Source organism: Colius striatus, chromosome 22, assembly GCF_028858725.1.
Source record: "Colius striatus isolate bColStr4 chromosome 22, bColStr4.1.hap1, whole genome shotgun sequence".
In the NCBI taxonomy this organism is placed as follows: domain Eukaryota; kingdom Metazoa; phylum Chordata; class Aves; order Coliiformes; family Coliidae; genus Colius; species Colius striatus.
Genome location: NC_084780.1, coordinates 7,595,955 through 7,662,271, shown reverse-complemented (window position 1 = coordinate 7,662,271; position 66,317 = coordinate 7,595,955). Strand labels below are relative to the sequence as shown.

Below are 66,317 nucleotides of genomic sequence, written 5' to 3'. Positions count from 1 at the left end.
AGCCCCTTTTCCCTCTGACTGCATGCAGAAAGGACTCATTCTTGGCTATTTTCTTCCTTCCAAAGTACCTTGGGCACAGAGATTTAATGTGAAAATGCTGTGGGCTGTCTGGGGAGAGGGAGGAAGGCATCTTTTACTCCAATTTGGCAGAGGTCACCTATGCTTATTGCTCTGAGCTTCCCCCCCTGCTGCTCTCGAGGCTTTGAACTGCCTCAGATCCCATTAATGGAGTTAAGCAACAGCAGGGAAAAGGTAGGGTTAGTAGCAGAAGGGAACACAGGGAGCCTGCTGGTGTTTAGGGCCTGATTCTGCATGATGCTCAGGCTCTCTCCATCACCTGGAGCTGTTCCTGACAAACAGCCAACACAGGGGAAAATCCCAACAAGGAAAAGCTCAACTTGTGGAAACCAAGTGGGAATGTATTTGGGGAAAGTATTGTGGCTCCTCCTGCCCTCCCTGGGCTCAGGGGCAGTGGGACACAGCCCACATGCACTCTGCCTCCAGGGAAACATGGTCCCAAGAGCTTTAACCCAGTTACCAGGGTCTGATCATCCACCAAGACACAGGACCCCTCCCCAAGCCCTGCTCAGAGCTCAGCACACTCCCCCTTGCACAGCCACCTCTCCTGCTGCTGGGTTTATGCCAATTAACTTGCTCAAAGCAATTAATGAGCTGCAACACCTCCAGCCACCACCTTCCTCTACCAGCAGGGCAGGTCACTGAGCTGGGCTCATGCTGCTTTGGCATGAGAGAGAAAGCAGGGCTGGAGGTTTGCTGCTGCAGGAGCATCGTGGATCTGCTGCAACTCCAGGAGCTCAACTGGCCTGTCCCAGTGGGGCACATTTACACCATCCCTCCTCACCTGTGATGGCACATCCATCTGTCCCCAGCCTGCCTGGGGCTGCCAGAGGGAAAGGTCTCTGTGTAATCAGAGTCTCTCACTCTCACAGAGGAGAAAAGGAGCTGCCAACTTCCCCCTGAGCCCTTGCAGCCCATCCTGGGTCTCCCCAGTGAGTGGAGCAGCCAAGGGGAAGGAGACAGCCAGTGACCAATGCTCCAGGCAATCAGTCAAACCCAGGACACCTCTTACATCAGATGCATGTGCTGGCCCAGCTCCTCAGTGGGGTGAAAACCACCCAGTGCTCTTCATCTGACCTTTTTTTGGGTGCCTGAGAGCTTTTTTTTGGAGGGGAGGGAGGAGGGTGCTGAAATTGCTCCAAAGTTCAACGGCACGAGCGGCTTTTTGCTTCCTACCGAGGGACCTCTGAGACACAGAACAGCCTGGGCCAGCCTGCAGCTCCTCACAGGGAGATTTGCAGTTGAAAGGTCAAAGCTGTTTCTGGTTGTCCTTATCAGTGTTGGCTGAGCAAGAGGGAAACCTTTCCCCAGCTGGGCTGGGCTGGGGAGGTCAGGCTGGGGCCGGGGCAGCGCCGGCCCGGAGATGAGACACCGATGGCAGGAGGTGGGAAGAGACCCAGGAGACAGGAATTGTGCCCCATCTCCAGAGCTAGAGGAAGGCCATGGAGGGGAAGGTGACCCTTCCCACCCCCCTGGCAATCCCTGACAGTCCCATCCCCTGGTAGAACAGCGGCAGTGGGAAGCTCTGAGGGGGGGATGCCATTGCCCAAAGCAGATCTGGCCACTGCAGCAGCTCCCTGGACCTGTTCCAGGTCCCTCCCAGCTCTGTTGGCATAGGTTTGGCTTGGAAATATATTGGGTTTGGGTGCTGGGACCCCTCCAGGGCTCTGCAGAAACACAGTGGTGACAGGGCACAGAATCCCCCAAGCAAACCAGAACCAGCATTTGCTTTACAACCCCAGAGTCTCCTGAGCCTACACAGAGCCCTGGCCCTGAGGAGCCAAGTGACATGATGTGTTCCCCATCCAGCCACCTTTGTCTTCCACACCCAAATAACCAGGTGCTAGAATAACAGCAAAGCTTAAATGCTTCTGGGCTCAGCTCTTACCCAGCCCTGCCTTGGTCTCACCCTGCTTCCATCCCTCCCTCCCTCCCTCCCCAGCCATAGCACCATGTTGCATATCCAACCAGTGCTTGGAGCTGTTGGGTACTTTGATATCCCCTTTCCCTGCTCCTGTCTGCTCCTTCCTGAGCTGATCAACTGCCCAGCCAGGCTGCAGGTGACATCAGTGGGGAGCATAAGCCCTGACAGCCCATCTGGTTTTCTCACAACTCCACTGGTGTTCCTGGTGTTGTCACCTTTCATTCGTCCTGACAGGTACAGAGATCACCACCAGCTTGATCTCTTGCAGTCTTGGCTGGTTACAGAAGTACATGAGCTCCTGCTGATGTGTCTCTGGGGAAAGCAAAACTGTCTGCAGAACCCCTGGTTGGAAGAAGCAGAAAACACACAGTGAGGAGGGGCAAAAACAGCCCCTGAGACACACAAAGGTGGCTCCTGGGGATCAGCCTCAGCTCCGCTGGCTTCCTCCAGCTGTAAAGACAGCCAAGCATCCCCAGGCATCAGCAAAACCACCCAAGGAATTGCTGGTGGCACATTTACAACCCTCAACCCCGTGCCTCGTGCCTCAGTTTCCCCATCTGAAAGAGGAACACTTTGTCCACTGGTGTTGCCTCCTTGATGGGACCACGAAGGACACATCCAGCACCTCAAACCCCCCTGAGCCAGAGCGACCCCGTGGCTGGACAGGACCATGCACACTCCCATTCCACATCCCTCCCTCTGCCTCTGTCACACACGGGCCTGGGGGCCCCTCAGGGGCTCAGACCCTCTCACATGGACACAGACACAGGAGAGGAGCGACAGCAGTGAGGAAAGCCAGCTCCCCTCCCCACTGAGCCCCCAGGGCTGGGCTCCTTCCCCCTTCCACCACCAGCCACCAGAAAAAAAAGCCAATTACTTTCAGGTGTTGGCCAGTTAATAAAATAAATCTTGCCCCTAAGGAAAGAGGAGCTTTGCACAGGGGGAGGGGTTTTCCCCCTCCAAAGCCTAAACACAAACCAGAAGGCGACAGGCTCCGGCGCGTTGGCTCCTCTGTCCTTCCAGGACACACTTGGAGACACTTGGCTTTATTTTTTTGCCTCCTCCTTCCCTCCTCTCCTTTGTCTTCACCTTCTCAGAAAAAAATGTCCCTTCATTTTTCTCCTGCAAGCTCATCCCAGTGACCTCAGGGTGATGCCACCCCAGCAGCTCAGTCCCATGGCTGCTCCGTACGAAGCTCCTCTCCTGCCATCAATCTCCCACTTCACACTGCCAGGGAAGAAAACATCTTTCCGGTGCTTTTGGAGCTGCTTTGGGGGTTGGTTGGGGTTTGGTTGGGTTTTTTCTGGAGGGATTACTCCCAGATTTATTGGGATCTGCACAGGAGGGACCTGGGAGCTCCCAACTCGCCGGGATGGAGGCGCAGCGACACATCAGCCTCGGCTCTGACTGATGGAGCAGGATCTCACCGGCCCGGTGCGTACGGTTTACTGTGAGATCTGGAAGTGGCTCATTAGGGGATGAGACAAATCAATCCATCAGTCCCCTGGGGAAGGGAAGAGCTTTGCCCAGCTCTGTTCCCAAGACAGGGGGTTGTGGTTTGCCTCGGTGGCAGCTGCACGGGGAGCAGGGCCCTTGCCGGAGCAATTCGGCATCGCTGGCCGAGCCGGCGGCTGCCTGGGCACTGAGCCCTTGTTGAGGGGGCTACACGAGCCCCTAAAGTGGGGGAAAAAACATCCTGGGGCACCCCCAGTGTGGGTCCTGCTCCCCCATAAAGGCTGGGTGTGAATGGGGGGCGCTGAGCCCTCAGCACAGCGCTGGGAGCCGAGGAAACGGGAGAAGATGCAGCCAGATGCATTTGCTCTTACAAAGCTGATTTCTGCCAGGCTTTGGATTTATTCCCCATCCCTCTGGGCTTCATCCCTTTCTCACTGCACAGCCAGGAGCTGGGCTAAACCTCCCCTCACCCAGCACCCCAAAACCATCCCCAACATCGCCTCCCTTTTGCTGCTTTTCCCACTGTTTTGCAGCAAAGTCCCGACCTCTGCCCGGGGTCACCTCGTGCAGAATAACTCCAGTCCAGAATAACTGTGAAGGGCTCATCCCAGCCCCGTTCTGATGGGGAATAAACCCACCCCGGGGGTATTAATTCCACCCCCTCACTCCCCTTAGGAGAGCATTAATCTGCACTGACACCCAGCACCAGATAACCCCGATTTACATCCATTTCCCCGGCTGCTGTGGGGATTCAGGGGCCAGATCCTGCTCCTGCTTATCCATATCATTATTCCTCGGATGTTATTTCTACCAAACCATCTTCCTCAGCGCTGCTGTTTCATGTTTCCACCTCGGACCGGGCAAAATGGGAAACTCAGAGCGACTCAAATCCCTCAGAGCCCAGCAAATCCGCACTGAACTCCCACTAATCCCGACGTGAACTCGCGAGTTCGCAACGGCCGTCACAGTTTAAGGAGTTCAAAGTCCCACTTACAGGCTTTTTTAACCTCGGTTTGTGCCACGAGCACACAGCAGCCCGGCACCTCCCCCGGCGCCAGCACCTCGCTGCTGCTCCCTCGCTCCAGCCCTTTCTCGTGCTTAATAATACAGATATATGGGGCAGCTGGAAGGGAGGAAAAACCCCCCCAAGCCTGAACTCGGCATCGCGAAGCAGTTTCCAAAGCAGCCTGGAAATCCCCCAGCACGGCTCAAGTACAAATCTTCCCGCAGTTGAACAGAGCGGCCGCTGGAGACGGGAGAAGGATCCGTCCCCTCCTCTGCCTCCCGGCCTAAAAGCGGCTTTACAGAGCCCCAGACGCGGGGGTGTAAACCCACCCTGGGGCCGGATCCCGGTTTGGAGCAGCCCGAGGGAACGAAGCCCCTTTTCTTTCTGCAGCACTTTAGAAACACTTCGGCGTTTTCTTTCCGGCGGCTGCGAAACAAAACCGTCCGGGGTTGGGTTTTTGTGCCTCGGGTGGAGAGAAAATAACGTTGAATTTGATGGTTTCTCGTGGTTTTTCTTTATCCCGAATCGATGTCCCTGTAAGTCAGACAAAAGCCAGGGGCTGTGCCTCTGCCGCCGCCTTTCACCGGCCGTTCCCAGCGGTTTTGTCTCCCCGGAGCCGTTAATTCACGGCTCGTTCCGAGCTCCAGCATCGCTCCGAGCCCGGCGCTCCAAGCGGCACCGAGGCAAAAGCGAAGCGGCTGCCCCCAGAAAGAAACCCCTGGCCAAAAGCAAACTGCGGCCGCGATGGATTCGCTGTGGCCGGGGGAATGTGCCCCCGCTGCCGTGGCGGGGGATGGACGGGGCCAGGCTGGCGGGTTGGTGCAGCAGCAGCACTTCCCTCGCTGCAGAGACGAGCCTGGAGAGCTCGGGACGGATTTGGGTGTCGATGCAACTCCGTGGCTGCCGTCGGGATTTTAGTGACCCAGCGGCGCGAACGGAGCCAGAAACACCCGGTGTCTGTGCGGAGAGAAAGGCGCGTTTGCACGGGCTTCAGCTCGGTGCGTGTGTCTGCGGGGCTCTGATGCACGTGGAAACACAAGCGGTGTGCTGGGAGAGCTAAACGGGCATGGGAAAGAAACCACAGCGCCTCAGATTCTATCAGTGTGGTATAAACAGGCAAGTGGAATAAATGCTTGTGCTGCATGTACAGCACATGTGTGGCACGAGGCCGTCCCCTGCCTTTGTGTCTCAGCACACACGGGTGGGTGCTTGTGCTGCTGCTTTTGGGAGAGCTGGGATCGTTGTCTCAGCCTCCTCCTTCAAAACCAAATCTGGCCTCGGCTCTGTGGACCTGATGGGTTTCCAGGGCGAGGGGCTGTGTCCCCACACTCCTAACACAAAGCAGGGCTGTGATCAGCCAGGGGAGGGGTAGGGGGGGTCCCCAGGTGAATGAATAAAGTCGTTTTTCAGTGCAGACTTTCCTGAGCAGGATGGAAGAGCAGCTCAGCTCGGGCTGAAGCTCTGCAGTGAGTCAGGTATGGGGGACTGGAGGGTTTTCTGGGCTGTTTGGGAAGCAGAGGGATGTGCAGATGGACGAAGGGCTGTGAGAGCTCGGCAGCTTTAGCAAAATCAAAACAACCCCCAAACACATCAGCACAGATTCCCTTCACTGCCCAGGGCCCAGATGATTGTCCCTGTGTGACAGAGACACAGGGATGTGCCCAAAGTAAACTAGAGGACCATGCTGGCACTCAACAAGGGATGTAAGAGCCAGGGATGAATCTCCCCTGGGGATTAGAAGGTCCTTGCCATGGGGCACAGAGCCCAGAGTTCAGGCTGGGGCACAGGGAGAGGAGCAAATGAGACAGCCAAATGAGTCCCACATCTGCCTCAAGCAAGGGAAGAACCTCATGGGCTTCCCCAAAATGTGTGGGAAAAGACAGAAGGAAGAGGCTTTGTTGTGTTGTCTCAGCTCCTTTTGTCCACACACAGTGATTCTCCAGGCTGGGGACCTGGCCTGGACATAGAGAGGGGCAGCACATCTGGAGAAAAAGGCCTCCAAGCTTGGTCAGCTGTGGTGCTTTAACCCTGGCTGTGTGCCCAACACTGCTGGGGATGCCACAGGCTGGAGGGGACTTTTCATACCTAATGTCACAAGGACAGTTGTCCCCAGACTCTGTTCCTTCTGCCTTGACCCTGAAGCTAACGTGCCAGAGCCTCACTGGGCTGAGCTGCCTCCCAGCTCTCCAGAGGAACAGGGAGCTGCTTTCTCAGCAGGCTCCCAGGAATGGGCTTTCTTCCCAAACTGCAGATCACAGAGGGAAAAAATAACCATCAAGGAAAAAAACCCCACGGGCTGGACTGTGACTGCTGGTCCTCATCTACTCTGGCCACTCCTCACCCTTCAGGGAGAGACCTTTCTGGGAGGGAAAGCGTGTCCTTGGAGAAGGAGAAGCCCATTCCTGTGCATTAGGCACTGCCAAGGCTCTGGGTAAGGTGGCAAAGGCTGTGCAGGGACGTTCACACAAACCACAGATCTATGCAAACCCTCCCAGCCTCCCACCAAGCTCCTCAGTGACATCTCCTGATCCCAGGGGAGGCAAAGCAGCTCTCTGGGATGGAAAGCCAATGGGATGCAAAGAGGGGAGGCAGGGGGGTGGAAAACCCTCCTCCCAGTAAGCAAGAGAGAAACTGAAAACAGAAAATGTTTGCAGCCTGCTGGAGCCTCACTTGGTGCCTCGTTTGCCACCACTCCTTTAGTGGCAGATGCAGCTAAAACGGGGCCATGAAAGGTCATTTGGATGCAGAGCCTGGAGGAGAGGCTGGAGTCAATGTGGTGGCATTTGGAAAAGTTTCTCCTGGAAGCTTTTCAGCTGAGGAGTGTGTTGGGATCATCTTCTGTCCACAAACAATTTGGTTTGGGGCAAATGAACCTCTGTGAGCTCTGGGAGCACCACGGGGACCTCCCTGCCCCAGTCTGTCCCATGCTGACACCCATCCCCGGGGCTCTCAGGGGAGGCACCTGCCTTTGTGTCCCCCAGCAGCCTCTGCCCCTGGTCACAAAGCACCAAACACATCCATCCACGGAGCCAGGAGGATGAGGCACCCTTCCCTGGCTCTACACACAAGAAAACCCAGGGCAGAGGGTTGGTGGCAGGTTCAGAGGTGACCCCAAGAGCCCTGGTCTTCAGCCTTGTTCAGTGGAGGGATTAAACCCCTCAGCAGCTCCACGAGCCAACACCAACCCAAGAGAGCTCACAAACATCTCCTCACTCTGCCTTCAGCTCCCAAATGCCAGACACCAAACACCTTCCCAGGACCTTTTCCACCTGCCCAGGAGGGTTCCAGTGATGGCTCCAGCCTGGCAAAGCAGCACATCCCAAAGCAGCCAGGCTGTCCCCCCCTGCAGCAGCAGCACACAGTCAGTCCATCCCTCTGTTAAAACCCTGTAAAAAGGATTCTTAATCCTTAAAAGATCCAGGAGAGGTACATTGGAACTAAGAAGCCTTTCCAGGAGTTATGCTATGTTTAATTACATTTAATGACTTGTTGCATGCCAAAGGACTTGCAGTCCCTATTTAGCAATAATTGACAACATGCAGCAGCTGGGGACAGTCAGAGAGGGAGAAGCTCAGCAGCTCCTGCTGCCGAGGGAAAGCGCCAGGGAATGCTGCAGGATGCAGGGGGAGCATCGTGGGCATTTAAAGGGGAGGAGAGCAGGGGGCCCCAGATGCTCAGAGCCAGTCCCTCACAGGGTGTGAGCCCAGGATCATGCCCCAGCCAGCATTTTTCTTGCAGATGCCCTTTTCCTTCAGCAGGGCAGCAGCAGCCACAGCTGTGACCCACAGCCCAGCGGCTCCCACGGCCACAGGCACCCTGACACGCTCCTGCCCACCCTGCAACTGCCTCCAAGGCAGGGGAAAACGACAATGTGAGCCCCTAAAAGCTCTTTGAAATAAGTTTGTTTGACCCCTCAAGCCCAGAGAGCTGCTGGTTTCCCTGTGCCCATTATTTGAGCCTCTCTCTCTGCCATTGAGCCTTTGAATCACCAAACCTGCCCCAGCACTTCCTACACAAACAGCCCCAGAGCTGTGTAATACCCTCCTCCAACAAGCCACATGCCTGGCTTCAGGAGCAGCCCAAGGAGCTCCAAAGCAGATGGATGAAGAGGAGCAAAAAGGGAGGACAAACCAATCCAGGCAAGCTCTGATCTGCTCTGTCCCAGTTGCACCACTACAAAAGAGCTGCTGGGCATGGTGAGCAGGATACGACCTCCTCGGTGCTGGGAGCAACCACCACCCCCAGCAGCAGTGCTCAGAGCCTCCTCCACGGAGAGGTGCAGCACTGGGAGATCCCAGATCTCGTGTCCCAGGGTCACAACATCCCTGGATCCCACATCCCAGGGTCACCATCACCCCTGAACCGACCTGCCCAGGCCTCAGCCCCAGCCTCGGGGTGGGAAAAGCTACAGACGTGTTCAGTCCAGCCTGGGAAAGGGAAAAACAAACAGAAACGTGGAAGTTTCTCCCTCTGCCCGAGACTTTTTGCTGCTCCCTGCAGCTGGGGGTGAAGCTGCAGCTCGAGGAAGGGCCCTGGGCGTTTCCTGTAGCTGGGAGGCACTGGGAGCACTGGGAGCGCTGGGAGGGAAGACCCGGGGCTGCCCTGGTCAGGGCCACTCGGGAAAAGCACCTCGGGGCTTGGGGGGGGGGGTGTGGAATTGGGATTAGAGGGTTAACGGAGTGTCTGGGAGGATGCACGTGACTGGGGGGGTTGGGGTGTGGATGGGGGGGGTGCTTGGCGATCCCTCCCCATCACCATCATCCTCCTCCTCCCGCTTCCCCCGCACAAAATCCGCTCCCCGCCGGCCTCCCCCGTTCCCTCCAACCTGCGCCATGGAGGCACCGGGCTGCCCGGCCTTTCCCCCTCCCCAGCGGGCCGGACCCTTCCCGGGGCAGCCCCGGGCTCCCCCCGCCTTCACCGTCCATCCCCCGGCCGCGCCCCGGCCGCCGCCGCCGCTCAGCCCCCGCCCGGGCCGCTGCCCGCCGGACAAGCCCCGGTGCCCGGGGGTCTCCGGCCCGGCCCCTCTCGCCGTGGCCGCCCGTGGGAAGCCCCTGAACCCGCCCGGGGCTGCAGGTACCGGGGCGAGCGGCGGGTGGATGGTGGGGGGCAGCCGGGGCCGTCAATCGGCCCCTTCGGCTTCTCTTTCCTCTCGTCCGGGGGCCAGATTCTGCCGCTGCCCTCGGGGTCCCTGGCGACACCCGGCCCTCACCCCTGTCCCGGCTTCGCTATCGCGGCTCCGGCCCCGTGGCAGCGGAGATGGCCGGAGCATCCCCCGACGGGACCGGCCGGAGCCCGGCGATGCCCCCCCGTGTGTCGGGGCGATCGGGACCGTGTCGCGACACAAGCCGAGGTCTGCGGGACCGTTCCCGCTCTCTGCAAACGGGGCTGAGCCGGGAAAAGCGAGAGAAGAGGCGACGGGAGAGACCCGGCCCCGCTGTCGCGACTGAGCGGCGGGTCCCGACGGGGACGGAGCCTCGTCAGCGGGGACGGAGAACGGTGTCGTCCCTCGGGGGAGGCTGGAAAGCGCGTCCGGCAGCCCGGGGCAGGGCCAGGGCAGCGACCGACGCTCCGGCCGCACAGACGGGCCCGGGAAGAGCCGGCAGCCCCCGGGACGGGGCTCCCAGAGCCCGGCGCTCCCCGGGACGAGGGGCTCCGGAGCTCCCGTTTCCACCCTGCTCGGCTCCGGGGGCTCCTGGCCGGGGCTCCGCATCCCTCTGCGGCATCGGGCAGGGCGAGACGCTTCCCCAGCTCTCCCCTCGGCTCCCACCGGCTCTCCCCTCGGCTCCCACCGCCCGAGCCGCCGCCGCTCCCTCGCACTTTCCGTCCCGGCCGAGCCCGTCGGGGAGCCGCGGCCGGGGCTGAGCTGGGCTCGTCCCGTCCCTCCGGGGCTGCCCCATCCCACGGGGCTTTCATTCCTCCCGTTCGCTTTAACATGAGAAAGCGGCTGTAATGGGAACCAGGTGGGGCCCAGCAAAGCTGCCCCGTCCCCAGCCCGGTGGGTAAAGCAGGTCGCGAAGCCCCGGGGGCACCGGCCGGTCCCTTGCACCGCACTTACCCGCAGCCGGTGCGGCGGGGGGCGGGGGGCGGACGCTGCCGGCGCTGCCTCTCGCCGGGACCAGGGTGTCTCCCGCAGCCCCCGGAGCCCTTTCCGTGCCCCCATCGCTCTGCTATCGATCCCTTTGAGCTCTTTCCCCTCCCAGTCACCAGAGTGATGCAGCTGCTCCCCAGCTGCCGCCTTCCCCAGCGCCACCAAACCTTGCCGGGCGGGGTGGGGGGGGGTGTGTTTTGGAAGGAAAAAGGAGGGAAGAGGGGGACAAACAACCCACCACCTTGTATCTCCCCTCTTTCCCATCCTCTTTGTGCCCCTCACGGCTGTGTTTATTTACCTCCTCTCCCTTCCTGCCTTCTCCTTCTTTGGGCCCTTTATTTATTTGCAGCTCGGGACCGCGCTGCCTTTGCTTTGGAGGAGGGGAAAGCCCCCAAAGCCTTCTCTCGCCCCGCTTTGTGCAGCCACGTTTCTGTCTCTTTGGGTCGTTCTCCCCTGATCTGTCACCCCTCTGGGGTGTCTCTTCTGGCCCTCGCTCCCCTCTCTGCTGGGACCCCGCAGCGTTGCCGCGGCTCAGCCCCTGGCGGGGTGGAACTGGGAGGAAACGGCTCTTTGGCTTCGTCCCTTCGCCGTTCCCCACTGCTGGGCACGGGGGGTGTTGGCTCAGGGAGGGATGGGGAGCAGCTGCCCCCCCAGAACCCCTCCCCTCGGGTGGGACTGTGCCGTTAACTGGAAGCAGCTGGTGCCGGGCTCTGGCCCCCAAATCGCCTTAATTGGGAAAGAACCGAAACTCCAAGCCCAGAGCCCGGGAAAAGGCCCCTGGGGGGGTTGGTTGTGGGGGGCTGCAGAGCTCTGGGGGGGTCTGCAGGGATGGAGACCCCTGTTCCTCTGAGGTGGGGTGGGAAGGTGATTTCACCCCTTCACCAGCCCCGGGTGCTGTGCTGGGCCCAAGGCTCAGCCGTGGGCCTGATCCTGCCCCTCCAGACCAGTGGCCTCCACCTGCAGCGAGCCCAAGTGTCTGGAGCTGGGGCTTGGGGTGGGGAAACCAGAGCAAAGCCCAACATTTTCAAGTTGTTTTCCCCCTGGGTGAGGCCTCTGTGTCCCCCTCAGCTGCTGAGATCCTCCAGTTGTCCCCCCCCATCCCATCTCCTGCCTTCCCCCTGGTTCTCCCTTCCTGAAGCTCCTGGTAGCACCCAGCATCAGCTGGTGGTGCTGAGCTCTGTCTGTTCCCCCCGCCATGGGGACAAAGAACCCTGTTGGGGGGACAAAAGTAACCTCCAAACTGTGTGGCAGTGACTTATCTCCTCGAGCACCTTCCATCAGACACCCCAGAGACGCAGCAGAGGGGAAAATCCCCCCCAGTGCCTTGCTGTGCCTCCCCAGCCCTGCAGGAGGGTGGGAGAGGCAGCTCTGCTCAGGCAAAGTGTGGGGGTGGTGGCAGGGGGAGGGGGGACCTGGGGGGTTGTATTTTTCTCTCCTTTCCAAGTGTTTTCCTGAGTTACAGCTCCAAGGGGATGGTGCCTGGGGACAGACAGAGGCTCCCCCTGAACTGAGCTCAAGTGTGGGGGGGTCTGGGTATAACCCAGTGCTGGGGGCAGTGGTGGGTCTGACACCTCTGCTCTGGGCAGGGCTGAGCTGGGAGAGGGAGGAGAGGGATGAGGAGAGATGAGTTCAGCCCCATGATCCAGCCCTGTGCCCACCTCCCCTGCATCACCCATCCCTGGGACAGCATCTGAGAGGGTCCCTGAGCAGGAACCCGACTGTGGGCCCCTGAGCAGCTGCTGCTGGGCTCTGGCTTCCCCCCACCCCTCAGGGAGTGTTGCCAGAGGGGGGGCTTTGCCCTCCCCACTGCTGCATTTGAGCCTCTGTGTGCCTGTGCCCGTCCCTCCTCCTGGCAGTGCCCCCACGCCGGGCTGCCCGGCACCACGCAGGGAGGGCAGGGCTGGGGCTGTGGGCACGGGTGGCTCTTGGCTTCCTCAGTACCATTAATACCACCCCACCTTGTGCCTCTCCCCGTGCCAGGCAGCCAGAAGGGGGGCAAAGGCGGGTACCAGGCGCTGCCCAGGGGCTGCCGGGGCCCCGCAGAGGCGCCGGGGCGGCTGTTGGGCTGCCCCCTGGCAGCACCCCTGGGCAGCCTCCAGGAACACGGGCTCCCCGAGCTCCCCCAGCCCCTGGGCAAGAGCAAAGGCAAGAAGAGGAGGAACAGGACGACCTTCAGCACGTTCCAGCTGGAGGAGCTGGAGAAAGTCTTCCAGAAGACGCATTACCCCGACGTGTGCGCCCGGGAGCAGCTGGCGCTGCGCACAGCCCTGAGCGAGGCCCGAGTGCAGGTACCCAGAGCCCCGCTCCCAGGGGCACAGGCAGGGGCTGTGCACTGAGCTCAAACCACCTGAAAGCCCCTGTGCCAGGCTGCCCAGGGGAGTGCCCAGCCCTGGGGGGATCCCAAAGGCGTGGGGCTGAGGTGCTGGGGGTCAGTGCAGAGTGAGGGCAGGGCTGGGGCTGCAGCAGCTTCAGGGGCTTTGCCAACCCCAGTGATGCTGCTGATGGTCTGAAATGACCTGTGAGTGATGCCCCTGTGGTGGGTGTCCTGGTTCCACCATCCTCCAGCCTGGGAGCTGCCACTGCCCAGCAGCACACGCAGCTGTGAGCAGACCCAAAGAGCCTCACTCTGCACCAGCAGCTGTGACCAGCAAAGCCCAGAAGCACGAGGGGCAGCCAGGGGCTGTGCTGGGGCAGCCAGGGGCTGTGCTGGGGCAGAGCTGCTCTGCCCAAGGCTCAGAGATGTTCCTGCTCTCGGTAGAGCAAAAGGCTGAGGAGCTGGGAGGAGGCTCCACACCGGCGGCTGCCTCCGCGCCCCGCAGTCACCAGGGTGCTGGGGTGGCACATCAGGGCTCTTCTCCTGCTGGGACACGAGTGTGGGGCTGGGCAGAGGGTGCCCACGTTGCCCTGGGTGGGCAGAGGGTCCCTGTCAGCCCCCTCCTCCATCCCCAGGTCTGGTTCCAGAACCGACGGGCCAAGTGGCGGAAACGGGAACGTTACGGGAAGATGCAGGAGGTGAGAGATGGGGCTGCCCCAGCCCTGCCCCAGCCCCAGCCCTGCCCCTGCCCCTGCCCCAGCCCTGCCCCAGCCCTGCCCCAGCCCCAGCCCTGCCCCAGCCCTGCCCCAGCCCTGCCCAGCACCCCCAGCAGCACCCCCAGCACCTCTCCTTGCCCCTCACTGCCCCTGTGGTTCCATCCAGGGCAGAGCTCCTGGCCCCAGGGGGAAAAGCTGCAGCATCACGTTTCTGTTGCTTTACCCCCCCCCAATCTCCTCTGGGGCAGGTTTTGGGGTGTCCCCCCACACTCACATCCCCCCAGAGAAACCTCCTTCTCTCTCTCACACACCCACTGGTGTTTCCTGCCCTCCTCTGCAAAACTGAGAAGGGCATGAACAGGCTCCAGCTCAGCTTCATGCTGCTGCCAAAACCTCCCCCAGCACCAGGGCAGGGACTCAAACGGGGTTCAACCCCCCCAGCAACTGAAACACGGCAAAGGCCGCCCCTGCCCGGCCCTCAGGGGCTGGGGGAAGGACCCAAGGGGGTGAGAGGGAGCCAAGGGGGTGAGGGGGAGCTGAGGGGGTGAGGGGGAGCTGAGGGGGTGAGGGGGAGCTGAGGGGGATCCCAGGAGGGAGGAGGAGGATCCAAGAGGGGCTGAGAAGGATCCCAGGAGAGGTGAAGGGATCCAAAGGAAGGTGAGTGGGAGGCAAAGGGGGGTGAGTGGGATCCAAAGTGAGTGAGGGGGAGCTAAGGAGAGGTGAGGGGGATATAAGGGGAGGTGAGGGGGATCCCAGGAGGGGTGAGGAGGATCCAAGAGGGGCTGAGAAGGATCCCAGGAGGGCTGAGGGGGATCCAGAGCAAGGTGAGTGTGATGCAGGGGAGGGCGAGAAGGATCCGAGGGGTGAGCTGGCACCCGAGGGGGATGAGCAGGGCCCGAGGTGGGTGAGGTGGTTCCCCCCTTGGCTGGTTTCCCCTGTCCTGACTTTGGCTCCTTTGTTGGTCTTCTCTTGCAGCTGCACAACCTGTGGCCCAGCCCCAGCCCCGCTGGGCTCCTGCCCCCCGCCAGCCTCCCGCCCCCCTGCCTGTCCCCACACCCCCACAGCACCGTGCCAGGCTTCGTGGGCATCCCCCCTGCCCCCAGCCCCCACCCTGGCAGCAGCAGCCTCTACTCCCTGCACAGCCTCCCCCCTCCCCCAGCCCTGGGCACCCCCCTCTTTGAGCCTGAGCCGCACTGCAAGGCTCCCACGCTGGTGCCGCTGAGGGTGAAGGGCAAAGAGGTGCCCAGCACCTTGCTGGGCTGGGCTACGTGATGCCAACCCCCCAGGACACACACACGGGGGGGGCTGGGGGTGCCAGTCCCTTCCCTGGGCTGGAAGGTGGTTGCTGAGCTCCCCCCCCCCCCACCAGTGCAACCAGCAACGGCAGGAACTGGGCTCTTCGGATCCATACTGGGAGCAGCTGGGACTGGTGCTTGGGGGGTTACTGGGGGCACAGCAACAGCCTGAGCTGTGCTTGAGGAGCCCTCCAAGCCCCCTCCTCACCCCAAATCCCCAGCAGCTCTTTCTGCTCCCCTCCAGGGGGGGATAAGGCTCAAGACACCCCCCAGACAAGCCAAACCCAAGGCCCTGAGGGTCACTCTCTGAGCAGTAAGGGGGGGAAGGGGCTGTAACCCCAGGGGGTAGGACCCCCCTTTTGGGACCCCCCCATCCCAGGTGCCCCTTGCTGGGGCACCAACCTGCCCCTCCAGCCCCATGTGGGCCAAAGCCCCAGGATTCCAGCCCAGAGGAGCCCCAACCCTGCCCCAGCACAGCCTGGCTGTGGGTGCCCAGGGCAGGGGGCCCAGTGGGTGTCCCCCCACCCTGCTCTGGAGCCCCCTCCCCTCAGCCCAGGGGGGGTTGATTCTTCATTTATAACCAATAAACCCCCTTTTTAATGAGTTCTTGGTGGCTCCAGCAACACAAGACAGGGAGGGGGGTGAAGGCCCAGCCTGGGGCCCTTCCTGAGCTGAGGGAGGGGGATGGAGCTCAGCTCAGCTCCCACCTCCTCTGCCAGTGGCTACTGAGCTGCCCAGGGGGGCTACTGAGCTGCCCAGGGGGGCTACTGCCCTGGGGCCTTGGAAGGATGAGCTGGGCTGTGGGTGCATGTCACAGCACCCATCCTTTAGGGAGGGGGCAGGATGGGGCCCCACAGCCCTGGCTCAGAGGGTTGGGGCTTCTCTGATGTCTACTATGGGCTGAGTTTGCCAGCTCCTGCCTTTGGAGGTCTCCAGTGCAGGGGCTGAGTGTCCCCAGGGCTGGGGTCCCTCCTGCAGCACCATGGGCTTGATCCCAACACACCCCACAGGTGATGGGGAGCAAAGGGCCCCTCTGCCCATGGCCACCAGGTCATTCAGCCCCACAGGACCTGAGGAGTGTGAGTGGGGACAAGGAAACGAGCACCCACTGAGCCCCATCCCTGAGTCCCCCACTGCTGGAGAGGAGACAGGGGCAGGGGATGGGACACAGCCAGACCAGACAGCTCAAGGCAGAGATGTGCTGAGCCCATATATGTAACTGTACAGCTCAGGGCGCCCTCCAGCGGGGCGAGGGGAGGCTGCAGCCTCCAGCCCCTCACCCCCACCCCGGGCAGGGGCTGGCCAGAGCTTACAGCCCGTTCTTTGCTCCCCAGGAGCCCCTCACCCCGTTCCCCCGTCCCATGGGGGGCAGGAGGGGGGTGACGCTGCCGCTGCCTCCCAAAGCACCGACCCAGGGACACACTTTGGGGTCCAAGAAACCCCCAGGCAGGGCAGCGCAGCCCCCAGCAAAGCCTCACCCTCAGCGCAGGGGGAGGAGGCAGAGGGCTGGGGGAGGGTGGCAGCGGGGACCTCCCGGCTCCCAAACCCCGAGGGGAGGGTCCGGGCACCCCCCGGCCCAGCCCGTCACTGCAGCAGCTCCTCCCAGGAGATGGGGCGGGAGAAAACCTCCCGTTCCAGCCACAGGTCGTAGTTGAGCTGGAAGTCCTCGGGCAGCTCCACCCGCTGCCCCAGCACGCTCTGCAGGCAGTTGTCCACGGGCACGAACTCGGGGTTGCTGGGGGCTCGGTCGTAGCGCCGCGAGTTGAAACGCTCGATGCTGGCCCGGAGAGCACATTCCTCTGCCTGGAAATCCCAGGGCCGGGCATCCAGGTCTGCGGAGAGGGAAAAAGGGGGAGGTCAGAGGGGAAGAGGAGGCTCAAAAGCCCTCAGGAAAGGTGGCTGCAGGTTGGTGGGGGCTGGAAGGGCCCTGCAGAGCTGCTCCAGCCCCTGCTAAAGCAGCTTCCCCTGGCTCAGGGGCACAGGAACGTGTCCAGGGGGGTTGGAAACCTCCCAAGAAGGAGCCTCCATACCCTCCCTGGGCAGCCTGGGCCAGGGCTCCCTGGCAGGAGCAGGCAGGGGGGCTGGCAGGGCTGCAGGAGCTGGCAGGGGGGCAGGCAGGGGGGCAGGAGCAGGCAGGAGCAGGCAGGAGCAGGCAGGAGCAGGCAGGGGGGCAGGAGCAGGCAGGGGGGCAGGAGCTGGCAGGAGCTGGCAGGGGGGCAGGCAGGGGGGCAGGAGCAGGCAGGGGGGCAGGCAGGGGGGCAGGCAGGGGGGCAGGAGCAGGCAGGGCTGCAGGAGCTGGCAGGAGCAGGCAGGGGGGCAGGAGCAGGCAGGGGGGCAGGAGCAGGCAGGGGGGCAGGAGCTGGCAGGGGGGCAGGCAGGGGGGCAGGAGCAGGCAGGGGGGCAGGCAGGGGGGCAGGGGCAGGCAGGAGCAGGCAGGGGGGCAGGCAGGGGGGCAGGAGCAGGCAGGAGCAGGCAGGGCTGCAGGCCGTACCGTTGCCGTAAGCCCAGTCGTCGTTGAGGCGGTGCCGCACTTTCTGGTAGATGGCTGACATGGTCTTCATGTTGCTTTTCCTCCACTGCCTGCCCAGGTACTTGGTCTGTACCTTGAGCAGCTTGAGCACATAGAGCTGCATCATGGCCTGCTTCACCTTCAGGGCCCGCTTCAGGATGGGCGCCGACTTGAACACCACCAGCATCTGCGGGGGGGGCCGGGATGAGCCCCTGGGGACCCCCCCTGCTGCACCCAGCCCAGCTGCCACGGCCCAGCCAGGGCAGGGCACCCCCCAGAGGGAGCCCAGAGGGAGCCCAGGCAGGGGCTGAGCCCCCAGGGCCTCACCATGGTGCGGGAGTGTTTCCACTTGGTCAGCTTGTTCAGGATGCGCAGCAGGTTGATGCAGGAGAAGAGGTTCCTCCAGCAAAACTGGTTGTTGTCTCCAGCTTCCTGTGGGGAAGCAGAGAGCAGGGCTGAGGCAGCAGAGGGGGAGCAGGCAGGAGAGGCTGTCCTGCTCTGAGGAGCCTCCTGGCAGCCCCATGCACCCCCCGGAGCCCTGCTGCTTCCCCACACCACGATCCCCCAGCCTGCTCATTGGGAAGCCCCCCAGGGTGCCAGGGCCTGGCAGAGAGGGGAACAACTCACCAGGCTCTCTGCTGTCAGCTCAGGCAGCTCATGCACCACACAGTAGGGATAGTCCAGGACAGAAATGCTGCAGGAAAGAGAGAGGGTGTCATGCTGCTCCTCAAGACCCCCTCCATGCAGCCCCCCTGGCTCTACCTGCACCCAAAACCTGGCCAGGGAGGGACTGTGGAGGGACAGAGCAGGGCCCCTTTCTTCCCCACAACCCCCTCCTCTACCTGTTCTTGGCAGTGATGTAGGACATGATGTTCTGGTTGAAGAACTTGAGGATGAGGGGGATGCAGTTGGCAAACACCAGATGCTGAGCCATGTACTCAAACTGGGGAGAAAGGGGGGTGAATGGGGACCAGCCTGGGTCCTGCCCACCCCCAAAGGCAGCCCCTGGCCCAGCTCACCTGGTAGATGTGATTCAGCTTGAAGTGCTTGAGCAGCAGGAGCAGCACAGCAGAAATGGCTTTGACAATGATCTCCTTGTGCCGATTGACATCCACCCCCAGCTTCATGCTCTGCAGCACCGTGGTCCTGGGGGACACACAGGGAGGCCTTGGCACGGGGCACTGTGTGCCACTCTGCCAGGCCTGCCCTCCCCTGGGCTCTCAGCAGCTCCTGCAGTCAGGAGCAGACACTCAGATCACAGCACCCCAGAGGGAAGGGGCTGGAAGGACCTTCCAGAGCTCATCCAGCCCAAGATAAAGGATCCAGGAGGCCTCAGCACAGTCCCAATCCAGACCATGCCACCCTGCCTGGCTCCCTCCCCTCCCCAGCACCTCTGTTTGCCCCCCACTCACGGCATCTCCTCTGGCAGAACATCTGCCAGGATGTTGATGGAGTCTGTCTTGGCTTTGGAAGTGGGGGCTGCAGCCAGGAGGATCTTCAGCAGAGCAATCTGGGGAGAAGGGAGAGAGGGAAAGGGGGATGGGAGAGGGGGAAGTGGCCACAGGCACTTCCCACCACAAGAGGAAGTAACAGGCATGTGTATGTGGGAATTAAAACTGGGGGGTGTCAGTAGGAAGAGATGGAGCAGTGGAAGGAGCCCAGGGGACCCCCAGTGCTCCCCAGCTCACCATGTACTGTGGCAGGCTGGGCAGCAGGCCCTGGTACAGGATCTCTGCAGGGACTTGCTCCACTTCCTCTTCCCCCTGGCACCAGGAGAGACCAGAAAGCCCAGTCCCAGGAGCTGCCACCAGAGCTGTGGGCCTGCCTCAGCCCCAGGCTCCCTGAGGATACCCCCAGCCCCTGCCCAGAGCCTCCCTGCACACCTCACCCTCTGCCCCAGGGAGATCATTCCTCCCTCCCCAGTGCAGCAAACCCCTCCCAGCCTTGCCAAAAGGCCTGGGGGTGGCACTGAGTGCCCCCAGCTGCCACAAGGTGAAGGCCACACTCACCCCTGAGAGCGGGGAGCGCAGGAACTCCTCCTCCATGTGCACCTGCACCTCTGCAATGGACGTGTACTTGTGCTGCAGAGACAGGGCAGGGGGCTCACACCACAGACCCCCCACCCTGCACCAGCCCCAGCCCAGCATCTTTTTAAGGCCCTCCAGGGATCTCTGTTACTCCTGTCCCAGTGGTGACCAGCGTGGTGGTGGCTGCTGGCCTCTCCTCTGGGACAGTGCCAGGATGGGTGAGGAATGGGACAGGGCAGCCACACAGCAGCAGGGGCAGAGGGATCCCAGTGTCCTCAGAGGGATCCCACAGTGTCCTCAGGGATCCCACAGTGTCCTCAGAGGGATCCCACAGTGTCCTCAGGGATCCCACAACGTTCTCACCTGCTTCAGGGTGCGGATGCTCTCGTGGATGGGCCTGGGCAAACCCACCACAGTGTTGGTGTCACTAGAGAGAAAGGAAAGAGCCAGGCTGGGTGCAGGCAGGAGCAAACCCCATGGACTCAGGACTCCCCTGGGGCCAAGGGAGAGCAGCAGCAGTCTGGGCTGGCTCTGGGCACCCACCTGCCCAGAGTGTACCCGATGAACTTGCTGCGACTGGACTCCAGGAACATCTCAATGTCCTTTTCCCTGCAGCAAAGGGACAAAGGGAAGGGTCACACCAACAGCCCCAGGCACAGGCCATCAGGAGAAGTCAGACAGGGATGGTGTGAAGCCCATTCCACTGAAAGAGCAGCCACCAAACCGACCATCAGCCCCAGCACCTTCCCCACAGCCCTGCTGCAGTGCTCTCTGCGTCCCCCCCTGCAGCCCAGCCCCACGCACTCACCGGACCTTGGGCGCCCAGGGCAGCCCCTTGGGGCAGGTGATTCGGTCGCTGGGGGGGTGCTGGGTGGGGGGAGGCATCACTTCATCCCTTTCCAGGGGGAAGGTCTCTCCCTCCAGGCTGTTGTCGTCATCGTTTTCCTCTTCTTCCTCCCGGGAGTCATCGGCTTTGTAAGGGTCGCGCTCATTGAAGGCATCGAGGTTGTCCTGCTTCATCAGGGCCTGGGCACACACAGGCAGCTCAGGAGCCTGGGGCTGGTATGCTCCAGGAGGAGGGGAAAGGGGCTGGAGCTGCCCCAGGGGAGGTTGAGGCTGGAGCTGAGGCAGAACTGTTTCCCTGAGAGGGGTGTCACCCCTGTGCCAGGCTGCCCAGGGAGCTGGGGCAGTGCCCAGCCCTGCAGGGATCCCAAAGCTGTGGAGCTGAGGTGCTGAGGGGTCAGTGCTGGGCTGGGCAGGGTGAGGGCAGGGCTGGGGCTGCAGCAGCCTCAAGGGCTTTTCCATCCCAAAAAGACATGTGGCTGTGGGGTGGGTGTCCAGAGCCCAGGAGCCAGCCCCAGCCCGTGTGCAGCCTCACCTTGTGCTCCCTCCTGACTCAGTGGCTGTGGGTGGCTGTTCAGAGCCCAGGAGCCAGCCCCAGCCCGTGTGCAGCCTCACCTTGTGCTCCCTCCTGACTCAGTGGCTGTGGGTGGGTGTCCAGAGCCCAGGAGCCAGCCCCAGCCCGTGTGCAGCCTCACCTTGTGCTCCCTCCGGCCTCGCTTCTGCTGCTGCTCGATGAGGTCGGAGGCGGAGGCCGGGGGGGAGGCAGCTCTCATGCTGCGGATCACCTTGATGCTGTCCTCGGGCAGGGGGGGCAGCCCCAGCACCTCTCTTTTCTCTGCCTTCATGCTCTGCAGCTCCTCAAAGCCCCCCAGGGTGCACTGCAAGGGGAGAGCAGCCTGAGAACAGGGGGGACTCCTCCACACACTGCACCTCCCCCAGCTGTGCTTCCCAAATCCACTCCCCAAGAGCCTCAAATCCTCCCCCAGGGGGTGAAACTGCCTGTCCCAAAGGCAGGAGGGACAGGAGGGGCTTCAGCTCCAGATACCAACACCCAGTGCTCCTCTGAGATGAAGCCAGGGGTGGGTTTAGTAGGGCACAAACTACTTGGCTGAACGCCAGCAAAGGGGGAAGGAGCAATTGCAGGCAGCCCTGAGGGCTGAACTTCCTTCCTCTGCCCCACCCACAGCAGCACACCCACGGCCTCTCCTCACCAGCACAGTCTTCCAGAGCAAGAGCAGCACCTTCTTCATGGGGAAGTGAGGGGCATGGCCACTGCAGAATTTGGTCACCATCCCAAAGAGCATGACAGAGAAGGGCTCGTTGTTGTAGAGGGGGGCTCCTGGAAGCACACAGCATTGCTCATCCCTGCCCTCAGCACACACAGCAGCACCACCAGCCCCTCACTCTCTGCAGTCTCACATCCCCCAGCTCCAAGATCTCACTCCAGCCAGCTCCTTCCTTCCTTTCCAAGGCCCTGTAACCTCCATCTCATTTCTTCCCTCTGTGTTGAAATGACAGCCCCCCTATTCAATTTATCCCCCCAGAGAGACAGCCCCAGGCAGCAGCAAGGCTGTGTGTCCCCCACTGCTCATCCCCCTTCGTCCCACCAGCAAGGTTCAGCCTAGCAGAGACCAGCCCAGTGCTGCCAGTCCCCACCACCTGAGGCCTGGAGCCAAACCTCATCTCACACTTGCTCTCCAGCCCTGGAAAACTCCATCCCATCAGCTCCCCAGAGGCTGGTCCTCACCCAGCTCTGCCCTGAAGGTCTGTCTCATGCTCTTCCACTCAGGTTTATCACCCTCTGCCTCCTGACGAACGGTCTCCACGATCAGGTACATGATGTTCAGCAGCACCCTGCAAAAAGCAGAAGGTTGGCTGAATCACCAGAGGCTGGGATGAGTTTTGGAGGCACCAGCAGCACCCAGGGTGCTGGAGCAGGTTGGATCATCAGCCCACACCACAGCCAGGCTCCTTGCAGCCACTCTGCACCAGGGGATCACTGCTCAGGTTTTGGGGGAAAAGGTCGAAGCAGGGAAAGAGTATTGCTGTGCTGTATTCCCCTGCCCTCGTGTCCCTGCCCAGCCACAGCTCACTGTGCAGGCTGAGCACGAGGGACAGTGCCTGAGCTGACCCAAGCACACCCAACAGTGCTCATGGAGCTGGGGCAGAGCTGAGACAGCCCTGAGTCCTCCTCTGGTAGCTGCCAGCCCGTCTCAGCCCACCAAAACAAGCCCCAAAGGCCGTGTGCTCCCCCTCAGCCCCCCCTCCCAAGCCCTGCCCCTACCTGAGGTCTGTGCTGTCAGCCAGGGAGATGGCCGGTTTCCTCACGGCGCTGCTGCACGCTGCGCTGTTACTGCAGAGGGAAAACAGCCTCAGAGGCTCCTCCAGACACACTGCAGACCCTGCCACAAGCAACCCCCAGGCCACAGCCAAAGCCTGGGACGGTGCTGCAGTGAGTCCCCTGCTCAGGGTGCAGCCAAATGAGGAGGAAGGGATCTGTCTCTATCTGCAGCCACAGTGAACTTGTGTAAGGCAGGTGTAACCCTCCATCACACAGCCAGAGGCACTCCAGGGGCTGCAGGAGTCAGCTCAGGGACAGACAGCCCAGGAGTGGCACTGCCACCAACCACAAAGAGCCCCACCAAGGAGCTCCAGCACCGTTCTGAAGCTGCTTTCCCCCACTACTCACTCAATCTCCATGTTCAGCAGCTCCACCAAGGCGTTGAAGGTCCCCACCTCCAGCAGGAGGAAGATGTTGTACCTCATCCAAGCCTGCACCTCAGCCTCAGAGCCACACTCCCCAAACGTCCCTGCAACAACAGGCTCCTTGGATCCCAGCTCCAGGGGCTGCCCCAGGCCCTCCCATGCATGGGAGCCCTTGGAGTGTAAACCACAGCCTGAATGTTTAAGGCAAAAAGTGGGATTCAGAGGCTGGGACTGTCCTGCAGCACAGCCCAGGCCTGGCAGAGCCAGCAGAGCATGGGGAAGGCAGTCAGCTCCTGCAGCAGGCTCCCATAAACTGTGTCTGGCTCCCACAAGAATGAGCTTCTCTCCAGACATCCCAGGTGAGACAGGGACAGGATTTAAATGAATGAACAGCCACCAAGCCATTACCCAGAGGCCTGGGGTTACCTTGGGCAACATAAAGGATGGCTCGAGCCACCCTGAGCCTCCTCTCCCGGGCAGTGACCTCCAGCCCATCCAGCAGCCTCATGGCGTGGGTGTGCTGCTGGTTCTTGTCCAGCTCTGTCCATTTCTTGTCTCTCACTGAAAAGCCAAAGCAGGACACAAATGTCACTGGAAAAGCTCCAAAGGATTCAGCATGATGGCAAGCAGGGCTGTGCTGGGAACAGGGTGCTCTGGGGATGTGTGAGAGCCAGGGGCAGGCTCCTGCCTTCCCTCAGATGGATGAATCACACCCAGCTGAACCGTGGCTGGCAGCTGATGGGAGAGGAGCTGGAGGCTCTTGCTGCTGCCAGCATGTTCCAGAACCACCTTGGGCATGGGCATCAGCAGGGGCTGGAGGCAGTGAGCTCCAGCCCCTCAGTGTCCCTCTGGCAGTGAGTGAGGGGCCCAACACTGAACCCAGCCTGGAGCTGCAGCCTCAGCAGCACTGACCAGGTCCCACAGGAACGTGACCAGGCAGGATCTGAACACCTCCAGAGGAGGAGGCTCCAGCACCTGCCTGGGCAGTCTGTCCAGCAGCATCCACGTGTCAATCCCCACTTCTCCTCCCACATCCCTGTCCCTCCCCACACAGCCTGAAGAAAGGCTCTTACCGTGGATCCTGAAGTCCTCCTCGAAGCACTTGCGGTTGAGCAGGAACTCGGGCCCTTCCGTGTAGCTGTACAGCTCTGCCAAGAAAGCACAGAGGGGAAGCTCCACCAACGTGCTCTGAACCACTGCAGACAGCTGCAGCTCAGCCACACTCACTGCACTTGCAACAGCATGAGGGAAAGGCTAAAAACACGAATGAGGTGTTTGGAGACAGCAATGGAGCAATACAGGAGTCGACAGAGCTGCTTCAGCTGATACCAGGACAGAAAATCAGGGCTGATTAATGAATCCATCAAGCCAGGTTCCTCACCAGAGAGCTCTGCTGCCCACTTGTCAGTATCTGCATATTCAAACTCCAGGTCTGGAGACTCCGAGTAGCCCTGAAAGCACAGACACGACTCAGTGACACGACAGGATGCTATCAGGAAGCCCCAAAGCACTCACAATTCACCTCATCCAGGGCTGGATCTGCCCTTTAAGAGACCAAAAATGTCCCTGCAGCAGCATAAACGTTCCCATGGCAACTCCCACCCACCTCCTGCATCTCCATCCCGGCAGAGCCACGCACTGAGCCACGCACTGAGCCACGCCACGCCGTGCTGCTGGGCAGCACCAGCCACTGCAGCACCTCTGACACTGCAGGAGCCCCAGGAGGCCAAAAAGAATCAAGCAGGAGCTGGGGTGTGTTTAATCTCAGGGTGGGGAGTGAGTTCTGAGTTCAGGGAGCTGTCTGAGCTCACTGGTGATGCCGGCAGATGGGAACAGAGAGAACGAGGCAGCTGCAAACAGCGTTGGTGAGGCTGGAGAACTCATCCAGAAGCCTCAGAGCACAAAACACCTGATCCCTTTAGGCCAGCCAGCAACAAGGACCTGCAGCAAACCCTTCCTGCATGGCAGGGCACCCTCTGCCAAGTGAGGGGCTGAAACCCCCCGCTGCTTGAAGGGTGCTGGCTGTGTGGGGCTGGGAGCTGCCCCAAGGCTCGAGCAGAGCTCACAACCTCCCCTCCCATCGTTTCGGGGAGGCGAGGGCAGCCGTGGCAGTGGATGGTTGCAGGGAACCAAGCGGGACCTGGGGGCCAGGCCGGGCTGGATCCGCCGCACCCAGCCCCAGCGACCCCAACCCCGCGGCTCTGGGGTCCCACCCCGGTTCTCGGCGTCTCCGTGGATGGGTGTTGTCAGAGCCAGCCCCGGCCTGAGCACGGCAGCGGGCCCGACCCGGCGCACGGGGCCCGGCCCCGGCCACAGCGGCAAACCCGGGCCGGGACGCGCCGGAGCAGGGGTGAGGCCCAGGGCAGAGCCACGGCACGCCCGGCAGGCCAAACCGAGCCGGGCCTGGAGGACAAACGGGAAAGCTGAGCCCGGAGCCGCGTCCCGGCCCCGGGGCTGAGGCGGCAGCGAGGGGCTCGGCAGGGCCCCAGGGCGCCGGGGCGGGTCCGGGGAGCACGGCGCGGGTCAGGGCCGAGGCGGCCGGCGGAGCCCGCGGGGAGCGGACGGGCAGAGCCCGGACCGGCGGCGGGGAGCGCGACGTGGCCCGGCACGGCCGGGCAAGGCACGGCTCGGCCCGGCACGGCCGCCCCCCACCCCGCGGAGCCGGGCCCGGCCGCAGCGGCGCTGACCTCGGAGTCCTTGCGCGGCGGGCGGCCCAGGTCCCGGGCTTTGCCGGGCGGCCCCGGCCCGGCGCGGGGCTTGTTGTTCCCCGGGAGCGGCCCCGGGCCGCCGCCGCCGCCCGGCTCCATGTCGGCCGCGCCGAGCTCTCGCGAGGACTCACCCCCCCCTCTCGCGGGAGCGGCAGCGACAGCCGGGGCAGCGCCGCCGCCATCTTGGGAGCGGCAGCGCGGGGAGCTGCGGGGAGCTGCGGGGAGCTGCGGCGCCGGGGCCGCGCCGGGGGCGGTGCGGGGCGATGCGGCTCGTCCCGCCGGGCCCGCCGCGTCCCCGCCCCGCGCCGCCCGCCCCCGGCGGCCGCGGCCCGAGCGGCACCGGCCCGCCCGGCAGCGCCGCCCCCGCGCCGCCATCTTGGGAGCGGCGCGGCTGCCTCAGAGCGCAGCTGAGGGGCGGCGGCCACAGAGCAGCGCTGAGGCAGCTGAGCGTGAGCGGCCGTGGGGCCTCGGGGACGAGGACGTGCTGGGGCATGGAGTGTGGGCAGCACCGTGAGGGAGGTTGGGGCCGGAGGCGCGTAGCCCAGCGCTGGGCTGCCCAGCTCCGGAGAGACAGGGAAGTGCTGCAGAGAGGCCAGTGCAGGGACAGCAAGGTGCTGAGGGGATGGAACGTGTGTGTGAGGAGGAAAGGCTGAGACCTGGGGCTGTTCAGCCTGGGGAAGAGAAGCCTGAGCTCAGGGGCACCTCAGCAGCACTGAGCAGCACCTACAGGGTGGGTGGCAGGAGGATGGGGACACACTTGTGGTGCCCAGTACCAGGACAAGGGCTGATGGACATCAGCTGGGACACAGAAAGTGCCCCTTAAACACCAGGAGAAGCTCCTTTGGTGCTGAGCTGAGGGAGCCCTGGCCCAGGCTGCCCAGGGAGGGTGTGGAGGCTCCTGCTCAGGAGGTTTCCAGCCCCCCCCGACACGTTCCTGTGCCCCTGAGCCAGGGGAACCTGCTGTAGCAGGGGCTGGAGCAGCTCTGCAGGGCCCTTCCAACCTTCTGTGACTCTATGAGGGAGCCTGAGAGAGCTCCGAGAGGAGCCAGAGCCCGGCAGGAGGACGGGATGGGGTTTAAACCACACACTCTTCAACACAAAGTGCCCACAAGCAAAAGCACTTGGGTTTTTTTCCTAAGAGTTTAATTAGACTTTAATGATTTATTGCTCATCTGCAAGGATTAATATTGCATTCATTAAAAATCATTCATATACAAAATAAACCTCTGCCACCCCGGGCGCCCCCCACCCCCCACATGGCTTATACAGCTGGAGCCCTTACGCCCGGGTTCGACCCTAACGTGGATGGGAAAGGGGGACCCCGGGACCCCCGAGAGCAGGGGGGGGGGGGGGTCCCTCAGTCCCCCGTGACGTTTGAGGGGTGGTGGAGGGGTCCCAGCGAGGAGGGTGATCCCCAAAGTCTGTGGGTTAAGCAAGCAGCCCAGCGCCAGTCCAGCAAGAGACCGGGGGGGAGTCAAAGGACAGGGGGGCAGAGGGTGACCCGAGCCACGAGCATCCCCACACCTGCCTCCTGGCCCCAGGAAAGGGCCTGGTGTCACCCCCGGGGAAGCAGCAGCACCCCCAACCCCGCAAAGCCTCAGAGGGACCCAGCCAGGGGACAGCAGCGAGGTGTCTGGAGGGGAAGGAGCAGCCCCAGGGAGGAGCAGCACAGCCCCTCCTGAGCCCCACCAGGAGACAGGCAGCGGGGCTCCTGTGCCCTCCAGGCTCTCGCCTTGGCTGGGGGAGAAAAAAGGCAATTTGGGGAGGATTAAAAAAACAAAAAGCCAAGAGAAACCTCAGTGGGTTGGCAAGGAGCTTCCCCTTGTCCTGGGACAAGCTGCAAGAGATGGAAGAGAGAAACACGTCAGCAGGGATGGAGGAGGCCACTGCAGAGGGCAGGGGAGAGCTGAGCAAGCCCAGCTGCAGCGCTGGGGGCAGAGGGCTCGGTGCAGTGCCCAGGCTGGGGGTGCAGGGGAGGCTCCTCTCTGTGTGTCAGTCTCAAAAAGTGGAACCCCTCCAAATAAAGAGCCCATAAAGCCCAACCCACAGCCCCCTTAAACCCAGCCCACGCTCCCCAAGGGGAGATGGGGCCACTCTGAGTGCCCGGACTCAGCAGGCAGCCACGTCCCTGGTGCTCCCTCCCCGGCCTGAACTCATCCCCTGAAGGATCAAAAAGGAAAAGAGGATAAAACAACCAACAAAAAAAGAACAGTTTTAACTCAATTAAGGTGCAGTTTGGCTAAAAAAAACCCAACCCAACCCAGGAGAGATGAGAATAACGGTGGTGAGCGCCCCCCGCCTGGATCCTGATTAGCACCCTGACCTGTGAGCTCCCCGTCCCCAGCCCGGGCCAGCCCGAGCAGGGACCTCGGCCGGGCTGGGGACAGTCACCTATTCGCGAGGCGGCCAGCAGGTGCCACTCTGCTCCCAAGCAGCGCTGGGGGCTTTGATCTAGCAGCTAAAACTGGGCTCTTTTAAGGCAATTTAGAAGTTGCAGGAAATCCACACAAAGAAAGGAACGTAAGACAAGGTAGAACGGCATCTCCGTATCTGCAGGGATCCCGGCCGAGACTAACGAGGGCTGGAAAGGTGAAAACCCAACAACAAGAAGCACCCAACCATTGCTGCAGGAATGAAATGCCCTTGGCACAGCAGGAAAGGGAAACCTCCCCCCTTCCCTTCTCCAGGAGCCAGGGCTGGGAGCCACCAGAGGCTTGAGCCACATGAAAGCGAGAAGCAAACCCCAGGTCGTCTGCCAGGATCAGCCAGAGGTGTGATCACACCGAGCAAGGGGGAGGGACTTGAAAAATCACACTGATAAATGTACAAACAGGGTCCTTTGTTGGGTTTGAAACAAAAGGAGGGAAAATAAAACAACCCCAAATAAAAACGATCTCTAAAAAGAATCTGTCGAATGTTGCCTTGTGTGGTCTGGTCCTTCACGGTCCCTCAGTATCTAGGAGAGAAGGGAGGGGACAGTGAGGCTGTGGGTGGCTGGGGAGCTGCTGCAGGAGGGGGGAGGCTCCCTGCCACTCACCTGTAGTAATTGGGTTTGAAAGGCCCGTTCTTGTTGAGCCCCAGGTACTTGGCCTGGTCGTCCGTCAGCTCTGTCAGGTGCGCGTCGAACGAGGGCAGGTGCAGGCTGGCGACGTACTCGTCTGGGACAGAGGGGAGGGAGGGGATCAGGGGCTGCACAACCCCACTGCACTGCTGAGGAGGTGGATTCATGGATTCATCTGGGCTCCTCACTGCCACAGGGACACTGAGGGGCTGCAGCATGGCCAGAGCCGGGCACAGAGCTGGGGAAGGGGCTGGAGCACAAGGGGCTGGGGAGGGGCTGAGGGAATGGGGGTGTTGAGCCTGGGGAAGGGGAGGCTGAGGGGAGACAGGAGCACTCTCTGACACTCCCTGACAGGAGGCTGCAGGGAGCTGGGGGTCGGGCTCTGCTCCACAGTAACAAGAGGAAACAGCCTCAAGCTGCCCCAGGGGAGGATGAGGTTGGAGCTGAGGCAGAACTGTTTCCCTGAGAGGGGTGTCAGCCCCTGTGCCAGGCTGCCCAGGGAGCTGGGGGAGTGCCAGCCCTGGAGGGATCCCAAAGGCGTGGAGCTGAGGTGCTGAGGCTGTGGGTCAGTGCTGGGCTGGGCAGGGTGAGGGCAGGGCTGGGGCTGCAGCAGCTTCAGGGGCTTTGCCAACCACGATTCTGTGATTCTATGATCATATGGGCCAGGGCACCAGGCTGGCTCTGGCTAGGCTGTCCCTGCCCTTCAGCACCATGGACTCTCCATCAGGTAAGTCTAGAGCAGAGCTGAGCTGGGCTGGATGTGCACCAAAAGGCACAAGAGTTGCATGAAAACCCTTCCAGCAGGGAGGCCACAGGATAAGGGTCACATTAAGGAAAATAAGCCCAACAACCAGCACAGACTTTAAGGCTGCTGCCTGTGACAGCTTCCCTGCATTAGAGCTCTCACTGGAAGCTTTTTCCAGCCCAGGTTTGAGTTGCTCCTTACACCAAAAACTGCTGGCCCAGGGGATAAGTGGCTCTGGCTTCCCTCCACTCACCCATCTTCTTGGGCAGCAGGTACACGTCCTGTTTGTAGCGGCCCTCGGGAGCGTTGTAAAGCTCAATCAGAGCCAGAGCCTGCAGAGATGATGGGGGACAGCCCAGGGACAGTCAGGGACAGGCACTGAGCTGGGCAGCACCCACAAGAGCACACAGCACCCACAAGAGCACACAGCACCCACAAGAGCACACAGCACCCCTCACGCCCTGGCCCTGCACCGTACAGACCTGAGTGGTGGCTGTGATGGAGAGGACAAAGGTGGGAACTGTGGAGCAGCTGAGGTTGAGGAGACGACCCTAGGAGACAGCAGGAGGAGTTTGCAGAGGGCTGAACGTTCCCCCAAAGCCAAACTGAATCGATTTGCGAGGTCAGAGTCACCTCTAGGCCCTCCCTGGGACAGGGGACAAGCACTACACGGCAATTCAGGGCCCGTCTGTGTGACCAGAGCATCCAAACTCTGCCTCAGTTCCCACCCCAGCCCTTGGCTTTAAGGCAGGGAAATGTTGTGGTGGAAGAGCCAGTTGAGCTCAAGAGGGCAGAGGAGACACTCAGCTGGTGTGATGCAGGGGAGACCCTGCCAAAAGCCAGAGGCAGACGGTTCTGGGCTGATGGGGACGGCTCCTGGCTGAAAGAACGGCTCAAGGAAGGGGAAAAGGGCAAAAATATGGGGATTAGGAGGAACCTTTTCACCAAGAGGATGGTTAAACATTGGAATGGGCTGCCCAGGGAGCTGGGGGAGTGCCCAGCCCTGGAGCTATTGCAAGGACACACAGCTGAGGTGCTGAGGGCCGTGGGTTATGGTGGGCTGGGGCCGCAGCAGCTTCCAGGGCTTCAACAACCACAATGATCGTTAAATCAAAGAACCCTCCCTGAGCTCTGAACCCCCTCTGAGGTGTCCCAGCAGCTGTTCCCCCCCTGCTTGACCCTCTGCTGCAGGCAGTGACGCCCCAGCAGCAGCGCAGAGCCCGGGCACACCTCGGCCAGCAGCACCACGCGCTTCCCGTCGGGCCAGATGACGTGATCCACCTGGGAACGGACCCGCTCCCACGTCAGCTCCGGCGTGCGCAGGCTGGTCTGCAGGGCAGCACGAGGGAAGAGGCTGGAGTCACGGGGCCAGCTGATGGGGGGCTGCTGGGCACAGGGCTGCAGACAGACTGACTCACTCACCACGTCGATCTCGGTGTTGGAGTGGCCCATGTTGCACACGATGCAGCTGTTCTTCATCCGGTCCAGGTGCTCCCTGGTCACCACGTTCTTGTTTCCTGCAGGCACAGAGGGACACGTGGCAGTGCCAGTACAGACCCTTGTTCCTCCTTCTCTGCACTTGGGTCAGAGCAGCTCAGCTGGGGGCAACAGCAGATCATAGAATGGGTTTGGTTGGCAAAGCCCCTGAAGCTGCTGCAGTCCCAGCCCTGCCCTCGCCCTGCCCAGCCCAGCACTGACCCACAGCCCTCAGCACCTCAGCCCCACGGCTTTGGGATCCCTCCAGGGCTGGGCACTGCCCCAGCTCCCTGGGCAGCCTGGCACAGGGGCTGACACCCCTCTCAGGGAAAAACTTCTTCCTCATCTTCAATCTAAACCTCCCCTGGGGCAGCATGAGCCCATTTGTCCTGTCACAGGGAGGTGATGAGGATGAGAGCCCTCCTGACTGTGACAACAAAACACAGGAGATGAGTTCTGATCTTTAGTCCCATGAGTTATCCAGGCTCTAGGAGACCTCAAAATACCCTCAGGACACAGGGCTCTGCCATCTCTCCTCCCAGGAGGACTCTGGCCAAACAGCAGACTAGGGGTAGGCAGGAGGAAAAGCTTTTGCCACAGCTACTTGTAAAATGAGGAGCACATGGCAGCCAAGTGTCCTCCATCCCCTGCTCCCCCTGGGCCCTCCAGTCCCTGCATGGGGCTGAGAGCTCCTCCTCAGCTCCAGGGCTCACCCACCACCTCCTCCCTCCCTACCTGTGCAGGTGATGACCACATCCACCTGACGGATCACTTCACTCAGCTTCACCACCCGAAATCCATCCATGCTGCCAAAACACAGGGAGAGGGACCATGCTGAGGAGAAGCCTGTTCCCTTCTCTGGCCCAGGCCAGGAGGCACCTCAGCACCACAGGGGCCTTCCCAAGCCAGCCAGGGCAGGTGCCTTCTGCCTGGTAGCCCACCACTGAACCAGCCCTGAAAACCGCCCCAGCCCTTCCCTGTCCCACCCCAACAGGATGTTTATTCTCTGAGATGAGCCACTGATCCTCCTGGCTCTGCTTCAGCCTCTGTCAGGGTTTAAAGGAGGCTGGAGAGCAGAGGAAGAGACGCTCAGCAGCAGCGTGGAACCTCTCACCAGGCCTGCAGAGCGCAGATGGGGTCGATCTCGGTGACGTAGACGATGGCTCCCAGGGCTTTGAGGGCAGCACAGCATCCCTTGCCAACCTGCCAGGGCAAAGCAGCAGCAGGAGGCTGAACACAGGACACACTGACCCCCACAAGCCCTTCCCTAAACCAGCCTGAGCAGGGAGATGCTCATCCCAGACCTCTGCCCCACGCCAGGAGCGGCTCAGCAATGTACCCGGCGAGTGGCACTTCTGCTGCAAGCCCAGCTCCCCCAGCAAGACACCAGCCCTCCAGCACAGCCAGCAGCTGGCAGGAGCTTTCCAAAACCACCACACTCACAGCCTGCACAGCCCCCCAGCATAGCAGGAGCCCTTCAGAGCTCTCCTCCAAGAGAAGATTAAAGCCAGTCTGGACCAGCATGCACTTCCCCTGCTTGGCTTTAAGCCAAAGGGTTTCTTTGGCATTCAGAGCTGTCCTGCACTGAGCTGGGGACAGATCAGCATGGGAGAGAGCAGAGCTCCTGTAACAGCATCTCTGACTCTACCCCTCTCCTCAAGTCCAGTAAAACTCAGGACAAGCCCTGGAGACTCCAGCTCCCAGCACAAGTCATGGCTGGAGAACCAGAGTGCCTGGGTGAGAGCCAGGGCAGCCTCTTGGTCGAGCAGAGTTGGGCTCCAGTGGAGTCTAAACACATTAGTAAGCGTGTTCCTGCTGGGAAGAGCATTCTCAGCTACTGCCAGGCCCTTTGTGGGAAGATAAACACCTACACAGACAGCACACAGATGGAGGGAAGGTGGCAGCTCCCTGCTCTCCCAGGGCAGAATCATTTATGAGTCTGTGATACGATTCCTTCTCTACCAGAACATTATCCAGCAGGGAGAGGCAGCCTGCCCCTCCACCTCCTCTGCCACAGGCTCACTGACAGGCTGGATGCTGAACTCAGTCCAGGGACAGCAGATGGGAGCACCCATGGGTAGTTATAAATCCAGGCCAGCGCTCCCAGCAGCTGCCATGTCTGCAGCCCAGCTCATCTCCAGGCAAACTGGGAAATCTGATGCTTGTTCTGCAGCCACCCAGCAGGTTCTTGCAAGACTTCCCTGATGACTGCACAATGGGTTTGATCTACTCATACCAAGGGTGAGAGGTCTTTGCACAGGGCAGAAGCAGGGTGCTGAGCTCAGGGGAAGGCTGGCTCGGGGGAGCCTGACTCACAGCTCCACCGACTGCTGCTCACGACACTCACCTCCCCATAACCACAAACCACCACTTGCTTCCCTCCAAACATCACATCCGTGGTCCTCTTCAGGCTGAGGGACAGAGAGAGACCTGTGTTGGGATTAGTCAAGCGCACCCTGCTGACGGCACAGGGCAGTGCTCCGCCGGGAGAGCCCCCAGACCAGGTCCTGCAAGCACACAGCAAAGGCAAAGCAGCCAAGAGCCTGATGGTGGCTCGAGAGGAGCCAGAGGCAAACCCCCGGGGCAAAGGCAGTGGTGTGAGTGAGGGTGCAGCGGGGCAGGAGGCCTGGGCTCACCCGTCCAGGATGGACTCCCGGCAGCAGTACAGGTTGTCAAACTTCTGCTTGGTGACCGAGTCGTTGACGTTCATGGCTGGGACACAGAGCTTCCCAGCCTTGGAGAGCTGGTACAGCCTGCAAGAGGGCAGAGGCAGCTCAGAGCAGAGAGCAGCAACCCAACAAGAGCCCTGCAGAGGAGGCTGCCCACGGGCAGTACCTGTGCACGCCGGTCACGCTCTCCTCCACGATGCCACGGATCTTCTTGAACACACTGGGGTATTTCTTATAAACCCAATGGGTCAGATCCCCACCATCATCCAGGATCTAGAGAACGGACAAGGGTGAGCATGGAGCAGCCAGACCTTCCACTGGGAAAAGCCCTCGCTGCAGACAGGATGGGGGGAAACAACAGAGATGGGGGAGCATCTTGAGGCACTGTGGAGGGCTGTGAGGGCAGAGGCCAGGGGCTGGGAGGCCTGGGCTCCCCTACTTGCCAACAAGTTTGTCCTCCAAAACATAGAGGATTTCTTACCCCTTGTGTGGAGCTGATGGATCCTAAACAGGCTTTTCTGCCCCTGCTATTGCTCTGCAGCCTGGAAATGTGACCACAGGCAGCACTAACTAAACAGGCTGAGATCAGAAGGATGCCACAACATTCATGCTCTGAAAGCAAACAGTGGAAAGGGAAGGCTGTGGGGGCTGTCAGGGCCCACTGACACATGCTGGCCCATCCTCAGTGAGCACAGACCAAGCACCAAGGCAGTGAGAGGTGTCAGTGGCTTTCAGCAAGGGACAGGTCCCCTGCAGAGACCTCTGTCTCTTTGGGAGAGGGTGGATGGGATCTGTGTTGTGAGAGGAACAAAACAACAAGAGGAAATGGGCTGAAGCTGCCCCAGGGGAGGTTGAGGCTGGAGCTGAGGCAGAACTGTTTCCCTGAGAGGGGTGTCAGCCCCTGTGCCAGGCTGCCCAGGCAGCTGGGGGAGTGCCCAGCCCTGGAGGGATCCCAAAGCCGTGGGGCTGAGGTGCTGAGGGCTGTGGGTCAGTGCTGGGCTGGGCAGGGCTGGGGTTGCAGCAGCTTCAGGGGCTTTGCCAACCCAAATGATTGTATGATAGGAGCAGCTGGGGCAGCTGCCATAGGGCTGATCCTGGGGAGAAGAAGGGCCTGTGGTTCCTTGGCTCTGACAGATGTTGGGCTCAGCCAAGTCAGGACATTGTCTCTGCAGCTCCTGCAATGCCCCTGGCTGCCCCCAGCCCAGCTCTGGCTGCTCTTCTCCAGGAACTCTCACTTTTTCAGGGGCTCAGAGGCCTTTGCAAAGCCAGCAGGCTCCCAGGAACAGCCCCAGGGAGGGAAGGGTGAGGAGCATCCCATGACCACTCCAGGGCAGAAGAGGAAGGGCTGGAAGAAGGCTCGTTACCATGTTGGCCTGCCAGCCATCTATGTTCACACAGCGGTCAATGCACCACCAGAAGTCATCCTCTGACTCCCCCTTCCAGGCAAACACAGCAACACCTAGAAGAGGAGGAGCATCCTTGGCATGTGCTGAGTTTGGCAGAGCTCACTCCTGCTTGGCCAACTCAGCAAAAAGCCCCAGACAGGAGGGGAGGGCCAAAAGGCCACGCAGAGGTCAAACCCCAGCCCACAACTGGATCAGACCTGTTTATCCCTCCCTAAAAGATATTGGGTGCAATCCATCCCTTAAACCAGCCCTGTGGGACAAGGTGGGGCTTGGAAAGGCTCTGCTGGACTCACCAGCTTCTGCCAAGGCAGCTGCCACTTCATTCTGGGTGGAATAAATGTTACAGGCAGACCAGCGGCACTGCGCTCCCAGGGCACACAGCGTCTCGATCAGCACCTGTGTGACAGGGGGGTGAGCAGCAGCCCTGAGGCAGAGCTGATGGGCACACACAGACACACAGACACACACACAGACACACACACAGACACACACACAGAGACACAGGCACAGAGCTCCAGGCACAGCCTCATGCAACCAGCATCCGACCAGAGATCGGCTCCAGCCAGCACTGCCCCGAGGAAACAAGAGAAGGGCAGCAGAGCCCCTCTGAGATGCCTCCAGAGAAATGAAGGTGCCTCTTCCAACTGCCCAATGCTGGGAAACTTCAGAGATTTTTCTCCCCTGGGGTCAGATGGGGCTGGTCCCAGCCCAGACAGCCCAAGCAGGCAGCCACTCACCGCAGTCTGTGCTGTGATGTGGGTACAGCCCACGATTTTAGCTCCAGCCAAAGGCTTCTCCCCTTGAGCTCGTTTCCTGAGTGAAATCAGAGCAGACATGTCTGCAAAGGGAAGAGAGGGGGTTTAATGATGGCTTAGTTCAGAGAGGTCCCTCTCTGCCAGACCTGCTCTCCTCTCTGGGTCTCACAGGCTCCATCCAGCCCTACAGTTTTTGCTTTAGTTGTTACACAGCCAGAGAGAAAACTCATCCCTGCCCTGGCAGCTCTGCCCAACATGGCCCCAAAACACCAGTGTGTGGACCACATAACAAGAGGTGTCTGGGACAGGCAGTGTCCAAGGAAGACAGCTAAGGACAGTCACCAGCTCTGCAGCAGCTCAGCACCAAGTACTGCTGTGGTACCTCAGAGGAGCTTCTCTATGTGTGCCTGGATGAACTCTCCCTTCTACAGCTTTGGCAGCATGTGTCTAATAGGAGCCTGAAAGCAAAATGACTCCATCTCCTCGCTGGAAATGGTAACTCAGCTTCCCACAAGCCCCAGGGGAAGGGCCTGGGACTGCCAGTTTCCCATCTAAAAGCACCATGAGCACTAAACCCTGCAAGAGCCCTGCTGTCATTAGAAAGTGGATGTCACACAGCAGCATTTGCTGCCACGTCTAGCTCTTCCCCACATCATCTCTTGACTCAGGAGGGAAAGACAGGGCATCCAAGGCTGGAGCATGAGTTGTGGGAACTGCCCTGGCTCAGCTCCTGGTCTCTCAAGAGCACAACACCCAGCCACGAGCCCTGGGAACCCCACACACTCCACCGTTACCTTGCTCAGCGATCTCGATCTCCCGGCGCCCAAACTCCGCCTGCTTGATGTTCTTCACACAGAAGTTGCTGCTGCCTTTGGAGTTGGTTTGTTGTTTCTCTCTGGGGGACACCTCATCATCAGAGCTGTCTGTGTAGGAGGCAGCTAAAGCCAGGAGAGGAATGCATGTTACCCCAGGTCTTGAGAACGTGGGGATCTCCTACCCTTTGGGCAGGTTTCACCTCATGCACACAGACACCTGCCTGTGCTCCTAAGGAGGAGCAGCTCTCTTCTCTAAAACAGCCCAGAGGCAACCTCAGTATCCAGTGGTAACCAATGCCTGAGCTTCAGGAACCCCCAAAACGGCCTCAAGTTGCATCAGGGGAGGTTTAGATTGGACATTAGGAAGAATTTTTTCACCATGAGCATTGGCTTGGGCTGCCCAGGGAGGTGAGGAAGTCCCCAGCCCAAAGACACACAGCTGGGGTGCTGAGGGCTGTGGGTTAGTGGTGGGCTGGGCAGGGTGAGAGTTTAAAGGGTTTTTCCAACCCAAATGATTCCATGATTCTATGAAAATGATGCTCTCCACATGTGAGTACAACACAGCAGCCTGGGGCATCCTCACACGTGGTGTGCAGCCAGCCACAGCAGCACCAACCCCACACTTGGGACAGGACCATGCACACAGCAGGAGCCTGGCACCTACCAGAGCTGCCCCATACACACACCAGGAGCCTGGCACCTACCAGAGCTGTGGCACCTACCAGAGCTGTACCATACTCACACCAGGAGCCTGGCACCTACCAGAGCTGTAGCTGTCGGTGGAAGACTGCGAGATGGAGCGGGACAGAGAGCGCCGGCCCGTCTTGGTGGGGAACTTGCTGAACTCCTGCATGTCATCTGCAAACTGGATTTGCTGAGAAGTGCAAAGGAAGAGAAATGTTAAACCAGATGCTCCTCACAGCACAGCATCCTGCCAGGCTATACAGGCCCATGGCTCCCCTTTAACCCAGCTCTGGCCCCCTGAGCCTGAAGTCAGACTGCTCGTGTAACACAGCCCTCCAGAGGCACAGACCCTGTCCCAACACACCCTGCCCCAACCAGTCCCCAGGGATCTCTGTCCAGAAGCTCAGCACCATGAGAGCTGGGGTGGTCCCAGCAGAAACTGAGATGCTTGGAGCTTCCTGGCTCTTCCCTGGGAGCAGAGTATCCCACAGCTTAAAAACACTTTGGATCCTTCCAAAACCGACACTGAAAGCAGGGCAAGAAAAACTCCCCAGGAGAGAACATTTCAACAAGAGGGAGTTGACATTGCATTAGCTTTCAGTCCCTTCTGCACTACAGATGTTTCCATTGGCAGAGAGGCCCTGAAACAGCCACCTCTCCTCCCTCTCTCAGCCAGAGGCAACTCAAGGCTCCAGCACCTATTGTTGGCTCATCAAATTCAAGTGCCTGGGGCTGAAAAGAAGGGAAAACCAGCCCCAAACTGCACTCATCCCGTGTGACCAGCCAGCAAAAAGCCTTATTGCTGCTTCTGCAGGGGAAAGGTGATGGAGAAGAAAGGGAATGGGAAATGTGGCAGCAAACCCAGGCTGCTGCCCCCTCCCCAGCACACTGCCACACAGCCCCAGCGTGGCCTCTTCCCTCTGAGTGTGTCACTGGAGGATTGAGTTTGGCCATTAGGGATGAGACATGGTTGGAGGGAGGGAGATTACCAAAACATCCCCACAGACCCAGGAGATTTCCAGAAGAGTCCTGAAGAAATCAAGATGATGGAAAGAGAGAGGCCAGAGTGGCCTCAAGGAGGGATTTTCCGTGCCACAACTATCCTAAAAGCTCCCCAAAAGCTTTGATGTGGGAAACAGCCTTCAAGGGGAGAAGAATGAAACTATTCAGTGCAGATGATCCATCCCAGAGAAGAGGAATCAGTCTGGGCTGGTGTTCTGCTCAGGAGGGGAAACACAAAGCCCACTGCTCAGTCCCAGGGAGGACACGTGGGGTGACAGGGGGTGACGGAGGCGATTCCAGCATCCCCTCTGGGAACAGAGTAGCATCAGATCAAGTCCATCATCACACTCAGGCAGCCATCCCAGACATTCTTGTGGGATGCTAAAAGGTTTTTAGCCAGCCCCTGGGTCCATTCCAGGCTGGTATCTGCTTCCCAGCCCAGACTTCCCAGCACACTCTGGGCAGCTGTGACGCAAAGGGCACGAATCTGCGTTAGTGGAAGGAACCTGAATGCCAAATGGAGTCTGAGGCTTTGGTTTTGCAACTGTTTTAGATCATTTGGTGCAAAGGGAGGAACTGGAAGGCATCATAACCTACAGCCTGGCCAGGAGAGCTGATACTGAGAGATCAGAGGTGCAAAAGCATGTCTAGCAAGCAAGGTAGGACCACACAGGTACCAGTGTCCTGAGGGCTGGAGCTGGCAGGCACAGCAGCTTCCCAGCCAAGGAATGATACTGCTGCAAGTTGTTCAAGGGCTATTGGTCACTGGGCACCTTGAGAAAGGCTGGCATATTGCTCATGGGCATTTCCATGGGGGCCAATAAAGACCAGCAACTTGAGAACAGGCAGATTTCTACCCTTTGCTCTCAGCTCTCTGGCCACTCAGCTCAGGGGGTGTAAATACGTCCCATAAAACAGCTGCTGACATTAAAACAGCTTAAAGTGTTAGCTGGGGAGTTTTCTTCATCTCAGGGAAAGGTTCCCAGGGATCAGGTGAACTTAGGAGGGGAAAAATCAGGTAAGTCAGGATTCACTGCTCCAGCCCAGGGTGCACATGGGTGCCTGTGCTGGCCTCAAGCACCCTGGACGTGGGAGCCCCAGCCCAGGACACCTCCCTGCAGGGAAACGTGCTGCCTGATGCTCTCGTGGAGCAAAGCAAAGCAAAAGAGAGGATGGGGAGGGAGAGGTGCTGTGCTCCCCACTTCCACACCACCCTCGTCCCTGGGACAACTGACATCTACTGAGCATCATCCTTCCCTTCAGGGGATGGGCTGGGGGTGCTGTGCCAGCTCCAAGGTCTCACTGCTTAGGGGAAGCTGCAGGCCTGGAAAGGTGGGGTGTGAGGCCAAGGGGGGAGGGGGGAACAAAATGACCACTAAAGAAACCAAGTGCTGAATTAACCACAGTAATCCCCACCATGGCTTTAACCAGAGCTCATCTGAACTCTGCAGCTTAGCAAAATCTGCCCTGTCTAAAATTATCATCAAACATTGCAGGCAAGGGCCAAATGGATTGAACTGATCACACATCCCCCTGAGGCTGGGAAATGAACCCAGAGCCTGCCTGCTGGGAGGGAGATGAGGGAAGGAGGGAAGTGAGGGAGATGAGAGAAGGAGGGAGGGAAGAAGATGAGGGAGGCTGGGGCTGCGGTGGGTGCTGGTGGCTGCTCTCCCCCACGTGCCAGGCTCTCTGGCTGCATTAAGGCAACTGAGAAAATCCCCTAAACCCCTCAGCCTGTGCCAGGAATGTGCAGACTGGCACCCCCAGCCCTGGGGCTGCAGCCAGAGGGCAGTGGGATGGGGATGCTTCCAGCCCCGTGCTGCTGGACGCAGCATTTCCAGCCGGGTGGAGCTCGAGGCTTCCAGAGCAAGGGAAATATTTATTCATCCCAGTAATTCATGAGCAAGGAGGCAAAACAACACAGTGTGGATTTCTGTGCACACCAACAGAGACAGGGTGGGTGTTTTCCAGCACTGACATCTCCTTACAGGAGGGGATGGAACCTGCTGCCACACGAGCAGCTCCTGGCTTGGTACAGGGTGTTCTGGGGAGGGTCTGGGGCCAGTCTGATACAACATCTTCATCACCAAGCTGGATGAGGGCACAGAGTCATGAGGTACCTGCCTATACGTGGGCACAGCAGCCAGGCAGCCCCAAACCCAGCAGCAGAGGTGTCCCCAGCAGCTACAGCCTCGTTTGTTTAATTGTTACAACACAGGAAGGGCACCAAGATCTGACCTGTCAGTATCTCAACCAACCAGCATCTGTGCCATCCTCAGTGCCCTTCTTTCCCCAGCAGCCAGGCTGGAAAGCAGCTTTTTGAGCTTACTGAGTAGAAGTCCCATCCCTCCTGCCTCTGAGCTGCTGAGGACTCTGTAAACCCAGCTGGATTTACCTCGGGCACAGATGAGCCAGACATGTCCCTCACACAAGATGACCCCACTTTTCATTGTAAAGCACTCTCCATCCCCAGAACAGCTCCAGAGGATGCTGGAGTGTCTCACAGCCTCAGGGGACAGTGGTGCAGCAGCTGAGGAGGAGGATTTGGAAAGCACCTACCAGCTCACAGGCACCCTCAGGGCTGCACACTGACCTGGCTCCCTGAGGCACAGCTCCCCAGGGGAAGAGGCACGTGCCAGGGGGCAGCTCCAGCCTCCCATCTTACCCCAGCAGGTTTGCCTCAGCAACCTTTCCTTTTCTATGGCTTTTATTATCATCTTTCATTAGGCACAGTGTGATTGATGGCACATCCACAGTGGGGTAAGGAAACATGTGCCCTTCCAGCCACTTCTGTGCTGCAGTAACTGAGGGGGGTGAGAGCAGGCTCTGCACATCACCCAGGAGAAGAAGGAAGTGGTGAACCACCCAAAACCCTCCAGCCTCTTAAGTTTCCTCAACCACATCCCTAGATGTGCCAGCACAGGGCAGAAACAGCAAAATGAGGAGCAGAGTGTGTTCTCACAGCAACACACGGCCTGGAAAGCAAGAAACATCTCTGTAACCCACTTCTGTCCTCCCAGGAGAAAGCCTGGAAGGATCCAAGGTCCTGGAACCTCTCCTTTGACTGCAGAAAACCAGCAGCAGAGTTCAGGATTATTCAGGGCAGCCACTTCCCCTTGTTTCATCTCCTCTCCCAAACAAAGGCTCCCTGGCAGGGGCTGGGAGGGCACTGCTGGTTGCCCACACTGCTGAGGCAGCCCTGACGTGCCCTGGCTTTTAACTTCATCATTTCTTTGTCATTCCTGGAAATTCAGCCAGACCAGAAACGCTTTACAGCTCAAATCAGCCCTCATCCTGCTCACCAGCCCCCACTGGCACACGAGGCAGTGATCAGCAGCTTGTCCCAGGGCTGAGTTTCTGCAGACATGGAGATGGGCACCTTCACACCCCCAGGCTTCAGGCAGGGAGGGCTTGTTATCTGCAGGACTGTTCCCTCCCAGGTAGCTGTGGCTGCTTTCTCCTGAGGAGATGGCTCTTTGCCACACTGATGAGTTTGGGCATTTCTAAAGGACAAGTTGTTTTAATCCACTGATTTGCAGAAGCAAGTCATCACACTCAGTCACTGCAGCAGCCAGGGAGGGCAGAGGCAGCCCAGGGGCTGAGGGCTCTGCAGCCACGCATCACTGCAAGACAAAAACACAATGAGATAACCAGCAGGAGGCTTGCTTTCTATCCTAGGCCAAAAAGAAGAGCTGAGCACTGGCCAAGCCCTGATACCAGCCCCCATCCTTCACTGGCAGAGAAGGGCTGGTTGGGTAAAGCAACCAACCAAGTTTCTGTGGGCACAAGAGGAGAGTGAAGGACTTTCACACAAACCCCAAGGCTCAGTAGAGAAGAAACCAGGAAAGAAATGGGCCCATTCCAGAGCTTCAGAGGCTGGAAAGCAGCACAAGATTTCAGTCATCATGGGAATCACTGTAAGTGCCAAAGGAAAAGTAAACACAAGGGGGGATTAAATCAAAGAAATGTGATTTTGAGTGCCCAGCTGTTAAATAGTAACTGGGAATAACTACTCCCTTATAAACACCTTGAGGTCAAAGGTGCACTGCTTCCAGCAAGAGCAGAGGGAAAGCTCCCCACCAGCAGATAAGGCATCAGTCCTTGGACTCCAGGAATCGAGGCAAAGGCTTCCTCCCAGCTTTAATGCAGAGGCCTGTCCTTGGCAGCAGGAACAGCAGAAGTCTGACACCCGACATCCCTCCAGGCAGTGAACTCCCACTGCACTTCAGAGCTTAACCCCACGAGCAAGGGGCACACACTGCAACGCCACGGGCTGAGGCACATCCCAGCCTTCTCTCCTGTGGATTCAATGGGATCACTGGGATGAACTGGAGTCTCCCCATGGGAGCACTGCCTGGGACAGTGGGATCAATCACTCACAGCAGCCCGTGGGGCAAACGAGGACTGACGGCCCCAACCTGTCCGGCCACGCCAGAGCTGGAAGCTCATGGGAACGTGTTTGTGTGTTTGCAGCTCATTGGGAATCATCCTTAATTAGCAGCAATTTTTAAACTAATTACAAAACTCCTCTACAGCCACAGCTGTGCCAGAGCAAGGAAACACTTGGAAGTGCTGTCAGGGGCTTGTTTGGCTCCAGCACAAGTTGCTGGAGTTAGGGTTAGCCACAAAAACACCCAAACTGAAAAGCCCAGACCTCTCCTCCATAGCACCACAGCAGCTCCTGTGTTTTGGGAGAGGAGCCCATCCACCCAGCACTCCAGCTGTCCCACCTGCATCCTTTTCTCCCCTAGAACTGGTCTGCAGAATAACAGCAACCACAGACCTCTTTCTGCCTTTCAAGAGCCGCCACCATCCAGGCAAGGCTCCAGCTCCTCTCAAGCACACCAAGACCCTCCATCCCTCTGCCACAGCTCTAAGGGAAAGTGCCCAGCAGGATTAGCATGGAAACAGGAGCAGCCTGCTTGAAACACAGCCCAGAGTCAAGAAATACAGCTGTAAGCAGAAAAACTGGAAACACAGCCTCCCTGTGCCCCCTGCCCTGCCTGACCCTCGCTGGGGTATTTCCCCAAGTGCATCCCCTAGAGCTGCCCAGATCTTATTTCCCAACATACTCTACTTTCAACCCAGGAAAAGAACTTGATTTTGATGCATTCAGTTAGAGGCAAGGTAGGAGAGAAACCTGAGGCTTCAGCTTAGGCTGTTCACTGCCCAGGACCTGGGAGGAATCATCACCAGGACGGACAAACATCACCCTCCTGGACACTGACTCCTCATGTGCTGACAAAACCAACTCCTTCCTGCAAATAGGGTGGATTCATAAGTCCCTTTTCAATGGGGAAGGAGGGGTGAGAACTGAGGTCCTGGTGGGGATGGTGAGCTCAGAGAATGTCTGGAGAAGGGGTTGGTTAATGCAGGGAGATAGAGGCTGTGCTGCCTGGAAGAGTTTGATGGCTCCAAGGTCAACAGAGATGGGCCAGATGTTCCTGCTCCAGAACATGCCCAGGTTGGATCCAAGCCTCTCCCCACAGCACAAGAATGTGCAATATTCAGGGCTCCCTGTGGGGAGGCAAAAGGAGAAGAGACAGAAAACGGCAGCCACATGTTGAACCTCACCCCAGGCCATCTGAAAAGGGGGAACCAAAGCCTGAATTTCAGCAAGGCAAAGTCCTGAGGAACCTCCTTTCCAGGCTGCCTACCTTCAGTGTCTCCCCCCTGAAAAAAAGGCTGTAAGGAGCCATTCCCTCCACCTACGCCTCGCAGATAAACACAGCTCCCACAGCCCCCACCCAAAGCCCAGCTCCCACAACCCCCTCCCAAAGCCCAGCTCCCACAACCCCCTCCCAAAGCCCAGCTCCTTTTTCAGGCAGCTCCTCCTCTGCCAGGCACAGCCAGGCCCTGCCAGGACCTCCGGGGCTGCAGGAGGCAGCCAAGGGGAAGCTGTCCCCACCTCCGGGGAGCCTCACCCCAATTACAATGCAGCCTGTTTGACAAGCTGGAACATCATGTCCCTGGCCACCTAAGTTCTTTGGCTGTCACCAACCTGAAGTAAACAGATTCTGCAGCAGCAGTGAGCTCGTTACCAAGGCCACCGTATTGATCCCACAGCGTCATTAAAATTCACAGTTCAAGCAGCCCAAGGTGCCAGGGCAAGCAGGGCAGCCTCCAGCAGGCAGCAACAGCCCCAGCTCCCACAGCCCAGAGGCAGGGAACCCTCAGGGCGACACTGGCTGCTCAAAAAACCACCCTGAGTGGCAGCTTTCTCTTTGGACTATCAACCAAGATGCTCCAGAGCACTCATTCCCCATGCCATGCCCTGCCAAGGGTGAAGCACGCTGGGGAAGAATGCTGAGATGCTGCTCAGCCCAAGGTCTGAGGGGTAGGACATGATGCTCAGCTCAAGGTCTGAGGGGTAGGAGAAGATGCTCAGCCCAAGGTTTGAGGGGTAGGAGAAGATGCTCAGCCCAAGGTTTGAGGGGTAGGAGAAGATGCTCAGCCCAAGGTTTGAGGGGTAGGAGAAGATGCTCAGCCCAAGGTCTGGGGGGTAGGAGAAGATGTTCAGCCCAAGGTCTGGGGGGTAGGAGAAGATGCTCAGCCCAAGGTCTGGGGGGTAGGAGATGCTGCTCAGCCCAAGGTTTGAGAGGTAGGAGAAGATGCTCAGCCCAAGGTTTGAGAGGTAGGAGAAGATGCTCAGCCCAAGGTTTGAGAGGTAGGAGAAGATGCTCAGCCCAAGGTTTGAGAGGTAGGAGAAGATGCTCAGCCCAAGGTTTGAGGGGACACAGTGCAGACCAAGCTCAGGCACTGCTGAAGCCAAGTTCCCAGGGCTTTAACAAGGGGCTCACACAGACCCTGCTGGGATGATAATAAAATGCTTCTCCTCAGTGGGACTTTTCAGCCTTCCTAGAGCAGCCCCCAGCCTCCCATTGAGCCAATCCACGGTCCCACTGAGAAAAGAGTGGGGTCATGCTGTGCAGAAGTGGGAGCACAAGGTCCTTTGCACCCATGGGGCCAGCAGCAGGCCCTGGGACTGTCACCTCAAACGTCACGACCATCTGGTGAGTGAAGGTGAGTCAGAGTCCCCCAGATAAGCAGTGCTGATCAAAGGGCTCAGCAGGAAACACAACAAGCCCTCTGCAAACCCTGCAGGAAACTCCTGATGATAAAAGAGGCAGCCAGGCATGAGCAAATCTCTTCAGCTGAGTGATGGGTCCCTGCTCCAACACCTGGGACCAGGCACTCACCAACTCCTGGGAGGAACCATGAGTGCAGGATCCTCATGGGCAAAGCTCTGCTGGTGATCCAAAAGGACCCTCGTGGTTTGCTCTCAGCAGGGTATGAGCAGCTCAGTCTGTCACTGTCTGACACATTCACCACTCACTGGGCTCTTCCCACCCTCCATGGAAGGCCAGACCCATCTCAGGTGGTCCACACAGAGCAGGATGAGCTGTTCAACTCATTCCAACCCGAGCATCTTGTTATGAGAAGGAAAAACTGCATAAAGAGGAGAGCAAGAAAGCAAAAGGACAGAGGATTTGGACAAGGAAACAAAGACAGGCAAGTGCATGGTGTCTGGTTGAACAACCAGGAGAGGAGGTGCTGGCCACTGCCCTGGACAAGCACACAAAGGCAGAAGATTTATGAGCTGCCAGCCTAAGGCATGAAATTAAAGCAAGAGGAAAATGAGTGACTCCAGGAGCTCTGTCAGGACAAACAAGGACAGTCTCATCCTCCTGACAGACTTGAAGGGGAAGGTGGTTTATTAGCACCCAGCCTGGCAGAGCCACAGGGACCACAAATTACTTGGGACTGAGAAAAATGAGGCAGAAAAGCTGGCTGAGGGAAGGGCTGTGTGCAGGGCAGGGAAGCAGCAGACTGCAGCAAGGTCAGGCAGCTCTGCAGGCAACAGCAAGCACCAGAAACTGAAAGGATGCTCTGGAGAAGGGATCCGGCCCTCCTCAGGGAAGGGCAGCTCCTCACCACCCCCAGCCTTCCCCTGCTCCTGCCTCCTGCCACCCCCACGCCAGGCAGCACGAAGCTCTGGCTCTCCAGCACTGCAAAGCTGCAGCACTGTGCATTAGCATTCCCCTCTGCACAGCCTCAGCCCAGCCCTCCAGGGCTGCCACCCGCAGGGGCACCAACCCAAACACACCGGCCACGGGCTCCTCGGCTTCTTCACACACAGACATGCCTCTCCCAAAAGCAAATCCAGGGCTTCAGCCCATTTCACACCCCAGGTGTGCTGCATGAGTAAGCAGATCTGTCTGCAGAGCATCTGTCTGTCTGTCTGCTGGCATCCAGGTGTGAAGGAACCCACCAAGGGTGATCCTGGCACAATGGGGATCGGGTGAAGTGACAGACAGGGACAGCACTTGCCAAGCCCCTCTGCTTTCCACACCCTTCCCACTCCAGGGCACCCATGGCTCTGCTCAGCCAGGAGTTTAAGGCTTCATCAACCAGCTGATGAGGATTTGGAAAGCAAATGCTGCCAAGGGCACCCATGGCCTCCAGGGAGGCAGGAGAGCAGATGCCCAGACACAGCAGTGATGGCACAGAGGGATCCGTGAGCACAACCTGCCCTTGAGCTCTCCCTTCATCCCCACATCCCTAGTCCACTTCACCCAGACAGGACATGAGCCTCAGTGTTTCTACCTGCAGCAACACCCAGGCACAGACTGGAGAAAGCAGAAAGCTCAGCAGCTCACCTCTGCCTCTAAACCACTCCCCGCCAAAGCAGCCTTTGGTTCTGCCCAAGGCTGCTGTTACCCTGCAGCCAGCCCAGCTTCCCCCAGGCTGCAGTGAAAAGGGAGCTTTGGCAGAGCCAAGCAAACCCCAGCTCCCAGGGGAAGAGCATCCCATTTCCATGGAGAGGCTACAGCTCCATTCACCCCGACCGCGTCGGCGCCCACTTAAATCCAGACTTGATCATATTTAATCTCTTAATCTCTTACCTCCTGCTGTTTCACTTTTTCACCTTAAACAAGTCACTGTCACGAGAGGAAACAAAGACATCAGCAATCCCCCAGGCTGGCTGTGCAGCTTGGGCTTGCTCCAGGTGCCCCTGACACAACAACAAAGAGGATACCAAGCTCCTCAGCTCACCCCTGGGGCCAACACACCTCCAGCTCCAGCCAAGGTGCTCCCCCAGGTCTAAGCTGGGCACGGGATGCTCACACCAGCTCTTCCACTGCACACTAACACTTTCCCTAAGCACCAGCACAAGTTAAGGCTCCTCTTTGAAAAGCTATTCAGTGGCAGGTCACAGGGAGGAGACGGAGTCTGCACTAGACGCGGCCACTTTCCCACCCTCCCCAGCTCCAAACAGCTTATGCCAATGTATCAGCAACGTCCAAGGAGCCTAAAAAACCCAGGGAGGAAGCTGCTGCAGCAGCACACAATGGTTTTCCCCACCTGGATGCTGGTAAATCATTTCTCTCAGCCATATTCCTCACTGGCCTCTGACCACGCTGGCAGCTCCCAGGGCAGTGAGCACAAAAGTCACTTAGAGATGCATTGGAACAGGGCTGCAATGGTTTGATTGTGACCCTGCTGGGAAGGCAGCTGAGGGAGGGGGCACTCAACAGCTTATCTCAGGAGGGCAATTCTGCCTCCATCAGTCCCTTTATGCCTCTGCCAACGCTGCTGGTACTGGGGTCACAGTAACTAGCCAGGCAAGGAAAACAGTGGCCCGAAGCACTGTGTTCCTTGACCTCAGCCACATCTCCCTGGCTGCTGATGTTATCAGCCTCAAATGTTGTTGTGTGGCTCTGGGCACCTTTAATATCATCCCTCAGCCAGGAAACGCTGCAGCAGCTGCTGAGCCTGGCTGTGGCTCCTCACCAAGCCTGCGTGTGCAGCAGCAAACCCAAGGTGATACATCATCCCACACCCCCTGAGGCACCAGCAAACTTCCCCCCTGAGGATGCTGCATCGATTCTCCCCCCACCTCACATCCATCACACTTCTTTTTACGATGCATCTTTGGGCCCCAGAGGAGAGTTCAGCATTAGCACTTCGCTCTCTCCTCTCAGCTCAGCCGCCTGCAGCCTCCCACTGTCACCTCCCCAGCCTGGAGAAACACAACTGGTAAGGAAAAGGTAAAAACCAAGCCCTGAGTTTGAGCTGTGCTGAGGGAAGAGGCAGATCACAGCTCTGCATTCCTCTGCTCCTTCCTCCAGGCTATGTCCACAGCCCTGGCAAACATGAGAGCCTCCAAAGCCCTGCTCCCAGGCAGCAGCTGTGAGCCTGGGAAACGAGAGGTGCCTCAAACAAAAGCTCAGATGCTCCCCTAATCCCAGCATGGGCTGGAGCAGGCAGGAGAGATGTTCCCCCCAGAGAAGGAGGATGCTGGTATTCGCTGTGACTGCTTTGCCTTTGCTCCCAGCATGAGGGCAGGAGGCTGCAGCCCCCGGGGGAACACAATGTTCAGCACAGCAAGGACCTGCAGCTGCAGCACTTGGAACACAAATCCTTCCTGCTGGCAGGACCAGGACTTCAGCAGCACGTTACTGAGCCTGGCAGGTCAGAACCAAGGCAGGAACTCAGGTCTCGGTGTGCTTACCCATCTAAAAGTTGTTCCCTGAGTTCATAGAGGTCCTGCACCCTGTCACAGAGGCACAGCTGGTGCTCACCTGCCAGCTGTACATCCCACAAGGGTTATACAAGCACAGTGGGGAGCAGCATTGGGAGATCCCAGGAGCTTCTCCAAGAAGGGCTTTCAATGATGGTAGAGGTCACAGGGGAGAGCTCAGCGCTGGGGGCTGCCCTTGCAGCCTCTTCCCCAAGCTCAAACATGCTCCTACTCTCACATCCAACAGACCCCTTATCCCAAAAAGTGTTCTACACTCTAAATTTCCCCCTGCTGCCCTTCAGTGACCTACAGCAGGATCTCCAGCTCACTGCTGCCAGCTCGTCCTATTTACCGGGTCCCTGCTCCTGTCCCCACTGCAGATGGCTGTCACCTCCCCACACACAGCACCCACCACAGTCCCCACACAAAGGGTCCCCTGCCCTGACCTTACCAACCCATCCCCTTTCTGGGGTCACGCACTCCCCTGGGCACCCCTATGCCACGGCCAAGCCCCTACTCTGCTCCCAAACATAAACCCCACCAGAGCTAGACCAGGCTTGGCAGAACAGGGCCACGTCTGGGCCTGTCTGGTACCACCCTCTCCACCGCAGCCAGGCCAGCGCTGTATCCCAGCACAGACCCCTCTCTCCTCAGCACCCGGTTCCTCCTCACTCCACCCCAAACTGGGCCAGCATCCCTCACCGGGCACCTCCATCCGCGATGCTCGGTACCAGCCGCCTCCAGCCCCCTCCCAGACAGCTACCGACCTCCTTCTCCTCCGCTGAATGGGAACAACCCCCCACTTCCCACTCACCCCAAACCGCAGCGGCTCCCACTTCCCATCCCCCTCCGAGCCCGGGGCTGCTCCCACCTCCCCGCGCCCTGAACCGGGGGCCGCTCGCCCCGAATCCAGCCGCTACCGGTACCTTCTTGGGGGCCTTGGTGACGGTAGCCATGAAGGAGTATTTCTCGGCGTCCTCCACCTCCTTGGTGCGCTTCAGCTCCCCGCCGCCGGCGGGCTCGGGCACCGCCATCCTGAGGCGAACGAGGAGCGCGACGAGGCGGCGGAGTGGGCCGCAGCCGCCGGCGGTACGGGGCGGGGCGAGGCACGGCGGGGCGCCGCGGCTGGGCTCGGTTGGGCCCGGCTGGGCCCGGCAGCGGCTGCAGCGGAGGCTCCGCGGCCGCCGGCCCCTCAGCGCGCTGCGGCGGGGGCTGAGCCGGGGACTGCGGCCGCCGGCGCCAGGGGCGGCCCTGCCGTGACGTCAGCGCGTCGTGACGTCAGCGCGCACGGCGCGGGAGCGAGGCCGCGGCGCCCCCTGGCGGCGGGAGAGGAGAGGCGGCAGCGGGAGCGGTGGGAGGGAAGCACCGGGGAAAAGGGGGCGGTGGTGAGTGTGGGGGGTGGCGAGCGGGGAAATGGGGGTAAAAAGAGAAATAGGAGGAAAAAACAAAGCGGAGGCGAAAAAGAGGAGTTGGAGAAAGTGGAGAAATGGAGGGAAAAGTCAAATGTGGCGCGTGGAACGGGACGGGACGGGACGGGACGGATCCTGCCCCGCTCCGGGCTCGGGGAGGCAGAGGGAGAGCGGCCCCAGGGGCAGCGAGGTGGAGGGTGCTCAGCCCCGAGTGAGTGCTCAGCCCTGAGTGGATGCTCTGGGTGGGTGCTCAGCCCCGGGTGAGTGCTCAGTCCCGAGTGGGTGCTCAGTCTCGGATGGGTGCTCAGTCCCGAGTGGGTGCAAGACCCGAGTGGGTGCTCAGTCCCGAGTGGGTGCTCAGTCCGGAATGGGTGCTCAGCCCCGGGTGGGTGCTCAGTCCCGAGTGGGTGCTCAGTCTCGGATGGGTGCTCAGTCCCGAGTGGGTGCAAGACCCGAGTGGGTGCTCAGTCCCGAGTGGGTGCTCAGTCCCGAGTGGGTGCTCAGCCCCGGATGGGTGCTCAGTCCCGAGTGGGTGCTCAGCCCCGGGTGGGTGCTCAGCCCCGTGTGAGTGCTCAGTCCCGGATGGATGCTCAGCCCCGGGTGGGTGCTCAGCCCCGGGTGAGTGCTCAGTCCCGGATGGATGCTCAGTCCCGGGTGGGTGCTCAGCCCCGGGTGGGTCCGAGCGCCCCCTGGCACGGCAGCCCCAGCCCAGTGCCAGCACAGTTGCAGGGCTGTGACCTCCCTGGCCCTCGTTAGCCATTAACAAACTGACCCTGGGGATCATCCATCTTCATGCCCAGCCCGAGTGGGCGGTGCTGAGCTCTGTTTGGGGGTGCTGGGCCTGAGCAGGGGTGCCTTCCTCCTCTCCTCCTCCTCACGGGGGGCTCATGCCATGGGGTCCTTCCTTTCAGCCAGGGACACCCACACCCTGCCCCCCAGGCCAAGGGTGCTGAGGGGCTGCATCCTGCACCCCCAGGGCTGAGCAGCCACCGGGACACCCACCTGAGACCCTGGAGAGCAGCCCCACGGCTCTGGCAGTGTGCAGGGGGCTGGGGGCTGCGGGTGCAGGAGTGAGCAGGGTGCTGGTGGGGTCCTGTCCCCGCTCAGGGGTGTCTGAGCATCCCAGCCCACCCCTGGGTGCTCACCCCGGCTCTGGAGGGTCCCCAGATGAGCTCTGGGGACGTGTCTGTGCCTCTGGTGCCATCCCCAGCCCCCCCAGGGCCAGAGGGGCCAAGCTCTTGCCTTTGCTTCCTCAGGAACATTCCCTTAAAATCCCAGCTTGGAAAAACATCAGCATGTGGGTTAAAACCCCAAGGGGGGGAGACAGGGGTGCACAGAACATATTTTGTTCATTTTCACCAAAACCACTGTGTCTGGCCACAAAACAGCCTCTGGCCACCAAAACCCTGCAGCAGCCTCTTGGCCAAAAGCCTGGTCCTGGCCCCGCTGTGCCCCAGGAACCGCAGCCCCAGGCTCTGCCCCGTCAGCAGCTCTGCAGGGGGGAGGCTTCCCAGGGTGGGCACTTGGTGGCCAGGGGGTGGGGAAGGTCTTGGGGTGCTCGAGGGAAGGGTCTCAGGGTATTTTAGGGGGGTCTCGGGGTGCTTGGTGAGGGCTCAGGGCAGTGAGGTGAGAGCCTGGGAGCTCTCAGCCCCTCCAAGCACTGGGGGTGTGGGGGACCACCCAGGTTGGGTGCTGGTGTGTGTGCCACCCTGTGCCACCCCATGTTGGCACAATGCCACTACCCAGGGGCTGTTCAGCGACGCCTTCCCCTCTGCCAGCCATCTTTTCCCCCAAATCACCCTTTTTTCACTCCTTGGAGGCAGCTCTTGAAGGCAGAGCCTCACTTAACCCTTGCAGGGGAAGGTCCTTCTCCACCCTCCCCTGCAGGTGTGCAGAGGTGGGGATGTGGCTCTGTGTCCCCTCAGCTGGCAGAACCCTGGGAGAAACCCCTGAGAGCTGTTTTGTCCCCCCCTAAATTGCAGGGGAGGGGAGGTGCTGCTCAGGACCCTCAGCTGGGTCAGTCAGAGGATGGGGAAGAGGCCACTGGTTGCAGCCCCTGGAAGCAGAGAGACCCTCCTGCCCAAAGGCCGAGGCGGGGACATGGCCTTTTGCTTTCTCCTCCTGCATTTCCCTCTGTGCTTGGACAGGTTTGGGCCGTGGCAAGCAGCCAGAGGGGTCAGAGATGAGGGGTTGTGGGGTGTAAATCCAGAGGGAGCAGGGATTGGTGCCCCTCACGTCCCCCCAGGCAGCCAGAGACGCTCCCAGCTCTGCTCTGAGCTCTGCCCAAGCCTGGAGCTGCCATCAGTCCACTCCCGAGTGAACAGCCCGTGCTGTGCAGCCAGCTCTCACCTGGAGCTGCCCCCAGCCCCCCCAGCCCAGGCACCGTGCCCACCCTTAAGAGCAGCCTCTGACCTTAAACACCCCCAAGCCCCAACCATAATGAGCGGGGCCTGGATCCGGTGGGATATATTTAGGTCCCACTTCCCTGGGAAGGGGATGTGGACCTGGGAAACCCCCGGCAGAGGAAGGGCTGGGCTGAGTCAGCTCCCCTCGAGGAATCCTGTTTGTCAGCAAAGCCAGCAGCAGCAGGCTCAGCACCCACACCCGCAGAGGTCCCATCCTGCCCTTCCTGTCTTCCCTGGGTGAACTGATGGGGGGGGATTTAACCCTGCAGCCCCCCAACACCAACCCCTCACGCTGGGATGGGCTCAGGATGGTGTTGAACCCCCCCAGAGATGCTGGATCCATGCAAGGGGAGTGGGATGAGGCCCCCCACCCTGTGTTCCTGGAAGGTGAGGGGTGCTGAGGCCAGGAGCAGAGGGGGAGGGAAGGAAATGCCTCCTTGAGCTGCCTCTTCAAGTGAAGTGCTCTGGGGAAGCTTTGCCCAGAGCAGCCTCGAGTGTGTTTGCTTTAAGCAGCTGCTTCCCGACCCTCCACGCAGATTTTGGGGGGCCCCACTGCCAGGAAGGGCTCTGCAGTGGCGCCTGGGGGCAGGAAAGCAGGATCTGGCCCTCTGCCCTCCGTGCCTGTGGCCATGAACTCCCGTGTGTGCAGCAGGAAAGCGGCTCAGGCTGACAGGGCAGGGCTGGTCACATCCACACCTCTGTCTGGCATCTTTCCCTGGCTCCCCCCCTCATCTCCTGGGGACCCCCTCAAATGCAGGGCAGTACAGCAACCCCCGTGCTGGCTGCAAGCAGGAGAGAGAGGACACAGCCCCAGGTGCTGGATGAAGCCTTGGAGGGTGCTGAAGGGAGGGCTGAGGATGGGCCCAGGCAGGGGGTGACTGCAGCAGGATCCCCCCTCCCACCAGTGAGGGCAGGAGTGGGACAGGGTGGGCACAGGCTGCACCCTCACCTCACCCCCATCCCTGTACCCCACACTGACACACCACTCCACCTCTCTCTTTATTAATAACATTAAATATACAAGCTGCTTTCTGTTCCTCTCTTTAAATAGACATCTTTAAATGGCTTTGTATAAAATATTTCAACATTTCATTGTATCAAAAAAACAACCCCAAAACCCCCCCAAAACCAGACAAAAGTAGACAAAAAGAGGCAAAAATAAATCCAATGCAGCTTAATGGCAAGTTCCCTCCCTCAAAGGCAAGTTTCCTCCCTCAGGGGCAGGGCCAGCAACTCCTCCAGGGTGCAAATCCGTGCTGAGCACCAGCAGGGTCTGGCCCCAACGTCCTTGGTGTGGTCAGGGCTTGGCTGCTGCTTTGCACCCTTCCCTTGCAGTGCCCCTTCCCCTCCTTTGGCAGCTCATAAATACACACACCAGAGATATAAAACATTAATAGCAATGCTTTCTTTAGAAAAAAAAATACACAACCCACCAGTTTGGTTTGTTCACCTTTTCTTCCATCACATAAAGAGCTCCCTGGAGAGCCAGGAGCAGCACGGGCTGCGCTTCACACACGGGGCGGGGCAGGATGAGGCCCAAGCCCAGGCTTTGGGGTATCTCCGGGGATGATACATTCCCCAAACTGGGCTCTTCCCAAAGCCAGAGTAAGGGGTTGAGCCATAAATAAGCCCCCCCTTTGTGGGTACCTGGCTGGGGCATCTCCATCCTTGACACCCACGTGCATCCGAGTCTGTCCCCGGCCCCGTTTCCCTTCTCCGAGCGCAGTCAGCGGCAGGCGAGGCCAGCTCTGACCCTGCCGGGCAGCACTGACCCTGGGAGGGGGCAGGACAGGGCCTCCCTCCCCTAAAATACTTCTGTTGGATAAAGACTTTCATCCTCTCTATTAAAAACAACCCCCTACACCCCTCTTGGTGAGCCGAGGCCAGCTCGGGCGTGGGGCAGAGCTCTGGCTGCAGGATGGCTGGGGGCTGGGACGGTGCCAGACATCACCCCCAAGCCTGGCCCTGCTGGGGGATGGGGGCACAGGGTGGGGGGTTTAAATATTCACAGTGTGAGGGTTAAAGTTGCAAGTCAGGGCTGAGGGGTGATGACCCCCCCCCATTGCCAGCATCCAGGATGCTCCAGCTGAAGGCAGGGTGAAGGGGGACGGGGGGGCAAGGGGTGCTGCTCCAAACCCAGCTGTGCTGGGGTGGGAAGAGAGCCAGGGAATTCAGGGAGCTGGTCCCCTCCATCTTCAGCCAGCGCTGGCCACGTCCAAGGAGTGGGATCCAGCAGCCCCCAGCCAGTGCCAACGTCTCCATCGTCCTGCTCAGCACCGCAGGGGCTCAGCAAAGCCCTTCTGAGACCGTCCAACACCTTCCAGCCCTTTGCTTCGCAGCGCCCGGGGGTCAGGGTGCACCCCCCCAGCCTTTCACCCCTGCCAGGAGCTTGTGTTGCAGTCTCTGGGAAGAGGGAGCCTCAGCATCATGGAGGGGCCGCTGCACCCACCCTCCTTCGCACCAGGAGCAGCCAGATCCATCCCCTGAGCAGCTTCACATCTCACCTTGGGCCCTGGGGGAAGGAGGAGGGAGAGAAATGGGAGCTGAGGCTCTTGCCAGGGGAGGCAGGGTGGAGGGAGAAACACATTGAAACCACAGCAAAAATAATAGGATGTATATTAAGAAAGTGCTGGTCATGGATTAATGGGCTGCGAAACCACACGCTGGCAGCACTGAGGCACAGACCTGCTCCTTCCCGTGTCTTCCCATCCCATCCAGCCCTGCCAGCAGCAGGATTTCCCTGCCTGTGGCTCAGGTCAGCGCTACTGGGGACGGTCTGGGACTCAAAGTTATCACACCAGGCTTGGGCCAGAGCCCCACGAGGTCCCATCCAGCCCCTGCTCACCTCAGAGGTCCTGAGTCTCCAGCTCTGGACATCCCCTGGCTTCCTGCAGCGCCCTGTGAGGGAAGCCAAGGGTTTTTAGAGCAGGGTGGCCCCAAGGTGGCCCAAGGCCCCTCGAGCAGGACGGGATCACACCCACCTCCTCTCTGGCTCCTGGGGCTCGCAGCCTCCGTCTTCCAGCGGCCGCTCCAGGACCTGCACACGGGAAGAGCCAACGGGGACATGAGCCCTGGGGAAGAGGCTGCAGAGAGGGGACTCGCCCCGGTATCACCCCTCAGCCCGCTCAGCACCACTGACCGCGCCACCTCCATCCCAGCGTGGAGACAGCGGGGCCCGACCCAAACAGACGGAGACACAAGTGGGGAAACCGAGGCAGGAGGGGCCGCTCGTGTCCGGGGAGGAGGCTTGGGTGGCCTTACCCTGGGTCTGTACTTGTAGAAGAGCAGCCCTCCCACGGCCAGCAGCACGGCCACCACGCTGGCCACCGCCATGTACACGAGGGGCTCCCGGCGGCCCTCGCTGGCGGCCGGTTCCTTCCTGCGCTGCTCTGCGCTCAGAACAAAGCCAGAGTCAAAGCTGGGCCCGGCGCCGGCGTCCTCGGGCTCCCTCGTCCTGCTCAGCCCCCAGCCGGGCAGCCCCGGCCCATGCCACGGCGCCGGCGCCATCCTGGACACGCGCAGCTGCGTGACGGGCTCCCGGGCGCCGGCGGGACGGATCCTGGCCGGGGCCGCCGCCGGCGGGGTGGTGCTGAGCCCGCGGGGCCGCGCCGGCGGGACGGAGGCTCCCCGTGGCGGGACGGAGGCTCCCCGTGGCCCGGCCGCCTCTGAGGCCGCCTCTTCCGTGGCCCCTTCCCGCAGCTCTCGGTCTCCGCGCGGGACGGGCCCGGCCGCTGCCGCCAGGGTTCCGGTGCCGAGGGCCGGAGCTCTGCGCCGCATCCCTGGGGACGGCCCCGGCGCCGCCGCGCCTGCCCCGGCCCCCGGCACCTCCTCGGTCCCTGAGCCACCCTCCGTGCTACCGGGGGGCTGAGACGGGGCGTGGGAGTCGGCGTGGAGGAGGCCGACCCGGGCGAGAGCAGGCGGCGCCTCGCTGCTGGCACGGGCGGCAGCGGACGGGGAGGGCTGGGTGGCAGAAGGGAGGGCAGGGGACAGGCAATTGCAGTCAGGAGCCGTCCCCACACCTGAAAGAAGCAGAGAGAAGAGACGGCCGTGGGATCGCCAGCACGGGCCGAGGATCTTGAGGGCAAAGGGCAGCGTCCGCGGCCCTTCCCGCAGCCCTGGGCGCAGCGGGGCAATCGGCTCCCCAGAGGGAGGGAGGGCAGAGGCGAGACAAGGAGCAGGCAGGGACAGACGTGGCAGCGCAGAGGTGACGAGCAGCAGGAGGGATGAAGCAAACCCCAATCCCTGAGTGCCCCGAGCCGATGGCAGAGGGTCCATCCGCCGCTTGCGGGAGCCACACGGCCACGTTTAACGTCCCCCCCCGGCGCACAGCGAGGCAGCTCCTCCAGGGGCATGCAAACACACGCGGGCACTCCAAAGCTCTTCCAGCCTGGCGGGCAGTGCTCTCCCTGAAGGCTTGGCCGGGGGAAACTGAGGCACGGGGCAGCTGAAGTGACGCAGCTGAGGTCACGCGGGACGGTGGTAGCAGAGGAGTCCTGGAGCGTCCGTTTCTCCGTGCTGGGGCTTTGAGACGGAGCCAAGCCTGATGCCTCCAGCCAGACGGATGGAGATGCTTCCTCGCTGACCCTCAGCAGCTCTCTGGCCTCTTTCCCAGCAGGATTCAGCCCAAAACCCAACCTCCAAAGGGTGATCAGGCCCTTTCTCCTAAGCCTGGCTGTCCCCAGACGCAGAGCTCGCCGCCACGCCACGGCCACCAGCCGAGCGACACACACAGCGACCAGCGCAGACACGTGCCGTGGCCACGGCGCCCATGGACAGGGACATGTGGCTGTCAAGCTGCTCCATGCAGGCAAGCCCAAACACCCCAGAGAGGGGCAAAGCCTCCCCTCATCTCACCTGGTGAGGATCCAGCCTTCCTGGGCCCCAAGCAGGTCCTGCGGTAGACCTGGCTGCAATCCTTCTCAAAGGTCTCCTGGTTTTGCAGCAGCTGGTTGATGTCCTGGAAGAATTGCTTCACCAGCACCAGCATCTCATAGGGAGAGGTGGTGAACTCCTCAAAGCACATCTGTGAGAGCTGGAGGAAAAGCCAGGCTCAGCATCAGCTCCAGGACCACGCAGGGCACCCGGTGTGAGGTACCACACTGCACCCAGCGCAGGCTCTGACCCGCTCCATGGCTCCCTGGCGCCATGCACATGTCCAAACACTCATCCAAGGATGCTCTGGGTGAGGACTCAGACCCACAGCCCTGGAGACCCAGCAGCCCACGAGGCAAAGGCCACCTCACCTTCCTCTCCTCGTCATCCTCCTCCTTGATGCAGGGGTCGATGTTCTCGTCGATGCGGCTGTACATCCTGCGCACCGTCTGCATCTTCTTGGCGTTGGACGAGTTCTCCTTGAACTCTGTTCGCTCCAGGATCTTCCCCAGCAGAGGAAAGGCAGCTTTCACGTAGCAAACAGAGTCCTTCTGCCAGGACACAGACACACATCCCCCCCCCAAAAGTCAGGCTGGTTACTGGATGGGCAGAGGCAGCAGCACCCACCCCACTCTGCCTGAAGGAAACTGAGGTACAGAGACACAAAATGCATCTCTAGGGTTTCATGGGCTGCCCAAGCTGGGACTTGGCAGCTGCTTGGCCAGGCAGGATGTGTCCCTCCTGAGCTGCCTGCTGCAAAGGAGGACAGGAGAGGGGAGACTGTGGATCTGGGGACCCCCTCATGCACCAGCCAGCCCTGCTCCCTGTCCCGTGGTCCCCAGCGAGGAGCCACTCACCAACTGCATCTTGTTGATGAACTTGAAGGAGACCCTGCCCGGGTGCTGCATCTGGGTGTCAGCCTGGAAGGAGAGAGCAGGATGTGACCCCATGGCCCTGTGGGGCTGGAGAGCAGCAGCAGCCCTGAGATGTGCCATGCCCTGGGCACGAAGGGGTGCCTGAGCCCTCTGAATCCACAGGGCTGGGGGATGTTCTGCTCCCATCCCTGTTTCATGCAATGCTGCCTTCCTCCTCCTCTTCCTCCTCCCACTGACACTTCCCTAAGGTCAAACCTCTGGTGGGGTGAGCCCAGGATCCCCACTCCCACCAGGACAGCGTGCTTCCTGTGCCAGGGACTCCTGCCTCCCCCTGCTGCTCCCACCCCATCCCTCTTCCTCCTCTTCCTCTTCCTCCCAGCATCAAGGCAGAGCTCAGCTCTGCTCGGTTCTCCCATGGTCTCCCCCACAGCACTCGTTCTGCTGAAGCCAGGCTGCAGAGAAGCATCCTGCCATGCAGGAGGTGCCCATGACACCAAGGTCACACACCCCTGGTACCACTCAACGCCAAGGTCCCACACACAGCACTGCCAGCTCCCCCCGTGCCACAGCTCTTTCTGATGGGGGTGAAAAGCCACCCCAAACAAGCCCCTGACTCCCAGGGCCAGCATCCCAGGCTGAAGGAGCGAGGGCTGCCAGAATCGCCGGCCGGCCCGTTCTGGCAGCTCTCACCCTCCCAGCCTGGGATGTCGGCCCGGAAACAATTGCTCCATTATCCCTCAGGGGCTGGAGCGAGGGCTGGCTGCTCCACCAGCGGCAAGAGGAGAGGGCTGCAGGGAAACCACAACTTCCATTCAAAGCTACTCCATCCCCTTTCTCCCCCTCACCACCCCAACCCCGACCACGCACCCGCTTTTCATCCCTGGAGCTGCAGAGCTCCCAGAGCGCCAGGGCTGCAGGGCAAGCTGGGGCAGAGGAAGCTGAGCTTTCACACTCGTTATCTGCCAGCTCCTGGCATTGCAGCTCGGGGTTTAAAGAGGAAGAGGTAAAGCGAGGCCGGACACAGCGGTTACAGGCTGAGAGCTCGATGCAAAGCGACGCGGAGGCAGCACGGTCGGCGCTTCCCGCCCGCTGCAACAGCCACGTTTAATCTGCCACGACCCAGCAAATCCCCCTGTGCCCCCGATTCCCATTTCTCCCCTGAACATCCTCGTGATTCCCTGCTCAGGGGTGAGCCAAGGGCTACGGCCCCAGCAGCCACGAGGGGGCCGGGGGTCGCCTCCCTGGGGAGTGGGGGCCGGCGCTTGGAGCTGCCCATGGGATGAAGGCACCCATCAGCTCAGCCTGGCTGGCTCCAGCACCGGGCTAGCCTGGCCTGGCTGCCGGCCTCCCCCTGCTGCCTGCCACCCACCCACAGCCCCATGGCCAGCCCAGCTTCCAGGCAAGCAGCTGGACTCAGGAATGCAGCCGGATTCCTCGGCTTAACCCCTGCGCAGCCGCCCGGAGAAAAGCATCACGGCCCCTCCAGTGCTTCCCTGCACCCATCCAGCCCCACTCCTGTCCCTGCCCAGCCATGCTCTCACCAGCTCCTGCTTCCCCCCCTGCCCAGCCATGCTCCCACCAGCTCCTGCTTCTCCCCTTGCCCAGCCATGCTCCCACCAGCTCCTGCTTTCCCCCCTGCCCAGCCATGCTCTCACCAGCTCCTGCTTCTCCCCCTGCCCAGCCATGCTCTCACCAGCTCCTGCTTCCCCCCCTGCCCAGCCATGCTCCCACCAGCTCCTGCTTCCCCTCCTTCTTCCATTTCTCCTGCCATCACTTTTCCTTGCTAAAGGCCTGCCAGGACATCACCCACTCTGGTGCCCATGGATGTCAGCTCCTGGGTACCACTGCTTTGCTGGTGAAGCTCAAAATAAGCTGATTTGCTTATTTTGACCCTTAAATAAAGACTGATTTGTGCCTGCCCAGCCCCAAACGTGTTCCTGTCCCTGGGAGGGCACTCACCAGCTCCTCCAGCTCTGCCAGGTGCTTCTCTGTGATGATCTGCTGGCAGTAGCTGTTCTGCTCCGTCTCATGGATGCTGCAGACCAGGAGGAGAAGGAGGGACGACAGCAGGGTGCAGCGGAGCAGGCACACCTGAGTGTGGCAAAGCAAAGGCTTGGAGCAGGGCTGATTCCCCACCCTCAGCCCCCTGCCCTTCCCCACCACCCCCTCCCAAGAACAGCCACCTTTGTGCTGACCAGGGCTTGCCCATGGTCCAGTGGGATAACCCCCCACGGCCCTCTAACCCCTGTGCCTGTCCCCATGCTGCTATTGCCAGGAGTGCCAGGCCAGCAGGGAGCTTCCCAGTGCCCAATGCGGGGGCTGCGTGGCCAGAACCTGGTTGGCACAAGCCTGGAGCCAGCTCTTGGCCACCACCACACTCCCCATCCAGCCCTCGGCCCCTCTCCCGCACCATTTCTCCTTTTCTTCTGCAAATCCTCTCCTCCACCCCGGCTCCTGGGAGCCGCCTGACGCACCGACCCGCCCCAAAAATCCTCTTCCCACCCTCCAGACCCCCCCCAGCCTCCAGCGCCTGCACCCGCCGGGCTCTTTCCGTGCGGCGGCTCTGGCGTCGCCCCAGATTCCCCTCCCAAATCCTCTCGCAACGAAACGGGGAGGCCCCGGAGCGCCGCGAGACCCCGGCGAGCACCGGGGCTCGTCACAGGGCCGAGCCCCCGAGGTGAGGATGGAGCAGAGCCCCAGGGTGGGTGTCTGCCCCGTGCACAGGCACTGAGAGGGTGTCTGGATCATGGAGTGGGGAGGGGGGGGGCGGGGGAATTTCCCCTGGATGCTCTCCAGAAATCCTTCGCTCTTGTGAAATTGCAAGATGCCGCCCGGGCCACCGCCGAGACGAGGCTACGGCTGGAACCGGAGCCTCTCCCCGCCGGCACCGGGCCGGGACCGGAGCCTCTCCCCGCCGGCACCGGGCTGGAACCGGAGCCTCTGCCCGCCGGCACCGGGCTGGAACCGGAGCCTCTCCCCGCCGGCACCGGGCCGGGACCGGAGCCTCTCCCCGCCGGCAACGGGCCGGGACCGGAGCCTCTCCCCGCCGGGAACGGGCAGGGACCGGAGCCTCTCCCCGCCGGCACCGGGCCGGGACCGGGCATCGGGCGGGACCGAAGCCGGGGCTGCAGCCGGAGCCTCTCCCCGCCGCTCCGGAGCCTCATCCCGCGGCTCCGCGAATCAGGTCGGCTCTGAAGCATCACCCCGCACTCGCAGCCCCCCGAGACGCCGATGTGCCACGTCCCCCCTCGCGATCCCGGGGACAGGGGCCGAGGAGAGCCGGGGCTGAGCAGCGGAGGGGCGGGGGAGAGCGGGGCTGCTCCCGCCCGGGGCAGCGGGACCCCGCGCAGGTGGCAGCGAGCGGGCTCCGTGCCGGGGGGCGCAGCGGGAGGGGCCGCCGTACCTTGGCTCCGAGGCGGGGCATGGGGGCTGCCGTGGGGCCGGGGCTGCCGTGGGGCCGGGCGCTGCGGGCGGAGGCGGCGGCGGGGCCGAGCGGGGCCGGGCTGAGCCGCCGCCGCGGCCGCGCTCCCCTTTATAGCGGCGCGGCAGCATGTGGTTTATGAGAAAGGGCTGGCGAGCGGCCAGCGCCCGCGGCTCTGCTTGGGCCCTGCTCGGCCTCGCTCGGATCGGCTCGGATTGGATCAGCCGACCCCCACCCCAGGGCTCGGATCGGCCTCCTCGGCTCGGATCGGCTCCCTCGACTCGGTCCCGCTCGGCTCAGACCACTCCTGGCTCAGGTCCACTCGGCACGGATCGGCCCCGGCTCATGCACGTCCCGTGGCACACACATGTTGGTGTGCACACACCCCCCGTGGTGCATGCACACATAGCCACACGTGTCTGCACGTATGTGTGTGTGCTAGGGATGGATGTGCATCCCGTGTATGTGTGCACGCTCCTTGGGACATGCACACGTGCTCACACTCATGGATGTGCAGCCCTGGGGCATGCACACGTGCTCACACTCATGGATGTGCAGCCCTGGGGCATGCACACGTGCTCACACTCATGGATGTGCAGCCCTGGGGCATGCACACGTGCTCACACTCATGGATGTGCAGCCCTGGGGCATGCACACGTGCTCACACTCATGCATGTGCAGCACTAGGGCATGCACACATGTGTGGGTGACCTTGTGCACGTGCACACACACACACACACACACACACGCTCATGCTCACTTCTGGGCACATGGTACCCATGCACAGCCACACTGAGCCCTGGGGCTTGCACACATGCAGATGTGCAGGCTTACCCCTGGATACATGCACACACACGTCACACCACATGTGCATGCATGCACAGAGCCCACACCTGCATGCACACCCACACACATGCACACATATGTGCTGCATGTGTGCACACACACGCCCAACATGCACACATGCATGAGCTCCTACAGGCACACACTCTTACATGCATGCTTGTGTCACCATGCAGCCGTGCACACACCCCCATGCACAAACATTCTGCACACAGGGGTTCATACTTATGCACAAACCACAACCACATACACATGCAGGTGTGTGCCCACAAGCCCACATGCAGCATGCCAGCGTGCACAACCCTATTTGCATGCACACCATCACACACTGGTGCATCAGCAGTGCCAACCTGCAGCCCCCTGCCACTGCCTGCCTTGCTCCTGCTCCATGCAGAACATCCTGCATGGGTTTGACAACAAGGTCCCCTCTGTTCACACCTCACTGCAGCCAAAACACCCTCCAGAGATGTTTATGCCATGCACAGGGCTGCAGGTGATTTGGGACTGGGGTACCTTTTCCATGCTTGTACAGGGCACAGGGCTGGTAGGGGGCAGTAGGTGCTGGGAGCAGCTGTGGGGGGGAATTTGGGATGTCAGCGTGTGTGAACAGGGCAGCCATGGAGGCATCAGGGCCAAGAGGAAGCTGAGAGGCCTCAAGGTGTTCCTGCAGTGATGGATTCCAGGTCCCATGGCTGCTTTTCCTGTTGCTGGTGCCAGGCAGACAGCAGGCACTGAAGGGTGTGAATGTACCCGTGGGCATGTAGAGACAAATCCGTGTGTGCAGGGACAGATCCATGTGCATGGCTGGATCCTCGTGTGCATGGCTGGATCCCTGTGTGCATGGGCAGATGCATTTGCATGGGCATGCATGGGCAGATCTGTGTGCACACATGTGCTTGTGTGGATCCACAAGTGCATGGATGGAGCTACATGTGTGTGGGCAGATCCATGTGCATGGATGGACACAGGTGTGTGTGGGTGGATCCACATGTGCATGGATGGACCCCCATGTGCATGGATGGATCCCCATGTGGATGGATGGATCCACACATGCCCAAGCACATCCCTTTGCCTGGGTGTGCATGGAGGGATCCACAAGTGCACGGGTGGATCCGTGTGCAAGGGATTGCACAAACAACTCCATCTGGGATGGATCCGGGCACAGCAAAGCCACTGGCGCCGAGGCCCTGGCCACGCAGAAAGCCTCATCCTCTGCTCTGGGGGTTTTCCTCTTTGCTGCCTGTTTGTTTGCCAGCAACTGGAAACAATTAGTTGCCAGGAGGTGAAGTGTTGCCTTGCAAAGGGTTTGTCAGCCCCGACAGGGAAGCAGAAAGCAAAAGATGCCGCAAGCGTGGCTGGATGCAGGCGGCAGCCTCGGGCTGTGGCTGTGCTGAGGTGACAGTGACAACGGGACCAGCCTCAGGCTGTGGCTGTGCTGAGGTGACAGTGACAACGGGACCAGCCTCAGGCTGTGGCTGTGCAGAGGTGACAGTGACAACGGGACCAGCCTCAGGCTGTGGCTGTGCAGAGGTGACAGTGACAACGGGACCAGCCTCAGGCTGTGGCTGTGCTGAGGTGACAGTGACAACGGGACCAGCCTCAGGCTGTGGCTGTGCAGAGGTGACAGTGACAACGGGACCAGCCTCAGGCTGTGGCTGTGCTGAGGTGACAGTGACAACGGGGCCTCGTGTCGGTGGCAGTCACCACATCCGAGCTTCGAGGCTGCTGAGGGTTTTTCTTGGGAGCTGAGAGAACCCCAAAGTGAGTGGAGGGATGGGATTGGGGACCCAGCAGAGGGCTGGTGGGGAGCTGGGGCTGGGGAAGAGCTGGGAGCTGGCTGGAGATGGGGACAGCAGTGCCAGCCCCACAGCGGGCATGGGACCTGCCACGTGTGTCCTTATCAGCCGTAGCAACCAGCCGCAGATAACACTGATGAGGGCGATAGGGACGGGAGGAGGAAGGATGCTGGGGTTAAAAGCGAGCTGTGCTGGTGAAACAACCCCCTTTCTCCCCCTCAAAGGCCAGGAGCTGATGTTAATTTTCCACGATGAGCTGTGCCAGGAGCTGGGCAGCAGCGGGAGGGTGCTGGGGTGGGCACCCAGAGCACACAGCTGGGTGACGCCGGCCCGAGGGGGTGACTCACGGGGACCCCGTGCCAGCGCGTGAGGCCCTTGACACCGGCTGAGGACCTTGATGATGGTGACTTCTTATCTCCTGCACTCTCACCCCTCCTCTGGAGCGGCCGGAAAAGTGTCACATCCCCGAGTCATGGGACGCAGGAGCACGGGCAGGGGGACAGCGGGGGACGGAAGGATGGAGGGAGGGTTAACAATCCACCCCTCGTGGTGCCGGGGTTAATAATCCACCCGGTGCATGACAGAGGGCGGGAGCAGCAGAAGCCTTTTTGGCAGGGAAGTGGCTTTTGCCCCTCCTCCCCTCCTAAACCTGCCGAAATCCCTGAGTCACGGGGCAGAAATAGAGGCGACAACGGAGAGCAGCAGAGGGGGACGGTGGTGGCAGCAGCCCCTGAGCCCTCAGCACAGGTGGCAAAACTTGAGGAGGCAGAATTTGGGGTGAGGGGGACCTGGCTGTCTCCCTCCCAGTTGCAAACTGGGATCAGTGGCACTGTCACTGCTCTGGTACTGCCTGGGGACTGTCTCCATTTCCCCTCAGCCATCTCCAAGCCCCAGGGCTGTCACCTGGAGGGGAGGGGAAGGCAAGATCACTGCAACCCCTGGGGTACCCTTACCCTATGTTTGCTGGCCCCCAGGGATGCAGCTGGGAAGATGCAGGATGCTTCTGGCTCTGCAGGGCCTGGCTCAGACACTAGTACCATCCCAAATCTTTGTATCTGAAGTCAGAGCATCTCTGGACCTCAACCTTCCTGCTCAGGGAGCTGGAGGTGATGCTGGTCAGACATCTTCAGCAATGCCCCCCCTTCTCACCCCCAGCGGGAGCAGGAACAAACATCCTGCCCCAATGCCTCATTTTTGGAAGCCCTTTATTGGAGTGAGCACCAAAGAGGGGGTAAAACCTGCAGCACACCCACAGCCCCTCAGCTGCATCGGGGGCTCAGCCACGGGCTGCAAACAGAGAAAGTAACTTCCAGCAAGAAAGTGCCGCGAGGTGCTGATCGGTTCCTTCCGCGGTGATTCAGCACCGGGCTGGGATGCGGTGGCCGAGTCTGACCGGGGGCTGCAGCAGAGCCGGGGCTGCTGCCTCCCCCCCAGCACCATCGCGGCTGCAGCCGTGTGTGCCCGGCTGGAAATCCCCGTGGGAAGGTCCCAGCTGGTTCCCTGGGGAGCAGAGGAATGCGGGTGGCAGACACTGGCCCCGGCTCGCTGCCAGCGGCGGGGACTCAGCGATGTCAGGAGCAGGAAGCAGGATGAGGCTGAAGCCTTCGAATCTCCCACTTCTTCCTCCCCATCCCTCCCGGGCTGTCTGCTCACAGCCCTGGCACGACCCCACGCTGCAGAGGGTGGGTGTCTGAGGGAGGCTGGGACCCCGTGGGGAGCCCAGGCTGCAGCAGGACCATGGGCACAGAGCAGCCCAGGCTGCAGCAGGACCTGGGAAGGCATGGGCACAGAGCAGCCCAGGCTGCAGCAGGACCATGGACACAGAGCAGCCCAGGCTGCAGCAGGACCATGGACACAGAGCAGCCCAGGCTGCAGCAGGACCACGGACA

General features: G+C 60.7%; 4 protein-coding genes across 9 annotated transcripts; 1 reads left to right on the top strand and 3 right to left on the bottom strand.

Annotated features, from left to right (window-relative positions):
* Positions 1 to 9,295: 9,295 nt before the first annotated feature.
* On the top strand, positions 9,296 to 14,853 carry ALX3 (ALX homeobox 3). The gene is made up of 4 exons (XM_062013836.1): positions 9,296 to 9,536; positions 12,532 to 12,839; positions 13,501 to 13,563; positions 14,557 to 14,853. Exons 1-4 carry the CDS (start codon positions 9,296 to 9,298, stop codon positions 14,851 to 14,853), a joined length of 909 nt encoding a protein of 302 aa, XP_061869820.1.
* A 1,220-nt stretch (positions 14,854 to 16,073) lies between these two features.
* Positions 16,074 to 25,906, bottom strand: STRIP1 (striatin interacting protein 1). Of its 2 annotated transcripts, none has more exons than XM_062013714.1 (21): positions 25,801 to 25,906; positions 24,343 to 24,412; positions 24,035 to 24,109; positions 23,388 to 23,522; positions 22,945 to 23,065; positions 22,540 to 22,608; positions 22,003 to 22,109; positions 21,467 to 21,594; positions 20,951 to 21,133; positions 20,221 to 20,438; positions 19,956 to 20,021; positions 19,776 to 19,839; positions 19,395 to 19,466; positions 19,074 to 19,148; positions 18,798 to 18,895; positions 18,405 to 18,531; positions 18,228 to 18,328; positions 18,013 to 18,079; positions 17,713 to 17,817; positions 17,368 to 17,572; positions 16,074 to 16,708 (listed from the first exon to the last, which is right to left on the bottom strand). In XM_062013714.1, the coding sequence occupies exons 1-21, from the start codon at positions 25,849 to 25,851 to the stop codon at positions 16,461 to 16,463; spliced, it is 2,385 nt and encodes a 794-aa protein (XP_061869698.1). In that variant the 5' UTR covers positions 25,852 to 25,906; the 3' UTR covers positions 16,074 to 16,460. The 2 variants fall into 2 exon arrangements, with proteins under 2 accessions (XP_061869698.1, XP_061869697.1); XM_062013713.1 differs by lacking the exon at positions 25,801 to 25,906 and adding an exon at positions 25,649 to 25,768.
* Positions 25,907 to 28,491: 2,585 nt separating this feature from the next.
* Positions 28,492 to 50,023, bottom strand: AHCYL1 (adenosylhomocysteinase like 1). 4 transcript variants are annotated; one of them, XM_062013474.1, is made up of 17 exons: positions 49,734 to 50,023; positions 37,359 to 37,470; positions 36,576 to 36,719; positions 35,764 to 35,864; positions 35,320 to 35,422; positions 34,985 to 35,079; positions 33,787 to 33,893; positions 33,588 to 33,704; positions 33,299 to 33,362; positions 32,066 to 32,154; positions 31,687 to 31,757; positions 30,898 to 30,992; positions 30,706 to 30,804; positions 29,958 to 30,026; positions 29,677 to 29,807; positions 28,707 to 28,827; positions 28,492 to 28,625 (listed from the first exon to the last, which is right to left on the bottom strand). In XM_062013474.1, the coding sequence occupies exons 1-17, from the start codon at positions 49,839 to 49,841 to the stop codon at positions 28,566 to 28,568; spliced, it is 1,686 nt and encodes a 561-aa protein (XP_061869458.1). In that variant the 5' UTR covers positions 49,842 to 50,023; the 3' UTR covers positions 28,492 to 28,565. The 4 variants fall into 4 exon arrangements, with proteins under 4 accessions (XP_061869458.1, XP_061869457.1, XP_061869456.1 ...); XM_062013473.1 differs by having other exon boundaries at positions 29,729 to 29,807; positions 49,734 to 49,942; XM_062013472.1 differs by lacking the exon at positions 30,706 to 30,804 and having other exon boundaries at positions 49,734 to 49,942.
* A 3,584-nt stretch (positions 50,024 to 53,607) lies between these two features.
* On the bottom strand, positions 53,608 to 61,859 carry CSF1 (colony stimulating factor 1). Of its 2 annotated transcripts, none has more exons than XM_062013521.1 (9): positions 61,772 to 61,859; positions 60,328 to 60,459; positions 58,351 to 58,413; positions 57,865 to 58,044; positions 57,476 to 57,653; positions 55,883 to 56,640; positions 55,603 to 55,658; positions 55,467 to 55,519; positions 53,608 to 55,133 (listed from the first exon to the last, which is right to left on the bottom strand). In XM_062013521.1, exons 1-8 carry the CDS (start codon positions 61,790 to 61,792, stop codon positions 55,468 to 55,470), a joined length of 1,440 nt encoding a protein of 479 aa, XP_061869505.1. In that variant the 5' UTR covers positions 61,793 to 61,859; the 3' UTR covers positions 53,608 to 55,133; position 55,467. The 2 variants fall into 2 exon arrangements, with proteins under 2 accessions (XP_061869505.1, XP_061869507.1); XM_062013523.1 differs by having other exon boundaries at positions 55,883 to 56,010.
* Between the last annotated feature and the right edge of the window lie 4,458 nt (positions 61,860 to 66,317).

Excerpts from the sequence above, each read along its gene's own strand:
- CSF1 (XM_062013521.1), bottom strand. The coding sequence starts at position 61,792 with ATGCCCCGCCTCGGAGCCAAG. Across the intron at positions 58,414-60,327 it reads TGGCAGAGCTGGAGGAGCTG|GCTGACACCCAGATGCAGCA; the intron begins GTGAGTGCCCTC and ends CTCTCCTTCCAG. Across the intron at positions 58,045-58,350 it reads TCATCAACAAGATGCAGTTG|AAGGACTCTGTTTGCTACGT; the intron begins GTGAGTGGCTCC and ends GTGTCCTGGCAG.
- STRIP1 (XM_062013713.1), bottom strand. The coding sequence starts at position 25,768 with ATGGAGCCGGGCGGCGGCGGCGGCCCGGGGCCGCTCCCGGGGAACAAC. Across the intron at positions 22,110-22,539 it reads GCTGACAGCACAGACCTCAG|GGTGCTGCTGAACATCATGT; the intron begins GTAGGGGCAGGG and ends TGCTTTTTGCAG. Across the intron at positions 18,896-19,073 it reads CCAGCCTGCCACAGTACATG|ATTGCTCTGCTGAAGATCCT; the intron begins GTGAGCTGGGGA and ends CCTTCTCCCCAG.
- ALX3 (XM_062013836.1), top strand. The coding sequence starts at position 9,296 with ATGGAGGCACCGGGCTGCCCGGCCTTTCCCCCTCCCCAGCGGGCCGGA. Across the intron at positions 9,537-12,531 it reads GAACCCGCCCGGGGCTGCAG|GCAGCCAGAAGGGGGGCAAA; the intron begins GTACCGGGGCGA and ends TCCCCGTGCCAG. Across the intron at positions 13,564-14,556 it reads GTTACGGGAAGATGCAGGAG|CTGCACAACCTGTGGCCCAG; the intron begins GTGAGAGATGGG and ends CTTCTCTTGCAG.
- AHCYL1 (XM_062013474.1), bottom strand. The coding sequence starts at position 49,841 with ATGGCGGTGCCCGAGCCCGCCGGCGGCGGGGAGCTGAAGCGCACCAAG. Across the intron at positions 35,865-36,575 it reads GATCGAGATCGCTGAGCAAG|ACATGTCTGCTCTGATTTCA; the intron begins GTAACGGTGGAG and ends TTCCCTTTGCAG. Across the intron at positions 29,808-29,957 it reads CCATCACAGCCACCACTCAG|GCTCTGGCTCTGATTGAGCT; the intron begins GTCTGTACGGTG and ends TCATCTCTGCAG.